This window comes from Podarcis erhardii, assembly GCF_964252035.2.
Source record: "Podarcis erhardii genome assembly, chromosome: 13".
NCBI classification, from domain to species: domain Eukaryota; kingdom Metazoa; phylum Chordata; class Lepidosauria; order Squamata; family Lacertidae; genus Podarcis; species Podarcis erhardii.
The window spans coordinates 2,840,152-2,911,513 of record NC_138502.1 but is presented as its reverse complement, the minus strand read 5'-3'; the positions used below and the strand labels follow the sequence as shown (position 1 = coordinate 2,911,513).

The following is a 71,362-nucleotide window of genomic DNA, read 5'->3' as shown; positions in this document are numbered from 1 at the left end:
CCAAAACCAGCATGATCAAGTATTCCCAAAAGACTGGAGTCAATTTATAAGATATTTAAAAGATTATTGTAAACAATTAACATCACTAGCAAGGTTGTCTGAAGGCTTGTAATGAGAAATTTTCTACCTTTCTATATTTATTTAAATCTTGAGTCCTTTTGTAATGAGTGCAATTAGAAATGGAAAACGCACAAAATGCAATGATATAAAGGTTAATTTTGAAAGCTGTGAGGCGGGAGGGAAGGAAGTCAATAGGCTCTAGAGAGCCAGGGAGGTAAAGTGAATAATGATGATGTAAATGTATATAATTAAATGGAAAATAAATAAAAATTATATATAAATAAATAGAAAGAAAGATGCTTAATTCTCGGCTTCTTCCCTTCCCACAAGAATTTGGAAATTTATCTTTGCCATATCTTGAGGCAACCCGCTTCACCCAGTATTGGAATCATTTGAAATAAAAAGATTAATTTTGGAAGCACATTCATCTTTATAATGGAAATCCTGCCCAGAAATGTTAATTTAATTTAATTTACTCCAGGTTTCAAGATTTTTTCTGATCTCTAACCAAGTTTTTGTGTCGTTATCCTGAAATAAATTTATATTCTTGGGGGGTGATCCAAATACGCAGATATTTCGCTTTTTGAGAGATTTTCAGGCCCAATATTTTTTCCTAAATCATCCTTTTCTAGTTACGTTTTTAACAAGCATTTTTGTTTTGGTTCTATTCAGCTTAAAGCCTGCCACTTCTCCAAAGTCTTTAATCAATTCCAGAACTCTTTTCAAACCTTTTAAAGGATTTTTTTTCCAGTCTTAACGTTCTTAGCAGCAAACTCCATTTCATTCCTGCGATGCTACTGTTGACTTAATGGAATTTAACATGCAAAACTGAACATGCTCAATGTATTGTTTTTCTTAATCTGGGTTGGCAAACTTATTTGACTTCCTATTTAGCATAACAGGAATTTAGGGACATTGCAATGCATGGAATGGTGACATTGGGGCCAGGAGAGGAAATGTTAAGTTTATTTACCAAAAACGCACCTATTCCGCCAAGGCTGGAATATTGCCTTTTCTTAGCTCTCAAAACCACATTTTGCACGTGGGGGAAAAATACCATTCCGCTTCCAGGTCGCTCAGGTACCCGCTAGTATGAGTTTGGGGAAGAAATCCAGTCCGGGATTTCCAGGCGACCCACTCACCTGCGCCCAAGGTGCCGCTTTCACAAGGGCGGGGCAGCGTCTAAGAAAACCCGGCCTGGATCTCCACCAGAATCGGGGCGCCAGATTCAGCCAGTAAAAGGTGCAATTCTCCAACAAGGCCAGTAGATGGCGCCCTTGCCGCAGCCCTGCCGGAGGATTCTCAATATTTTTGCAATATTTGCAACCATTTACAGAGGGGGCGCTGTTGTATTTGTGGATGGCGAACCTGATAGGATCCGGCGCACGTCAACAAGCTGAGAGTGAAAGCTTTTTAATGATCCAGTGCCGGATTTACGTATAAACTAAACAAGTTATAGCTTAGGACCCCACTCTCTTGGGGGCCCCAAAAAAATTAAAGGGGGAAAAACTGGATGTACATTTCCAAAATATAAGATAGAAAACAAATAAAATAAAACTTACATAGAGCAACAGTGTTTTGTGTTGTGTAGGCTCCTAGGATGTAAGTCATGGGCCCCGCCTGCTAGCCTGCTCCCTAAAATATCCCGGGTTTGCTCATTTCTATATATAAGGTGCCTACATTCTGCTATTTATAATTATTAGTAGTTTGCACCATATATCCACACCTATTCTTATTTCATGTTATAGCAAGTTTCCCGAGACTAGATTATGAGTCTTTGTAAATTGTGTTTCTAAAGGAACTTTTGTTATCGTCAAATGCCAATGCGTTTGCATTATGAAGTTTGTTATGAATGGAAAATCATTATAAGAGCTTAATAATTATTTAACTATTAATATACTTCTTCTTAATTGTGTTTTACTATTAATATGCTTCTTCTTAATTGTTTTTCAGTTCAACAATTACTTTGATAAAATACATATTTTGTTATGTGCACATGGCTTCAGGTATCTATAAATGACCATATAGCATTTTTTAACCCAAAAAACAGCCGAGGGCAATACATTCAATCTTGGGAGGGTAAAAGTGCGTCTATATTTTAGAATTGCTAGGTTCTGCAGATAGGGTGCCCGAGAGTCAAAATGGGAAGGTGGAAAGTAGTCATACCATGGGCAAAATTTCCTTATTGTGGCCAAGTTGTTCGGTATTATTCGGGTGCTGACAAATTAGACCGTTTGCTTTACTAAAACCCAAAGCGATCACCTGTTGTGGGGATAAACCACAAGAGCGAAGTTTTTGTTTTTTTAAAAGATATTTATTTTGATTTTATATAATAAAACAAGTATTACAATCAAACAAAACAACAGAGAAATACAATAAAAAACAACATAATCCAACAAAGATAAAAAACACATTATAAAAACATATGACAGAAAAAGTAAAAAAGAACAGAAAATAAAGAAAAATTAGTTTTTGAATTCTTATCTTTATAACCCTCTTTCCTGACTTCCTCACGTCTCCCTTTCCTGCATTCCCCTTTACACAATCAAATTTAGCAGCTCCTTACCCTCTTTCAAATCTTAATCAATATTATACATTCCAACCTATTATGTCTTCTATTTTCCCTTTCTTTTTAAATACATTCTTGCATATTCTTTATAACTTAATCCCTTATATCCTTTGTTTCGTTTTGACAAAATTTTACTCTGGTCTTACCCTTTTTTCTTAAAACATTTTTGCATATTTCTTTTTACTATGTCACTGATGCCATATTATCTTTATATCCAACATCATTTTAACATTCAAACATTTTACAATGTTTTTGGAGATATTCTTTGAACTTCTTCCAGTCCTCTTCCACCGATTCTTCTCCCAGGTCTCGGATTCTGCTAGTCATTTCTGCCAATTCCATATAGTCTACAAGAGCGAAGTTTTTGATGGACAATTTTAGCCCAGGCGCTCTTGTGATAATCTTGCAGAACTAGGGATATTAGACTGGGGGCGGATTTGAGTTTGGGCAAAGCCCCAGACACCTGCATGCAATTTCTGCTCACTTTCAAAGTTGCAGTCGCGCCATAGATCTGTCCAGCGACATGGTGGCGGTTTTGTTTCCACTAGGACTTGGAGCACTTTGAAACTGAGCAGAAATCAGGACTGGAATTGCCCAAAAAAGATGTTAGACTGTTTTTGTACGCCACTACAGCGCCACTATAAAATTATTAGCCAAATTAGGGACGCGGGTGGCACTGTGGGTTAAACCACAGAGCCTAGGACTTGCTGATGAGTAGGTCAGCGGTTCGAATCCCTTCGACGGGGTGAGCTCCTGTTGCTCAGTCCCTGCTCCTGCCAAGCTAGCAGTTCGAAAGCACATCAAAGTGCAAGTAGATAAATAGGTACCGCTCCGGCAGGAAGGTAAACGGTGTTTCCGTGCGCTGCTCTGGTTCGCCACAAGTGGCTTAGTCCTGCTGGCCACATGACCCGGAAGCTGGACGCCGGCTCCCTCGGCCAATAAAGCGAGATGAGCGCCGCAACTCCAGAGTCGGCCACGACTGGACCTAATGGTCAGGGGTCCCTTTACCTTTACCTACAGCGCCACTATAAAATTATTAGCCAAAAATTAGAAATACCAAGAAATACCAACAATAGAAGAATGGCAGATGAAGATGTTAGACTTTTTGGAGCTAGCCGACCTGACTGGAAGAATCCACGATCAGAAAGAAGAGGAATATCAAGAAGAATGGAAGAAATTGAAAGACTGTTTAGCCAAATACTGTAACGTAAGATAAGTAGAATCACTTGGAAGTACCAAATAGGCCTAGGATTCGAGTAAGAATGAATTATAAAATACTTTTGACTTAGATAATAATGAAAAGTAAAGAAGATAGTAAATTGAAGGAGTTAATTTGATTAGAAATAGGTATTGGAGAGTTGTTACAAGGTGATTCAATGAAATTCAGTAAGGGGGGATTAGAGGAAGTCACTTAACAATGAAAAGTAAACTAGGTCTTAAAGAAACAGGTGTTTATATGTTTGCTATTGCTTTTTAACATTGTAATGTTTCTCTCTTTTCTTTGTGTGAAATATTTGTTATAAATTTGGAAAATCAGTAATAATAATAATAATAAATTTTAAAAGAAACTGAGCAGAAATCCCATGCAGGCGTCGGGGGGGGGGTGTATATTTTGAGATCTTTTCCCGTAAGACAAGGGATCTGGAGTTGAAGCACATGAGAAAGAGACTCTCTTGCACATGGGACGCACGTGTGTTGTTGTGGTCCAGCCCTTTGCGATGGTGCCACACCCACACACCCACACACCCACACAAACATTCCTCTGAAACTAGAGGATGGCAGAGGCACCTGTTCCAGCTTCATCCAAGGATGAGATCTGGTGGATTACGACTTCAGGGTCATTTGAGGACTTCAGGGACCTACGGGGCATATATTATTGTTGTTGCTGCTGCTGTTATTATTTAAATGTCTAGCCTGCTTTCCTCCTGAAGCAGCAAAACAGAGCAATCGGAAATAAAATTAAGAATGTCTTCAAAACGTTACGGCCAGGCAATTTCCTTCTTCTCTTTTGACAACGTCCGGAGCCCGCAGTTCAGCTGCAGAGTGTCGCTTGGCGTGCAGAAAGCGGCAAATTCAATCCCTAAATAGGGCTGCGAGAGATTCCTGCTCTGAAATCCTGGGGTGCTGCTGCCAATCATTGCAGACTGAGCTGGAAGAAGAACCCCGATGTTCTGGCTTTGCAGAAGGCAGCTGCCTACGTCATTGTGATTGTCGTTCAAAGGTAAATAAACTCAGTTTAAAATGACATTTGAAAAGCCAAATCTGCTAAAATGCAGACAAACGAAACAGCATCTACCATATTTTTTGCTCCATAAGATGCACCTGACCATAAAGGAAAAGGGACCCCTGACCGTTAGGTCCAGTCACGGACGACTCTGGGGTTGCGGTGCTCATCTCGCTTTATTGGCCGAGGGAGCCGGCATACAGCTTCCGGGTCATGTGACCAGCATGACTAAGCCACTTCTGGCGAACCAGAGCAGCGCACGGAAACGCCGTCTACCTTCCCGCCGGAGCGGTGCCTATTTATCTACTTGCACTTTGATGTGTTTTCGAACTGCTAGGTTGGGAGGAGCAGGGACCAAGCAACGGGAGCTCACCCCGTCATTGCGGGGATTCGAACCGCCGACCTTCTGATCAGCAAACCCTAGGCTCTGTGGTTTAACCCACAGCGCCACCCACATCCCAATACGACGCACCTAGTTTTTAGAGGAGGAAAACAAGAAAAAAATATATTCTGAACGAAACAGTGGATGTATGATTTTTGTGGTGCAGGCTGTAGCCATGGACATGCTATGTGATCTGATGGTGAATTTGGGGTGACCCAGTGTAAAAATCCTGAGGATCCATGGGCTTTTACCTCCCCCCTCCCAGGCAGCCTCCTTTACCTCTAGCATCCCTCATCTCCCTCCCTGATCGCTTGCCGATCAGCTGCTTCCTTTCAACACTCCCTTCCCTCTTTCAAAAAAAAAAAAAAAAAAAAGCATGATCTGCTTTTTGCCCCTGGGCAATTCAGCTCAAGGGACCACGCATTCGCTCCATAAGACGCACAGACATTTCCCCTTACTTTTTAGGAAGAAAAAAGTGTGTCTTATGGAGTGAAAAACATGGTAATAAAACCTCTTCCTTTTTGCATTCTGCAAACCTTACCCTATCCCACAAGAGCAGACCAACTTGATGACTGCAATGGATTGCAACTTTCCAGTCGGATTGTGTTGTTGTTGTTGTTGTTGTTGTTGTTGTTGTTGTTGTTTAGTCATTTAGTCATGTCCTCCTCTTTGTGACCCCCTGGACCAGAGCACGCCAGGCCCTCCTGTCTTCCACTGCCTCCCGCAGTTTGGTCAAACTCATGCTGGTAGCTTTGAGAACACTGTCCCACCATCTCGTCCTCCGTCGTCCTCTTCTCCTTGGGCCCTCCATCTTTCCCAGCATCAGGGTCTTTTCCAGGGAGTCTTCTCTTCTCATGAAGTGGCCAAAGTCTTGGAGCCTCTGCTTCAGGATCTGTCCTTCCAATGAGCACTCAGGGCTGATTTCCTTCAGAATGGAGAGGTTGGATCTTCTTGCAGTCCATGGGACTCTCAAAAGTCTTCTCCAGCACCAGAATTCAAAAGCATCCATTCTTCAGCGATCAGCCTTCTTTATGGTCCAGCTCTCACTTCCATACGTCACTACTGGGAAAACCATAGCTTAAACTATACAGACCTTTGTTGGCAAGGTGATGTCTCTGCTTTTTAAGATGCTGTCTAGGTTTGTCATTGTGTATAAATAATAAATTATTATTATTACATATAATAAAGCCTCTTCCTTTTCGCCTTTTGCAAACCTTACCCACAAGAGCAGACCAACTGAATTACTGCAATGGATTGCATCTTTCCAGTCAGGTTGTACTTTTTTCCAAAGGTTGAAGCCTGCCATCTTGGCAGTTCAGAACGCCTGCCCATGCCACCCTGCGGGAAAGACTTCCTAAAGGGGTTGTGCCAATCACGAGGGCCTCCGTGTTCCCAGCGAAAGGTAAGCGGCTGGCTGACCCTTCAGACACAGAGGCCACGAGATCCCACATGCCTCCCGCTGAGTTCTTGACATTTGACGGCTCTGATGGATGTTCACGGTCTAAAAATACCAGGCCCTGGGCACCGCCGCAACCTCGTGCGGCCAGTATCACTCCCCTCCCTCTGGCACAAGAGGCCCTTTTTGCTGCCTACTCCTCCTCTCAACCAGCCTGCAGCCATTCATTCCGTCTCCCAAATTATAGAATGCTTGGGAGGGACACCTGGGGGTCATCTAGCCCAACCCCCACTGCAATGCAGGAATATTTTGCCCAACGTGCTGCTCGAACCCACAACCCTGAGATTCCATGTTCTACCAACTGAGCTTTGTGATGAACTCATCGTTTCATCAGCCATTTGTTAAATCCGTCCCTCGCTTTACCTCGCCCAAGGAAACCAAAGTGACTTACAGCAATCAAACAATTGCTTAATGGTCCTAAGCTAAAGGTAAAGGGACCCCTGACCATTAGGTCCAGTCGTGGCCGACTCTGGCGTTGCGGCGCTCATCTCGCTTTATTGGCCGAGGGAGCCGGCGTACAGCTTCCGGGTCATGTGGCCAGCAGGACTAAGCCGCTTCTGGCGAACCAGAGCAGCGCACGGAAACGCCATTTACCTTCCCGCCAGAGTGGTACCTATTTATCTACTTGCACTTGGACGTTCTTTCGAACTGCTAGGTTGGCAGGAGCAGGGACTGAGCAACGGGAGCTCACCCCGTCGTGGGGATTCGAACCACCAACCTTCTGATCGGCAAGTCCTAGGCTCTGTGGTTTAACCCACGGCTGTCCGCATCCCTGCTACCCTGAGTAGTACTGAGTTAAAAGAGGAATGCAAATGGGTAAAATTGATGGTAGTTGCAGCGAGGCAGGTTATATCGAGTAATTGGGAAAATGCAGAAGAGCTAGGGGTGCACCAATGGAGGAAAAAACTGAATAATATTATAATTTTAGAATACTTAACTGTGAAGATACATAGAATGAAAGGGTTTAAAGTCAATGAGAAAGAGGAGGATTCGTTTGAGAAGATATTGAATTATTTGAGCAGGTTTGAACAATTTGGGACAATTAAAATGTTAAAAGTTAAATAAACCTTGTGGAGGGAGGAGTGTTAAGGTATACAGAAGTGTACATATAGTTGATTTGAATACGTTATTATTGAATATTATTGAATATGTACATTATTGAATATTGTATACCCAATGTATCAGCCACCTGGGGGTGGGGTTCACTGTTTGTGTTTTGGTGGTTGGGAAAAAAAAATTTAAAAATTTAAATTGTTTGATTTTTTGCTGCTGGTTTTCCTCCCCACCTTGCAGAAATAAACCCGTTTGCATAAAAACTTCAGAAGGCAAGACGAGCTTGCTGGATCGAGGCCATCTGGCCCAGCGTCCTTCTCTCACACTGGCCAGCCAAGGGAAACCTGCAATCAGGATTCGAATACAAGACCCCTCTCCCCTCATCTGCCTCCAGCTGGGAAGGCAGAGCATAGCAGTCATCCCATAATCGTCTCCTCCTCCACAAATTTGTCCAACCCAATTTTAAAGCCATTGGGATTAGTGACCCCCACTGGCTCTTGTGGCAGGGAGTTCCGCAGATTAACTTGCGAAGAAGGGCCCTGCCCTGGATCTTCCAACAACCAGGAAGATTCGAAACCAGAGCCTGGGGGGAAAAGGTCAAGGAGAGGTGCCTCTGAGCATGTGCAGAGATCCAGCAGCCTCTGGATTCAAGGCCTGGGGCAGGGGCAGCCATCACAGTGTCCTTCTGCAGCCGCTATCCGCCTCAGCCAGCCTCGCCAATAGTCAGAGATAATAGGAACTGTAGTTCTTGACGCTTGGCGGGCACCTTGCTGGCTAAGCCTGAACCGGAGCTGAACTTTTTATTTTCTGGTTTTACCTCCTTCCTGCCAGCAGAGGGAGCTCACATCCCAAGGGACCCGATGACCTTGGGAGCCAGATCTTTTCAGAACCATAAAATTGGAAATGACCTAAAAGGTCATCCAGCCCAACCCCATCTTACTGACCAAGGGAGAAAAGCTGTCCCTGTCCAGAGGTTAGCTGGATATCGTCCCCTGGAATCCTGGCTTGGCCCTGCACACCTCACACATTTGAACCCATCCCTTGACTAGAACTGGGCGCAATGGGAACTGTAGTCCAAGGCAGTGAGAGGGCACCTCGTTGGGGAAGGTTGGCGTGCAGGTTTTTAATTGGGGAAGGTTGTCCTTTCCCAGTTCTACCCGGAGATGCCGAGGGACTAGAACTGGACTCTTCTGCACTCAAAGCAGGTGTCCTGTTCTTTTTTTTTTTTTTTTTTTTTTGTATATTTATGCTCTCCCCAGGGAAGTTTGCTTGGCACCTTCATTATACACCTTTATTATGCATTTTGTGGTTTTATATCTTGATTTTATTCTGTGAACCACCCTAGTGGTATGGGGGGTATACAAATTCAATTAATAATAATAATAATAATAATAATAATAATAATATATGTTGCTTGGTTGCAGGAAACATCGATGGAGTTTACAAAAAGACTAAAATGGTTATAATTATTAATTAAAAAACTTGAGCATTCATTAAAACCAGCAATAAACTGAAAACGTGTCAGCGTTCCACGTACCTAGGCAGGCTTGTCTAAACAAAAAACGCTTTTTATTATTATGTATTATTGATTCCAGCATCTTAAAAAGCAGAGACATCCCCTTGCCGACAAAGGTCCGTATAGTTAAAGCTCTGGTTTTCCCAGTAGTGATGTATGGAAGTGAGAGCTGGACCATAAAGAAGGCTGATCGCCGAAGAATGGATGCTTTTGAATTCTGGTGCTGGAGGAGACTCTTGAGAGTCCCATGGACTGCAAGAAGATCAAACCTCTCCATTCTGAAGGGAATCAGCCCTGAGTGCTCCCTGGAAGGACAGATCCTGAAGCTGAGGCTCCAAGACTTTGGCCTCCTCATGAGAAGAGAAGACTCCCTGGAAAAGACCCTGATGTTGGGAAAGATGGAGGGCACAAGGAGAAGGGGACGACAGAGGACGAGATGGTGGGACAGTGTTCTCGAAGCTGCCAGCATGAGTCTGACCAAACTGCGGGAGGCAGTGGAAGACAGGAGGGCCTGGCGTGCTCTGGCCCAGGGGGTCACGAAGAGGAGGACACGACTCAACAACAATTATTGATTCCACAATTCAAGAAATGTAAGGAGATATTTCACTAAAAGGGTGTCCATTTCAAATCCCTTTGGGAGTCCCAGAGGTGATGGATGGCTGCCATATACACAGAGGTTTGGGTCCAAGAGAATGCCAGCATGGCTGAACAGTTGCGTAAGTCCATTCCACACACACACACACACCCCCCTCCACCGGCAGAGAAACTGCCCCCTTTCCCCATCCTGGCTCCCTAGTGGGTTCTTCAAACCCACACAAAACCCTGCACCCCCCCCCCAGGGGCTGGGGGAGGCTGGCCAGAATTTGATGAGAGACGGGAACTGTAGCTTGCGGACTATTTGCGGAGGAGCTGAGCCGGGTGCCAGCAGTGTGTGACTCGCGTCTGCTGGGGGGGGGACGTCCCTGGGGAGGGGTGTCTGAAGGACATCACGGCTTCTCTAAAGGCCACCCAAGGGGACAGCTGACACGAGACTTGGGGGGGGGGGGAGACAGAGAAGACCTTTTCCTCTCTCTCACCCCCCCCTTTCCCTCTCTGGCTTTGAACTTAAAATATCAGGTTGCTTCCTCGCCCCCAGGAGAGAGCCCTGAGCATTGTTGTGACGTAAAAAATAAAGCCACAGGCCAGTTATATCTTTATGAGCTCCCCGGCCAAAATGTCACAGAGGGGCAGAAAAGAAGAAGGTTTTAATGGATCTAAACGTGAATTGCAGGCAGTGCCGGATTTATGGATAAGCCAAGCAAGCTATAGTTTAGGGCCCCACTCTCTTGGGGGCCATAGCTGTCAACTTTTCCCTTTTCTTGCGAGGAATCCTATTCGGAATAAGGGAATTTCCCTTTAAAAAAGGGAAACGTTGACAGCTATGCTTGGCCCCCCCCCACCAAAAAATTAAAAATATAAGATAAAAAAACAAAGAAAATGAAACCTGTGTTTGCATTATTAAGTTTGTTACACTGGTACCTCGGGTTACGGACGCTTCAGGTTACAGATTCCGCTAACCCAGATATAGTACCTAGGGTTAAGAATTTTGCTTCAGGATGAGAACAGAAATCGTGCAGCGGCAGTGGGAGGCCCCATTAGCTAAAGTGGTGCTTCAGGTTAAGAACAGACCTCCGGAACGAATTAAATACTTAACCCGAGGTACCACTGTATAATAATAATAATAATAATAATAATAATAATAATAATAATTTATATATACCCCGCCCTCCTCAGCCAGAGCCGGGTTCAGGGCAGCTAACACCAGTAAAATTACAGTAAAAACATAATGTGGGGGGCGGGGACCAATTTAAAATACAGGTTAAAATGCAATTTAAAATGCAGCCTCATTTTAAAAGTAGCCCATTTTAAGTTAGAGCCCATTTTAAGTTAGAGCTTAATAATTATTTCACTACAGTGGTACCTCGGGTTACATATGCTTCAGGTTACACACTCCGCTAGCCCAGAAATAGTGCTTCAGGTTAAGAACTTTGCTTCAGGATGAGAACAGAAATCACATGGCAGCGGCGCGGCGGCAGCGGGAGGCCCCATTAGCTAAAGTGCTGCTTCAGGTTAAGAACAGTTTCAGGTTAAGAACGGACCTCCGGAACGAATTAAGTACTTAACCCGAGGTACCACTGCATTAATATACTTCTTTTTAATTGTATTTCAGTTCCACAATTACTTTGATAAAATACGTATTTTATTATGTGCAAATGGCTTTAGATACCTATTAGGTCCATAAATTGCCATATAGCATATATTCAACACATACAAAAAGGTGAAGCTCAGCTCTTAACCCTCAGACAACCCTGTGAGGTAGGCTGGGCTGCGAAGGGGGGGGGGAATGAGGATGATGGGAGTTGTAGTCCCAGACACCTGCTTGTTAACCAATAATTATAATAATTTATTATTTATACCCCGCCCATCTGGCTGGGTTTCCCCCAGCCACTCTGGGCGGCTTCCAACAGAACATTAAAATACAATAACCTATTAAACATTAAAAGCTTCCTTAAACAGGCCTGCCTTCAGATGTCTTCTAAAAGTCAGATAGTTGCTTCTTTCCTTGACATCTGGTGGGAGGGCGTTCCACAGGGCAGGCGCTACCACCAAGAAGGCCCTCTGCCTGGTTCCCTGTAACCTCACTTCTCGCAGGGAGGGAACCGCCAGAAGGCCCTCAGAGCTGGACCTCAGTGTCCGGGCAGAACAATGGGGGTGGAGACGCTCCTTCAGGTCTACTGGGCCCTTGAGGCTGTTTAGGGCTTTCAAGGTCAGCACCAACACTTTGAATTGTGCTTGGAAACGTACTGGGAGCCAGTGTAGGTCTTTCAAGACCGGTGTTATGTGGTCCCGGCGGCCGCTCCCAGTCACCAGTCTAGCTGCCGCATTCTGGATTAGTTGTAGTTTCCGGGTCGCCTTCAAAGGTAGCCCTACGTAGTGTGCATTGCAGTAGTCCAAGCGGGAGATAACCAGAGCATGCACCACTCTGGCCAGACAGTCCACAGGCAGGCAGGGTCTCATCCTGCGCACCAGATGGATCTGGTAGACAGCTGCCCTGGACACAGAACTGACCTGCGCCTCCATGGACAGCTGTGAGTCCAGAATGACTCCCATGCTGCGCACCTGGTCCTTTGGGGGCACAGTTGCCCCATTCAGGACCAAGGCATACCCAAGTTTTTTGGGGGCCCCCAAGAGAGTGGGGCCCTAAACTACAGCTTGTTTAGTTTATACGTAAATCCGGCACTGCATACACCACGAAGCCTCTAAAAAAAGAAAAGCGGTCGAAAAAGCAGAGTGTGGGAGACAGAAGCTTTTCCTGGGTGGGAGCGACTCTTCCACCGATTAGGACAAGCGCTTGCCCTTCCCAGAGCCTTGAGAACCGGGGAGCCAAGGGGAGATCTAGTCCAACCCCCTGCAAAAACGGTGGGCTTCCTTTGCGCCCATTTTACGGAGAGGGACCACTGAGGCGCGTCCCTCGATTCCCCCCCTTTCGCGACCCCGTCCGGGGAGCCAGCCAGGAGGTGCTGCCCGCCCCGCCGGGCCTGGTGCCAGCCCAGGCTGCCAGCCAATGGGAGCGGGCGGGGCGGGGCGGGCCGGGGGGTGGGCGTGCTGCTTGCTTTGCCCCCTGCCCAGCCCAGCCCAGCCCTGGCCAAACTGCAGACCTGCCAGCCGCCCGGGAGCTCTTGCCACGAGGGTCTCGCCCAGTCCTCCTTCCTCGCGGCTTTCTCCTTCCCCTCTTCTCTACATCTCTCTCCTCCTTACTCCGATTTCCCTGCTCTTCGAAGACCCTCAACTTTCTTTCTTTCTTTCTTTCTTTCTTTCTTTCTTTCTTTCTTCCCTCTTGCCCATCTCGTCTCCCCTCTGTCCTCTCTTTGGAATTATTCCTCTATCTCACAATTTCACCTTTCCTCTGCTTCCTTGACACTCTATACTCCCTTATTCTTTCTTTCCTTCCCTCCATCCGTCTCTCCTTCACACTCTTTCTTTCCTCCCTTTCCTTCCTTCCTTCCATCCGCCCGTCCTTCACTCTCTTTCTTTCTTTCCTTCTTTCCTTCCTTCTTTCTTTCTTTCCTTCCCTCCATCCACCTGTCCACTCCCTCTTTCCTTCCTTTCTTTCTTTCTTTCTTTCTTTCTTCTTCCTTCCTTCCTTCCTTCCTTCCTTCCATCCGCCCGTCCTTCACTCTCTCTCTTTCCTCCCTTTCTTTCTTCCTTTCTTTCTTCCTTTCTTCCTTTCTTCCTTTCCTTCCCTTCCCTTCCCTTCATCCGTCTCTTATTCCATCAAACTTTCCCCTCTCTCTTTTTCAGCTGTTTCTCTCTTTCTCTTTTCACCTGTTTTCTCCCTCTCTCTCCACCTGCTTCCCCCTCTCTCTTTCTCTCCCTCTCTCCCTCCTTTCACCTGTTCCCCTCTTCCCTACTTTCCTCCTCTCAGAACATTTCCGGACTCCCCCTTTTTTTATTTTCAATCCTTATTATCCCCCCACCTCCAATCCCCGCCTTGACCTTGACTTTGGATCTAAACTCATTTCCCCTAAGAAGAAGGGCCAGCCTTTAAGCGAAAGCGAAGACGACTCTCTGTGTCATCTCGATCCGGATTCGAACTCGCCACAGCCCCGGGCGGAGAGATGCCGGCCGGTTTCCAGCAGATACGGAGAGAGGACGAGGACGAGGTAAGTGTTGGGTTGGGGGTCTGGAGAAAAGAAGACAGTGGGTGGTGGGGTGCTGTGCGTGTGCTGAGACCCAAAGCTCAAGGAGACCCATAGATTTGGGGAGCACATTTTGGGGGGTTGTTGCTTTTTCTGGGGTTCCTCAGAATATTGCATCGCCAACCAACGTATCTTTAAATGCCTCCGAGTTGTGACTTGAAATTAAGAGTTGGGTTTCACGCCGGATCATGCAAGCAACTATTTATACCCCTTAGTTCAGGGTGTCCCTGTGACTGTGAAATGAGGGTCATGTTTACTCAGAGGTTAAGCCACGCTGTCTGCAGCGGGGCGTCTCCCCAAGTTGCTTTGCACCCAATTGCAGCTCTCAGACGCTTCCAGAATAGATGCTGACGCGTTCGTCGCAGCGGGTTGGTTTGAATGACCCTCCGGTGTCCCTTTCTGACTCCACAGCTCTGTAATTCTATGGCAAGTGCTCCTCGCACAAACAAGTTCTTTGCAGTGTCTGGGTCTGATTTATCGCAATATCCGTTTAGCTTCCCTTTCCACCTTGTTTTGCTTTCACCCGCCCAACAACCTCCCTGCAAGGCGGGCCTCTAAGCTGGGAAGAGAGGCAGTCTTAGTTTTCAGCCAGCAAGGGAACTGGGCCCTGATTTCACCTCTAGGGATTTTTGAGCTTCTGTATCATTCCACTGAAAACATTGCCTCTGAGCATGTGCAAAGTGCCTTTTGAGCCGAGCCTTGTTCTCCGCAGAATCACCACGCCTAGAAGACACAGAAGAATGACAGGGCTTGTGGGTTCCAGGAATGGATGAGCCCCATAGGAGGGAGGGCAGAACACAGGCCTCTTGCAAAGAACCCAAGGCGTTTTTCACGTTTTCAAAATGGTGGGTTTCTAGACCTCATGGAGTTTCGGGAATCGAGCCACCGAGCCGTGTTTGCTAGCAAAGTTTTTAACGCTCAGTGGAGAAACCGGATATTTTTTATGGGACGTGTAATGGATTGTCTTCTTTGGGGCACACCCGTTGTGACCCATTGCGGCCTGGAAGGAATAAAAAAAAAATAATCGTAGAGTTGAAAAGCACCCAAAGGTCATCTAGTCCAACCCGCTGAAATGCAGGGATTGCGGGAATGCTTCCTTTTGTTTGGGGACAGTCTCCGCGCTTGGGTGCCAGGTTGCAAGGAGCTGTGTCCGGCCCAGCTCCTTTCAAGTGGATTTCGTTTTGCGTGCTCGGGGTCTGAGTGCGAATCGTGCCCCTTCGCCAACACAGGCCGGATCCCTTGATCGCGAGGAGGGAATGCAAAAAGCTGCGTTATACTACTCCAGACCGGCACTCTGATTCCTTGCAAAAGGCGTTGAGAGGGGTTATTTAGCTGCGAATCCCAAATCCAGGGGGCTGGACTGGATGTCCTTAGGGGAACCCCTTCAACTCCCCCATTCTGTGATTCTTTGAGAAGCATGCTGCCTCCGAGAATACAGACATCGTGGCTCCAAGACTTTACCTTCTTTTAATGCTATCCGAGTTGATGCCATTGCTACGTCTCGCGGCAGCGAGCACAGCAGCCGAGCTATGCTCTGTGTGTAGCTTGGCTCGCTTACACGAGCAACGCAGAGACACAAAAAAGCTGTTGTGTGCTGAGTTGGATCTATCTCAGTGTTGCCCGCATTGACTGCCAACAATTCTCCAGGGTTTGGGGCAGGGAATAATGCTGGATGCTCTGTCACTGAGCTGTAGTCAGACCAGATGAAAATAAAATAATAATAATAATAATAATAATTTATTTATACCCCGCCCTCCCCAGCCAAGGCCGGGCTCAGAGCGGCTTACAAGCAATAATAAAAACAAGTTGAATGATTACAACTTAAAAACAAAATTAAAATACAACATTAAAATATTGAAACATTAAAATATTAAAATGTAGCCTCCTCACAGGAGGAGAAGGAAAAGAAAAAAGAAAGAGAGGGAGGGAGGGAATCAAATTGGCTCCAAGCCAAAGGCCTGGCGGAACAACTCCGTCTTACAGGCCCTGCGGAAAGAAATCAGATGCTGCAGGGCCCTGGTCTCATGAGGCAGAGCGTTCCACCGGGCCGGAGCCAGAGCTGAAAAAGCCCTGGCTCTGGTTGAGGCTAATCTGACTTCCTTAGGGCCCGGGACCTCTAAGGTTTTGCTATTTATGGACCTTGAGGCTCTCCGTGGGGCATACCGGGAGAGGCGGTCCCGTAGGTACGAGGGTCCTAGGCCGTGAAGGGCTTTAAAGGTCAAGACCAGCACCTTGAACCTGACCCTGTACTCCACCGGGAACCAGTGCAACTGGTAGAGCACTGGGTGAATATGCTCCCATGGCAGAGACGCCGTGAGGAGCCTCACTGCAGCATTCTGCACCCGCTGAGTTTCTGGGACAGCTTCAAGGGCAGCCCCGCGTAGAGCAAATTACAGTAGTCAAGCCTGGAGATGACCGTCGCATGGATCACTGTGGCCTCAAAGCAAGATTCTAGTCCTCATATTTCTGCGTGCAAGGCTGAAGGTCGGTAGGAATGCGGGAAGTTGATATTCCTGTTGTCCCTGAAAGCCCTGCGGCTCCCTCTCTGCCCCACATCATCTCATCTATTCCCCCAGCTCTGCAGGAATCTTTTTGCCCAGCGTGGGATTCGAACCCGGAACCCCAAGATTCAGAGTCTACCGACTGAGCTATCGTTCCTTTGACTTCCCAGACATTTTTGCTATTTCCCCAGGGCTAGGTTTATTGTTTTGCCTTTTTCTCATTCTGACCTTCTTTTTTCTAACCATCCAGTGTTGTATACATTTTGAGAAAAGCATGCATTTGTGTATGCAAACGATGCAAAATTTGCATAATTAAAACCGTTCCCAAACGGCTGGATTTCTTCAGCGTTCTCCCCCGTGCTTGCCCAATTATGCCGTTCTGCTGAGAGAAACGCCATCAAGCCACCACGGTAATTATAATCCCCGAACCAACCTGAGTAGCTATTTAGGAATTTTAATTGCTGTGGGTGTTCTTATGGGAGGCAGCACGACCGAACCCATCCCTAACGTTACATTTGCTGCTGCAATTCTTAGGTCAAGCCGCAACACACCCTCAGCTCGCCTGCGTTACTAACTTGCAAAAACTTGACCTTCAAATGACCCTGTGGAGTAGGCCGCTCTTGCACCCATTTTGCAGATAGAAGGACTGAGGCTCAGAGAGAGACAGAGAGACTTGCCCTAAGTTGCATGGGCTCAACTCTCTTTTCCCTTCTAAGCCAGGTGCCATTGGTGTACAGGACTAGAGACCAAAACAGGCAGGAGAAGGAATGCACAAATATTATTATTATTAACATTAATAATATATTTTATTTGTATCCTGCCCTCCCAAGCCAAAGCCGGGCTACTAACAACAGGCTAGTGTCCATAAAACCACACAGTCAATTAATTAAAATATATTCTAATAATAATAATATCGGTAAATACTGGGGGGTGTTAACCGGAGAATATAAGCAGCGACACGGGTTCAACTTGGGACTTATAAGGAAAATGGGGAGCTGGTTTTGGAAATGGTTATCAATTTATTTGGCTGTGATTTGTAATAACTTGGAAAATCAAATGGCAAAAAATGGAGTGTGTTTTCTGCCTTGGGCTGGATGACCTTGCAGGGTCCCTTGCAAGCGTACAGATCTATGATTCTGTGACCCCAGCCTGGGAAAAAACATGAAAGGGACTTAGGGTTTGGGTTAGATGTTTGCAGGAAAGTGTGTCGCCTTGGGAGAGTCTTGAGGGCTGTTAGAAATTTTTGGAGGGCTGCAATTGAGATTTTCCGGCCTTGCCACGCTGATGCAGACAACAAACAGTGCCCCATATCTATCTATCTTTCTTTCTCTCTTTCTCTCTTTCTCTCTTTCTCTCTTTCTCTCTTCCTACTTTCTCTCTCTCTCTCTCTCTTTCTCTCTCTCTCTCTCTCTTTCTTTCTTTCTTTCTTTCTTTCTCTCTCTCTCTCTTTCTTTCTCTTTCTTTCTTTCTTTCTTTCTCTCTCTCTCTCTCTCTCTTTCTTTCTCTCTCTCTCTCTCTTTCTTTCTTTCTCTCTCTCTCTCTTTCTTTCTTTCTTTTCTTTCTTTTTTTCATTTGTAAATATTTTTTATTGATCAATTTCCACCATATAATCACATACGTTATGTTTTCTCTTTCCCCCACCCCATCAAGGGCTTCCCGCAGCTCACCTCCCTGATTTCTCTTCCCATATTTTCTCTGCATATTATAAAATGGTACATATCCTTACATGTCCACCCATCATGTTATTAACCAATAATTTTGTGCATGTTTTTTCAAAACCTGCCAAGGAGTCCAGCTCGTGTTGTTGTCTTTTCAAATAGTTTGTAAAAAGTTCCCATTATCCTTATCTCAATTATCCTTATCTCGCAATTTGTAAGTCAATTTGGCCAATTCTGCATAATTCATCCATTTTTCTTGCCACTCTTCTTTTGTCGGGATTTCCACATTCTTCCATCCTTGTGCTATTAAAACTCTTGCCGCTGTTGTAGCATACATAAATAAATTCTTTGTTTTCCACGGCAGGTCTTGTCCTACAATCCCTAACAGGAATTCTTCTGGGTCTTTTTTTACAAATGTTATTTTAAACATTTTTTTTTAATTTATTGTATATCATTTCCCATTTTTTTTAACTTCTCTACACTCCCACCACATATGATAAAAAGTCCCTTCTTTTTCTTTACATTTCCAACAAATGTTTGAGCCTGTTTTGTACATTTTTGCTATTTTTCTTTCTTTTTTAATACCTTTATTATACATTAATTAACTTTAGTTGACACATATAACTTATACTATTTAACTTCAACAATACAGTACATATAATACAAACAGGACACACTACACACATTACAACATAAACACACCTTAAACACTAACTTCCGAGTCTTCTCATTTTACCATTTAACATTTTGTTAATCTGTACACAGTTCATTTTTATTTTTTTAGCACTTCTTATCAAGAAAATTATGTTACATACTCTCTTTATATTTCAAGATTCATTCAAAGTTTGCCAGGAGTTTACCATGATCACAATAATTTTTAAGGTATTCTTTAAACATTATCCAATCTTTATTAACTTTCTGTACTAAATTTCCTCTTAATCTCCCTGTCATCCTTGCAAGTTGTAAATAACTGATGTTATCAGTTCTTTTCCTGTTCTTTACTATTAAAACCCTAGCTGCTGTGGTTGCGTACATGAAAAGAGGTCTAAGATTTTTCTAAATTTCCGTGGACGTAATTCCTAATAAGAAGGCCTCAGGTTTTTTTGTGAATGAGAATTTGAATATCTTTTTATGTTCTTTATATATGGTATCCCAAAATTCTCGCAATCAGCGCCCCATATGTAGTCCCTTTTCAATAGGCTGGTTTGGGCCCAGAATGGGTCACATCTGTGCAGGGTGGATAAAAATCCATGATTAAAATAAAAATAATATTAAAAAATCAGATTAAAAAAAATTTAAATCAGATTTTTAAAATAAAAAGCTTTTGGAGGAAAAATTGTTCTAAAGATAGTTTAGACAGATTAGAGAACTGGGCCAAAACAAACAAGATGAATTTTAACAGGGAGAAATGTAAAGTATTGCACTTGGGCAAAAAAATGAGAGGCACAAATACAAGATGGGTGACACCTGGCTTGAGAGCAGTACATGTGAAAAGGATCTAGGAGTCTTGGTTGACCACAAACTTGACATGAGCCAACAGTGTGACGCGGCAGCTAAAAAAGCCAATGCAATTCTGGGCTGCATCAATAGGAGTATAGCATCTAGATCAAGGGAAGGAATAGTGCCACTGTATTCTGCTCTGGTCAGACCTCACCTGGAGTACTGTGTCCAGTTCTGGGCACCACAGTTCAAGAAGGACACTGACAAACTGGAACGTGTCCAGAGGAGGGCAACCAAAATGGTCAAAGGCCTGGAAACGATGCCTTATGAGGAACGGCTAAGGGAGCTGGGCATGTTTAGCCTGGAGAAGAGGAGGTTAAGGGGTGATATGATAGCCATGTTCAAATATATAAAAGGATGTCGCATAGAGGAGGGAGAAAGGTTGTTTTCTGCTGCTCCAGAGAAGCGGACACGGAGCAATGGCTCCAAACTACAAGAAAGAAGATTCCACCTAAACATTAGGAAGAACTTTCTGACGGTAAGAGCTGTTCGACAGTGGAATTTGCTGCCCAGGAGTGTGGTGGAGTCTCCTTCTTTGGAGGTCTTTAAGCAGAGGCTTGACAACCATATGTCAGGAATGCTCTGATGGTGTTTCCTGCTTGGCAGGGGGTTGGACTCGATGGCCCTTGTGGTCTCTTCCAACTCTAGGATTCTATGATTCTATTTAAGTTACATTATAGTCCAAAGGCTATTCATCAGGAAATAAGGATTTGTTTAAAGTTTTTTCATGTCTGCTAAAACTCAGTCTAAGTTGTTATTTTTTTTAAAAAAAAATGTTTAACCACATCAGTTAACAAACATGGATACATATGCTACAATGTTATGGCTTTAGTTAAATAAATTGTTTAAATTGTTATTAAGGGAATGATTGTTTTTCTCCTTCCAAAAAAGCACAGCAGAAAAGTTGTCCAAATATAAAGAGTTAAATTATCAAACCTCACAATAATTTCATAATTACCTGTCAATGTATTTCTAATAGTAGAACCAAATCAGTAATTTCTGATATAACTGTAAAAACTACTCTGAAGATTTATTATTCCGAAAATTATCCCAGCAAGGATGGGTCTTTCTGTTAAATAAAAAAAAGATTTAAATCGGGTCTTACTGACTCGTGATTTAAATTGATTTGATTTAAATCAGATCCATCCTGCAGCTGCGGAACTCTGCACGTTCTCTTGCGCAGAGTCTCCTGCAATTGTCTGTCATTCTGATGCATGTGCAAAGCAGAACTACCTTCTGTGACATCATGGAAAGCACACGCGTGTGGCAAGCGTGGCCTGGAGCTGCATTGCTAAATTCAAATTTTGTGGCCGTGCAATGGCTGCATCGCATCCAGCAATTGGCATTTTGCTACCTAGCAGGGAGACAGGATCGCATCCAAGTCGCCTCTGTCATTTTAGCTCATGCGCAAACAAGCACGCTTTGCACCGATCTTTCACCATGTGTGCACCTCGCCTGCGTTATTCAGAGCGCACAGAAATCCTGCACTATTTAGCCTTGCCATATTGGCATCCTGGAACATTTTCGTGTGTGGCTCAGCTCCTGCTTATAAACATCGCTTTTATTTATTAAATCGCAGACCGTTTGCAGTATAAAAACACACACAAAAATGCTTAACAAAGTAACAAACTAAAGCAACACATACACACCCACAACGGTTTAAATGGCCATAGATTTAATTAGCCAAAGGCCTGGAGAAGAGGAATATTTTTGCCTGTCTATTGAAGGCACCAGGCGAACCTCCCTGGGGAGAGTGTCCCGCAGACAGGGGAGCCACCACAGACAAGGCCATGTTCTTGCATCGCCACCCTCCGGACATGGAGGAGGCACACAAAGGAGGTCCTTGTGTGATGATCGCAGGGTCCCGGTTGGCTTATATGGGGAGAGGCGGCCCTGAGCCGTTTAAGGCTTGATAGACAGGGCCAGATTTAGGGTGGATGAGGCCCTAAGCTACAGAAGGTAATGGGGCCCTTTATATGTCCAGCTGTCCTTTGTCAACAACAAATTGTCCCGTTTTTTGTGTGTTGAATATGTGCTATATGGTCATTTACAGTATAGACCTAATAGGTCCATACACAACACAGAACACCGTATGTAGGTTTTATTTTATTTGTATTTTTATCTTATATATTGGAAATGTACATCCAGGTCTCTAAAGCCATATCAACATAACAAAATATGTATTTTATCAAAGTAAATGTTGAACTGAAATACAATTCAGAAGAAGTATTTTAATAGGGAAATGCCATTGAGAAGAAGTATGTTAGTGAAATAATTATTCAGCTCTAACTTAAAAGGATTTTTTAATTCATAACAAAATAATGCAAACGCATTGGCATTTGGCAAGAACAAAAGTTCCTTTAGAAACACAATTTACAAAGACTCATAACCTAGTCTCGGGAAACTTGCTATAACATGAAATAATAATAGGTGTAAATATATGATGCAAACTACTAATAATTAGAAATAGCAGAATGTAGGCACCCTATATATAGAAAGGAGCAAACCAGTGATATTTTAGGAGCAGGCTAGCAAGCGGGGCCCATGACTTACATCCTAGGAGCCTATACAACACAAAACACTGTTGCTGTAGGTAGGTGTTATTTCATTTCTTTTTTATCTTATATTTTGGAAATGTACATCCAGGTTTTGTTTCCTTTTATTTTGGGGGGGCCCCAAGAGAGTGGGGCCCTAAGCTATAGCTTGTTTAGCTTATATGGTGGAAGCTCGGATTGCGAACGTGATCCGTGCAGGAAGCACATTCGCAACCCTCAGCGTCCGCAACCCACAGCAACACATCTGCGCATGCGCAGGTTGCGATTCGGTGCTTCTGTGCATGTGCAAAGTGCAATTTAGCGCTTCTGGGCATGTGCAAGCGCCGAAACCCGGAAGTAACCTGTTTCAGTACTTCCAGGTTCGGAGCGGTGCGCAACCCGAAATCGCGCAACTCAAAGCATCTGTAACCTATGGTACCACTGTACGTAAATCGGGCACTGCTGATAGGTCAAAAGCAGAAACTAATCGGCAGCCAGTGTCGTCGGGCCACGATTGGCGTTATAATGCTCAAACCGTTTTGCTCCGGCGCATAAATGGGCTGCTGAATTCTGCACCAGCTGAACTGTATTCAGAGCATAGCTGTCAACTTACAGATTTGAAAATAAGGGATCAGCAGCCAAAATAAGGGATTTTCCGGGCACAGGTATGTTCAGCTTCTGAGCCCCTCCGAGCCAAAGGCAGAAAGCCCAGCCAGCAGCCAAACGAAGCCTCAAGCCGTGGTTCCCACAGTGCAGCAACCCAGCAAAGGGGATGCAGGAAGGGAAACCACCGTCCCCTCTCCGCTGGGAAGCGCTGAGCAAAGGCGAGTCCCCAGGCAACGCAGCCGATTTGATTGGCACAAGGCATGCAAGCTCCACCTCCCAGTCGTTTTCAGACTCCTTACTGGGTGAGCAACGCAGCCAAGCAATACAGTTGGAGCCTCCCTCCTCCCTGGCCGGCAGGGAGGGAGGGAGAGGAGCTGCTTCCTTTGAAACCCGGGAAATTGAAGGGACATCATCAATAAGGGACAGCAGTGGGACACGGCGCTGGGATAAGGGACTGTCCCGCCAAATAAGGGACACTTGACAGCTATGATTCAGAGGCAGCCCTACATAGAACGCATTGCAGTAATCTAACCTAAAGGTTACCAGAGCATAGACAACTGGAGTGAGGCTTCCATCAATACAGGCTTATGCCCTTATGTTTATTTTGGATTTTCCTTTTGGCTGGGAGAGCATCCATTTCTCAGATGAGATTCCACCAGGCTAAAGAGTCTCTGATCTGGAAGCTTTGGGTCCCTAAACCTGCCCCTGTAGGGCAATGCTGAGCTTTACTTGCTGGTGAGAGGCATTCGCCCACTCTGCACATGCTCAGAGGAACCGTCTTTTTTTTTTTAAAAAAAAAATCATTTCTTGCATTTCTACCCCGCCTTTTTTCTCCAAGGAGCGCAAAGCGGTTTGCACGTTTCTCCTCCCGCTCCTCATTTAAACCCCACAACGACCTTCCGAGGTAGTTTAGCCTGAGTAAAGGCAGTGACTGGCTGAAGGCCAGTGAATTTTGTGGTTCTGGGGACTTGAACCCTGGTCCCGCCCAGGTCTCGGACCAAAAAGTAGACCTGAGTTAGGCATGTCCGTTAATGTCCATTAATTTCAATTAATGGTTCCCTCAGCACAGAATTCACCATAATTAAACATGACAAGTAAATATTGGGTTGTGACTGCTGGCAAATTGTAGACGCAACCACTTTCCTTCCTTCCTTCCTTCCTTCCTTCCTTCCTTCCTTCCTTCCTTCCTTTCTCTCTCTCTCTCTTTTTTAAAAAAACATTAATTTTATTTCACTTAATAATACGCATGAACATACAACACAAAGCATTGGGTTCAAAAATCAAAACTATATTATTATTATTATTTCCCTTTAATTCTATACACAGAGATTGATATTAAATCCTTAATGAATCACTTTACATAGACAAAGATATAAATGTTTAGCTTTTATAAGATCGGCATAAATACACTCAAATATTTGCCACGAAAAGGTGTAAGATATTTAAGCTTTTAGCAAATAATTCCAAATTATCCTCCTCGCTCTCAGTTTTTGCAAAGCTTTTGGTCGTTGTTCCTGTTTTTCTAAAAAAAATCATTTTATAATGTATATAGAAGGGCTATAACAAAAGATGGAAATTAAAAGCTGGAAAACCAAAACTATAAAATAGGCATGAGTGCAGTTGCACGTGGGTTAAGATAACAAAACCCAAGTGAAGAATATCTGATTATCAACCAGATGAAGTTACTGGGGCAGTGCGGCATAGTGGTTAGAGCGTCTTCCTACGACCTGGATGAGACCAGGGTTCAAATCACCCTGAAGCTCACTGGGTGACCTTGAGCCCAGTCAGCCTGACCTCCCTCGCAGGGTTAAATGAGAAAGAGCCAGAATAGAGCCCCATACCAAGACTTTGATCTCCTTGCAGAAAACACCTGGATATAAATGCAATTTTTAATGATAGCAATATGATACAACTGACCTTTTGCTGCCTCTTTTCGAAATCCCCGTGGCTTTTTTTCTTCCTGCCTTAGCTTAGCTGGTAGTGCTTTGCCTACTCGGAAGTAAGCCCCACTGAATCCCAAGGGAGCTTGTCCCAGGGTAACTGGGGGGCAGGCCTTATTCTGCAAGCAATGCTGAGCTTTTGCAGTGGGGATCGGAGCTGATTGGCAGCAGTCTGCAGACTCTCCAAGTGCCCCTATTTTCCCCGGACAGTCCCGGATCAACAGAAGAACGGCCCAATTCAGGTCCGACGAGACCCTAAGCTCCTGAAGGCAATGGGGCCCTTTCTATGTCCACCTGTCCTTTGTCAACAACAAATTGTTGCTGTTTTTTGTGTGTTGAATATATGCTCGATGGTCATTTATGGACCTCATAGGTCCATACACAACACAAAACACTGTATGTCGGTTTTATTTTATTTGTTTTTTATATTTTGGAAATGTACATCCGGGGGGTTTTTTTCCCTTTAAATTTTTGGGGGGCCCCCAAGAGAGTGGGGCCCTAAACTAGAGCTTGCTTAGTTTACACGTAAATCTGGTAATGGACAAAAACCATCCCCATTTTTGATTTGATCCTACAATGTCCTGCTTGCCCTTTCGGACGTCCCTGTTCCCATCGGGAAAACATTGGGACTTTTTTTAAAAAAGCACTTTGCAATTGCAGTTCTTCCAGGCCTGGAGGCAGGAATGAACCTAAGCTGCTGGAGAGAGAGGGAAAAAAGCCATATTTGGCTGCTTCCATCCAGATCAGGCCTGTCTCCCATTACGCTGAGTAATGGAGGCAAAGGCGCATGTCTCTGCGTATTCCCCTCTGGCCCTTTAAAAAAAAATTTAATTAAATTACACTTGCCTCGCCCAGCAGCCGAACAGGTGCTGGGTGCCAGGCCGCCTGCTGAATGACAGGCTCCAGGGGTTGTCAAGGTGGCCGCAGAGGCCCCCACCCCCTTCCTATTTCGGGAAGGGGGCAGTGAGAAGCCTGGGTGGCTCTTAAAAATAAATAAATGGATGTACCATGCCATATTAGAAGCAAAAAAGCTTGTTTTGATGAATCGGAAGAGCCGGAAAAAGATCCCACTGAGCACATGGATTGACAATATGGACAGACTAGTTACATACAAACAAATTGCATATCAAGAATGGATAGATATGAAGAAATCTGAAAGGAATACTTAAGCGATAAGGCATTAAAATGGTGGGAATTAGGGGGAGGAGAGGTGGGAAAATAATGTTAAAAGGGCGTAGTTATAGGTATATCAGTACTCAACTCTGAATTGTTAAATTGTATTCTTTTCTTTCACCCCCCCCAAAAAAAATTATTGGTTTTCCCAATATTATAAACAAACAAACACATAAGACAAACAAACATAAATCATAACCTTGTTGAAAATTACACTTATTAACTTTGTCAAGTGACTTCCTCGCTTCCCCTTGGTTGAATTTCATTGCATGTCCTTTTAACGGTTTCCCAAGTCACAATTCTTATCAAATTTAACTTAAACATTCTTAAATCTTCACTTTATGAAATCAAACCTATTAATTCATCACTTAACATAAATAAAACCCTGAGCCAATTAAGTATCTGCAAGCTTTTCAGTTCATGTAACTTAACGTATTTAACTAAATAATCGTTAAATTTAAATGGTATTCTTAGTGTTATTGTGGTTTTTGTTGCATGTGGGTTTTTGTGGTTGCTGTTGGTATTAAAAAAAAAAAAAATAAATAATAATAAAAAAGCAGACCCAGTTTCCCAACCTGAACTTCAGAGCCTGTCAAAGATGTTGCTGTCAAAAAAAATTTTTTTGGGGAGGGGGGAGAAGAGGATGGTGGGACACACACAGAGAGAGACAAGGACATTGGGGGGGTCCTGCGCGTTCGAGTAACAGGACCCTCTCCCACACGGTGACATGCCCGTCACCTGCCACTCAAACGCATCGCGTGTCGTTCCCCCCCCCCCCAAACAGAGGATGAAATCCTAGCCTGCCTTGGAAACTTTCCCATCTCAGAGCTGGAAACTGCCAGGTGAAACCTTGGTTTCCCCAGAGACATGGGAAAGGGATTGAATGTTGAGGAGGTGGGGAGGCAGCGAGGCCAAATTAAGAGGAGGTATTAAAAGAAGGGGGGAGATTGTGGGTCTTTCGGGGGGGCGGTCTCCAGGGCAAGGCGGGCGATAAACGGAAATTATTACCGTGGATTTCTATTCCCGGAGGGCGGTCTCCTGGGATGGAATGGATCCTTCTCTCACACAGGTAAGAAGGGTATAATAATAATAATAATAATAATAATAATAATAATAATAATAATAATAATAATAATTTGAATCCTCCTGCCCTTTGGAACTCCCTGCTGATTGACACCCGCCAGTGCCTTCACTGGAGAGCCAGTGTGGTGTAGTGGTTAAGAGCAGTGGACTCGTAATCTGGGGAACCGGGTTCGAGTCTCCGCTCCTCCCCATGCAGCTGCTGGGTGACCTTGGGCCAGTCACGCTTATCTCAAGTCTCTCAGCCCCACTCACCTCCCAGAGTGTTTGTTGTGGGGAAGGAAGGGAAAGGAGATTGTGAGCCGCTTTGAGACTCCTTCAGGTAGTGATAAAGTGGGATATCAAATCCAAACTCTTCTTCTTCTTCTTCTTTTTGATGCCCCCCTGTAAACATCCTTGTTTAGACAAGCCTACCCAGGCTAATGATAATAATAATAAATTTTATTTATACCCCACCTTCCCCAGCCAAGACCGGGCTCAGGGTGGCTAAAACCAGGTATAAAAACAATTGATAAAATACAACTTAAGAACAAGATTAAAGTACAACATTAAAATGCAGCCTCATTTCAGTAGAAACTTGGTTATAGAAAGTTGGTTTTAATCTGTCTTCTTCCTCTTCTTCTTCTTCTTCTTCTTCTTCTTCTTCTTCTTCCTTCGCTCTTCATCTGTAGAACAACTTTTTAGCTTCAAAGCATCGTAAACGCCCCCCCCCCCGAATTTCCCCTTTCCATAAACCACTTGGAGGTTTTTTCTGTTTTAACAATTGGGTGGTGCCTACTTTTTAGGAAATAAATAACAACGTGTTTGTTTCCCCTACCTACCCATCTCAAATATTCCACCGTGACCTTGAACGACCCTGCGCAACTCCATAAGGAGAGCCTGGCTGCCTGATCATGCAAAAGGCTTTTTTGCATTCCTAGACAAGCAGAATCGTAGAGACCTCAGGGACACCCCAGAGGTCATCCAGTCCAACCCCTCCGGCGACGTGGGAATATGCAGGTGTCCCTTACGGGGCTCGAACCTGCAACCTTGGGGTTCTCAGCGAGAGCTAAGTGGAGCCCCCGTGTCTGGGCGCAGTCTACCTTTGAACCCTGGCAGCTCAGGAGGAGGACAGTAATTATTATTATTATTATTATTATTATTATTATTATTATATATATCCCGCCCTCCCCAGCTGAAGCCGGGCTCAGGGCGGCTAACAACAATAAAATAATACAGCATTCTAAAATCATTTCATTATAAAATTAATTCAAATCAAATTGATGGCAACCATTAGGCTAGAGTTCTGTGAAGATTGCCAAAGGAAGGGGTCAGGCTGTGCCCTGGCCAAAGGCTTGGTGGAACAGCTCTGTCTTGCAGGTCCTGCGGAAAGATGTCAAGTCCCGCAGGGCCCTAGTCTCTTGTGTCTCTGGAGCGTTCCACCAGATCGGGGCCACAACTGAAAAGGCCCTGGTGAAAAGGCCAGCCTAACCTCTCTGTGGCCTGGGACCTCCAAGATGTTTTTGTTTGAAGATCGTAAGTTCCTCCAGGAGAGGTGGTCCCGTAGGTACGAGGGTCCTAGGCCGTATAGGGCTTTGAAGATTAAAACCAGCACCTTAAACCTGATCCTGTACTCCACCGGGCGCCAGTGCAACTGGTATAGCAGCGGGTGAATGTGATCTCGCAGCGAAGACCCTGTAAGGAGTCTCGCCTCAGCATTCTGCACCCGCTGCAGTTTCTGGGTCAGTCTCAAGGGCAGCCCCACGTAGAGCGAGTTACAATAATCCAGTCTGGAGGTGACCATCGCGTGGATCACAGTGGCCAGATCAGGGCGAGAGAGGTAAGGAGCCAACACAGGCTCATCACAGCTATCTGCCAATCACCCATTCCCACCACCCTCCTGAGTAATACCCCTCCCCACCTTCTCACTATATAGAAGGGTCTGGTGACTTCTGTTTCAGTGTATCTGAAGAAGTGTGCATGCACACAAAAGCTCATACCAAGAACTAACTTAGTTGGTCTTTAAGGTGCTACTGGAAGGAATTTTTTTATTTTGTTTTGACTATGGCAGACCAACACGGCTACCTATTTGTAAAAGGAGCCAACAGTTTAGCTTGGCGGAGATGAAAAAATGCCGCCTTTGTTATAGCTGCAATCTGCGCCTCCATGGAAAGGGAGGTATCGAAGATTACACCCAAACTCTTAACGGACAGTGCTAGCGCTAATTGCGCCCCTGCAAGAGATGGGACAAAATGACAGAGGGTGTTTTTGCCACACCTGGGCTGGCGCAGTCAGACGCCGGATTGTGGAGCAGGTGGGCCTTTTGTTCCGAACCACCGGGGCTCTCTGTTTTCTGTCTTTAATGTTCATTTATTATCTTTGCACCGGCCGGCGAAATGGGGTGTTGTGAGCAAAAAGACCGCGTGCCTGAACTTCCTTCTCCTTTGAAGCTCTCAAAAAAAAAAAAAAGTTTTGATCTCACAATGGACCTGACAGCGCTTATTTATAGACTTCTCAAACGGCAGGCGGGCTTAGATCCGTCCACCGAAGAGGGGAAGTGACACGCCATCCTTTAAATGCGGTCGCATTTTCAGGCACGTACGCTCCGCAGCGTCCTTTGCCAACCGGGTGCCCACCCGGCGCCTGGCACTATGACTCCCAAGACGCCTGGAGGGCACCACGTTGGAGAAGGGTGCGTTGGAGGCGGCCTCCCCCGAGGCCGGTTGTGAACTAGGGAGGCAAAAAATTAAGGGGGTCTCCTCTACATTTCCCCCAAAGCCAGGATTAAAAGCGGGGTGGGCATTGAATTAGATGTGCATATGTTATATTACAATTTCTTCCTTTTTAAATATATATATATATATATATTTAAAATAAATACATTTAGGAGAAAACAGAGGTACGTACAAGTAAACAAACATACAATGAAAGAAATAACAGAAAAATCAAACAAACCGCCACACTATAAGATACAAGAAAGTTATATTCCACATTTTTGCATTCAAACAAACATTAAAAATGAGTAAGTAAAAAGGAAACATCAAACATTATAAAGGCAGTTGGAGTCTCTGCCAGACTTCATCTTCTATTATCCCCCCAGCGGTTAATCGCTCCCTTGTGCCACATCCTTTGTCGCAGCCGCTCAAACAAATGCAGGGAACTCTGGACGCGCTCAGAGGCCCTTTGTTCGCAGGAGCGAATTGTCGTTCAGCAAAATATAATCTGCCGCTTGGTTGCCAGAAGAAGCCCCTTAAAAATTTGCTGGAAATGGCTTGAGATTTGTTGCCAGTTAACCCTTGCTGTCCCTCCTCCTCCTCCTCCTCCTCCCTTTTTTGGGGGTCAAGAAGCCCTTTCCGTGTTTACATTTCTGAAGCTTCCTGGCTCCAGCAGCATCCCCTAATATGGTCCTCTCTTGTGCGGATGTCTGTCAGGACAAGACGCCCTCCCCTGGGTGCCTGGGGTGGGAGGTCCGTTCCAGATTGCCAGAAAACAAATGCACTAATAAACACACACACACACACACACACACACACACACACACACACACACCACTAACCTTAGCCACACTGCTGTCTCTCTCTTCTCCAGCAGAACACAAACCCTCAGGGCCTCCAGACAGCCATCCTTAAAGCCTGCCTTTCCTCTTCCAGCTCAAAAAAAAAGAGAAATCCCACAATTTCCCCCCTCAAAAGGAGCTCCCAGCACCCCTGCTCTACTCTGACCCACAAGCCAGCAGTGTTCGCCTTAAAAGTCAAGCAGCAGGCAGAAATCCAACAGGTGAAGCGCCCCAACAAAGCTCCACATGTTGGATTCCCCCCCCAAAAGGAGCTCCCAGCCCCTCTCCACTCTGACCCACAAGCCAGCAGCGTTTGCTTTAAAACTCAAGCGGCAGGCAGAAATCCAACAGGTGAAGCGCCCCAACAAAGCCCCATGTATTGGATTTCTGCCTGCCTGCTCAGGGGAAAAAACAGGAGGAGCCAGCAGCATTTGCCTTAAAACTCAAGCAGCAGGCAGAAACCCGACTGGTGAAGCTCCCCAACAAAGCTCCACGTGTTGGATTTCTGCCTGCCTGCTCAGGTGTGGAAAAACACAAGGAGCCAGCAGCGTTTGCATTAAAACTCAAGTAAGTGGCAGGCAGAAATCCAACCGGTGAAGCGTCCCAACAAAGCCCCATGTGTTGGATTTCTGCCTGCCTGCTCAGGTGTGGAAAAAGACGAGGAGCCAGCAGTGTTTGCCTTAAAACTCAAGCAGCAGGCAGAAACCCGACTGGTGAAGCTCCCCAACAAAGCTCCACGTGTTGGATTTCTGCCTGCCTGCTCAGGTGTGGAAAAACACAAGGAGCCAGCAGTATTTGCCTTAAAACTCAAGTGAGTAGCAGGCAGAAATCCAACCGGTGAAGCGTCCCAACAAAGCCCCACGTGTTGGATTTCTGCCTGCCTGCTCAGGAAAAAAACAGGAGAAGCCAGCAGCGTTTGCCTTAAAACTCAAGTAAGTGGCAGGCGGAAATCCAACCGGTGAACTGCCCCAACAAAGCCCCACATGTTGGATTTCTGCCTGCCAGCTCGGGGTGGGGGGAAACCGTGCTGGGAAATTATAACTTTGCAAGGGAGCTTTGCTTTGCCCCATAGGCTGCACAGCCTGCTGCAGGGTTCCCCCCCCCCTCACCTCCTTCCTGGCCTGTCTGGCTGCCCCTCCCTGCCCCCCAGTGCTATGGAAACGGGCCTCGCCCCAAATACCAGACCCAGAGGAAGAGGGAGGGGACAGGCCTCCAGCAACTGCGGCAGCAAGCAGGAGGCGTGAGTCACTTGGAGGGCAGCCTGGGAGCCGGCTCAGGATGATTCTCCGGAGGAAGGTATGTGTGGCATCCCCTTTGCAGCCCCCTTCCTAGCCCCACATGCTCCTTCCAGCCCCCTCCACCCCATGTCGCCACCCCAAACCAGTCGCCAGAAGAAGCCGCCAGAGCGGAGAGCGGCTCTCGAACTCGGATTCCGCTGGCGGTCTCCCCAGAAAAGGCATCTGTCTGGTTGGCCCCAGAGAGGGACAGGATGCTGGGCTGGCGGAATGACCCACCGGCCTGATCCTGCCCCGTGCCGTCTGTTTTGTGCAGGAACCAGCTCCCCCAAAATGTAGCCAGGTCTGGGGTGGAGGATGGCATTGATGCTGCCTGGCGGTTTACGAGGGGCAGGGCGGGCATGGGCATGTGGAAGGCATTCCACCGGAAGCCGAAAACTCCAATGTTTTCGGAGGGCCGTTAAAGGAAGGCACCACCGCATTTTCAGTGTGGCAGAGCGCAAGATCTCCTTTGCCAGGGAGCTGGCGGCAAAACTCTTGAACGCGAGGAAATGGGCACAGATGAGAAACCCACAAGGGGCACGGCAGAGCAGAGGCCAGCCCTATAGCTCTGGAAGGCATTGCTCACTCCTCGCACGCCTAAATAGCCTCGGCGTGAGTGTTGTGCAAAGGCGGCAGCCTGGCACGTTTTTGCGCCACTGCCCGGGGGCGAAATAACATTCGACCTTGAGGCTGTGCGCCATGGTGCGCCATCCTGGGGCTATGTGCAGTACGTGGGGTTATGGGAAGCCCTCATCAGCCAGCGCATCGCTGAAGAGCTCTGTGTCACAACACGCCTTGCTATCTGCCGGCAGGCGGGCTGTCGATGGCGCAATATGTGGGAGACGGAATGCCCCCCAGGTACGGGGTCCTGTTCTCAGATGCCCGGGGGACCCTCTCCTCACTAAAACCCAGCGAAGGAGGAACATGGCCATTGTGGCTGTTCACCATTGATCCTCCAGCTTTGACCTATGAGATCGGGCGCTTTCCACATTTATAAAACCATATTAGCATGGCTGCGCCTGAACTTTGGAACTACCCGCCTCTTGACAACAGGCCTTCAACTTCACTTTTTCTGGTGCCTGCTAAAAAAAAACACACCAGAATCTGCTTTTCCTTTTATTGTTAGTTTAACTTTCGGATCGTCTTCAAGGGCTGTTGTTAATCCCAATCAATTTGCTGCGTTTTCCTTTCGGAAAGAATGTAAATAAATAAATTGGCCTGATCCCCTTTTCCAAGGCCATTGAAACCCGGGGCCATTGCTGTCTTGCACAAGAGCAAATTCTGTGGTTGAACTGTGCGGCGGCTGTGGGACAATTTCCTTTCTTGTGAGGTCCTATGGCTTTTCTCCTGCAAAAGTTTTTCTACTTTGGGGCAAGGCCGAAAACAGTCGAGGGTGTGTGGGTGTGTGCGTGTTTTTGTGTGCACACTCCCTCTTTCCGGTACCCACCCCCCTCCACAAATGTGATCCTTTGGGACTGAGCGGGTCGCTGTTGGTGGTGAGGGGAGACAATGATAGCGGATAATATAATCACTAATCTCAAATATTGACATTACTCCTGCCAACCCGAGCGCAGTCCACGCCGGGCAGGGCTGGCCTCGCCCTAGTTCCTGGGAACTGGGAAGAGATGGCAATTTGCAACATCTTTGGTTTCCAAAGCTCATTTCCTTTCTCCTTTTGGTGCTACACGCTGGAGGGGGCAGGCGGTGGGGTTACAGGAAATATGGAATTATTTGTTTTCGCCAAGGCCAATAATAAGTAGGTGAAAACCAGAAGCGGACTAATGCAGCAGTTTATGGGGTACCACCGATTCTCCCCTCTCTCCCAAGTTCCCAACAATATCTCTCTTCTGGGGGCTTCTTTTAAAAATCAAGGATGTCTGCATTTCAGAACTGGAAAATGAGTTGGTTTGGTGTCTCAGGTGGGAAATGGAAAGGGGACACATCTGCCCTGCAGCGCACATTTTGAATAACATCATGTTTGCTATGATTCCTTACATAATCATTACAGTCGTACCTTGGGTTACATATGCTTCAGGTTACAGACTCCGCTAACCCAGAAATAGTGCTTCAGGTTAAGAACTTTGCTTCAGGATGAGAACAGAAATTGTGCTCCGGTGGCGCAGCCGCAGCAGGAGGCCCCATTAGCTAAAGTGGTGCTTCAGGTCAAGAACAGCTTCAGGTTAAGAACGGACCTCCGGAATGAATTAAGTACTTAACCTGAGGTACCACTGTACCATATTTTCCACTCTATAAGATGCACCTGACCGTAAGACGCACCTAGTTTTTAGAGGAGGAAAACAAGAAGAAAAATATTGTGATTCAAATGTTGTTGAAGAGAGTTTGCAAGAGTTCTGGCTTCAGCGATAGCTGTGCAGCCTGCATTCGCTCCATAAGACACACACACATTTCCCCTTACTTTTTAGGAGGGAAAAAGTGTGTCTTATACAGCGAAAAATACGGTATATGTAAGGTAAAAGTAAAGGGACCCCTGACTATTAGGTCCAGTCGTGGACGACTCTGGGGTTGCGGCGCTCATCTCGCTTTACTGGCTGAGGGAGCTGGCATACAGCTTCCGGGTCATGTGGCCAGCAGGACTAAGCCGCTTCTGGCGAACCAGAGCAGCGCATGGAAACCCCGTTTCCCTTCCCGCCAGAGTGGTACCTATTGATCTACTTGCACTTTGACGTGCTTTTGAACTGCTAGGTTGGCAGGAGCAGGGACCGAGCAACGGGAGCTCACCCCGTCGCGGGGATTCGAACCGCCGACCTTCTGATCAGCAAGCCCTAGGCTCTGTGGTTTAACCCACAGCGCCACCCGCGTCCCTCAATCATTATATGTACATCCACTGAATTCAAGATGTTTTGTTATGTCCTTTACGTTTTGTTGGAAGCTGCCCAGAGTGGCTGGGGCTAACCGAGTCAGATGGGCGGGGTACAATATTATTATTATTATTATTATTATTATTATTATTATTATTATTATTGCCTCCAATACACGTGTCTCAAGGCAATCTGCAAAATGCAATGAGAACAGTTCGAAAGCAACATTGAAAATAACATCCGATACGTTTTGAGGCGTGTGGACTAGGTTAAACTGGGAAAACTTGTCCCTCGAATATAGTGAGAATTTAAGAACATAAAAGAAAGGGCTTTCTCCCTAGGCATGGAGTTCCATAGATTAACTATGTGTTTCATTAAAAAGTGCTTTCTTTTCTGTGTCCTCAATCTCCCAGCATTCAGCGTCACTGGAGTTCTAGTGTTATGAGAGGAAAACTTTTCTCTATCCATTCCATCCCCCCATCGCATAATTTTATAATTTTCTGTAGGGAAATTTTATAATTTTATAATTTTCTGTCATGTCGCCTCTCACTCACCTAGTGTTTGAAACCCTTTCCCCTCGATCATTTTGGTTCTTCTTTCCCTGAACCCTTCCTAACTTCGCCTTATCGTTTCTTTTCTTCTTTTTTATTCAAAATTATAACAAGACATATTATCCAAAACCAAATCATCCTTGTTCCCCCCCCTCATTTTTCCTCCCTCCCCCACCCTCCCACACAACCCCCCCGCCTTCCCTCAGTTCCAGTCTTTGATTTCTCTAAGAATGCTGTTTTCTGCATGTTACACAGTTGTATAGATCCTCAAACTATTTAGCTGATTCTTATCAATAAAAAGTTTGTGCGTGTTTATTCAAAACCTGCCAAGGAGTCCAGTTCGCTTTGTTGCATCTTCAGATACTTTGTAAAGGGTTCCCATTCATCTTTAAAGTCACAGTTATACTTGTTCCGTTACTTATATGTCAGTTTTGCCAGTTCGGCATAGTCCATCATTTTTTCTTGCCATGATTCTTTAGTTGGGGTTTCTTCAGTCTTCCATCCTTGTGCTATTAGGACTCTCACGGCCGTTGTCACATACATGAAGATGTTTTTCAGCTTTTTTGGCAGGTCTTTCCCTACAATCCCCAACAAAAATGCCTCGGTTTTTAAACAAATGTTAAATGGAGCATTTCCTTCAATTCGTTGTATATCATTCCCCCCCAAAAATTTAATTACATTACAGTCCCACCACATATGATAAAATGTCCCCTCCTTTTCCTTACACTTCCAACATATATTTGAACTAGTTTTGTACATTTTCCCTAACTGCACTGCTGTTGTGTACCATCTCTACATCATCTTCATGTAATTCTCGCATTATCGTTTCCGAGGCTGAGGCAACCAGACAGAGGTTTCCCGTTCTGGTCTAACTAGTCCCGAGAAGAAGAAAAAGGCAGCTATTCTGGCTCCATTTTTCTCTCGGTTTGAAGGTGACCTCTCACCTGAGAGAGAGAGAGAAAGGTGAGGTGGAAGTTGTAAAAAAACACTGCAACCTGAGAGGTATCTGTCTCTAAATAACAGAGACATGGGGGGAGAAATCATCATAAAGATACAGTACCTTGGTTCTCAAACTTGATCCGTTCCAGAAGTCCATTCCAAAACCAAAGCGTTCCAAAACCAAGGCATGCTTTCCCATAGAAAGTAATGCAAAAGGGATTAATCCGTTCCGGACTTTTAAAAACAACCCCTAAAACAGCCATCTAACATGAATTTTACTCTCTAACGAGACCATGGATCCATAAAATGAAAGCAATAATCAATGTGCTGTACTATAAAATAAATAAGACAGTATCGTGGATGATACAAATTAAAATTACTTTTTTTTCCTTACCTGCACTGATGATAGCCCTTGTTTGGATGGGGGGCTTTTATCAATCAATCAATCCTTCAGTAGCTGAACAGTCACAAAAAACTAATTAACTGAAAAAGCCTCAAAAACAAAAACGCAAAATAAAGAGCAAAAACAAAAGCGCCAAACTTAATCCGATCCGGAAGTCCGTTTGACTTCCAAAATGTTCGGAAACCAAGGCTCGGCTTCTGATTGGTGCAGGCGCCCCGGAAACAATAGCCTACAGCCACATCGTATGTTTGGCTTCCGAAAAAAGTTAAAAAACCGGAACACTTATTTCCGGGTTTTCGGCGTTTGGGAAGCAAGGTACCACTGTATAGGGATAACCTGGTACTCTGGAGGTTTCTTAATTCCATCTCTGTGAACCGTCTTCTGAACACAAAGTTTGCAACACGGGTGGTGGGTCCTTTGGGGAATAATAATACAGTAATAATAATAATAATAATAAATAAATTTAATGGCAACCATTGGGCTAGAGTTCTCTGAGGATTACCAAAGGAGGGGGTCAGACCGAGTCCAAACCAAAGGCCAGGGCATGCTTCTGGGCATCCGCAAAGTGTGTTTTCCCTCAAATGTGGGGTTTTGCTTATGCTCACGTGCGCGACATCAGGATGTAAAAATATCACACGCATAAAAAATAAGTAAATAAATGTTTCTTTATACCCCTCCCTCGCCGGCAGGGCAGGGCTCACAGCGGCTAACACCAAATACGAATTATAATAAAACGTAATAGAGAAACAACAACCACCACCAGCACCAAACAGTTAATTAAAATATGGCTTAAAATGCAGCTTAAAATGCAGCCTCATTTTAGTAAAGGTAAAGGGACCCCTGACCATTAGGTCCAGTCGCGGATGACTCTGGGGTTGCGGCGCTCATCTCGCTTTACTGGCCGAGGGAACCGGCCTACAGCTTCCGGGTCATGTGGCCAGCATAACTAAGCCGCTTCTGGCGAACCAGAGCAGCGCACGGAAATGCCGTTTACCTTCCCACCGGAGCGGTACCTATTTATCTACTTGCACTGGTGTGCTTTCGAACTGCTAGGTGGGCAGGAGAAGGGACCGAGCAACGGGAGCTCACCCCATCGCGGGGATTTGAACCGCCGACCTTCTGATCAGCAAGTCCTAGGCTCTGTGGTTTAACCCATAAATCAAGACCATAAAGGGAGGAAACATCAGATATTCACCCGAGCCAGCTATCCATGCTGGTTCTACATGTCTCAGCAAAAAAGCCAAGGGAGAATTTATATACCAAATCCCATATAAGGGGTCGTCAGAGTGAATCTAAGTTGAAAGCCAGGTGGAACAGCTCTGTCTTGCAGGCCCTGCGGAAAGATGTCAAGTCCTGCAGGGCCCTGGTCTCTTGGGGCCAGTACTGAAAAGGCCCTGTCCCTAGCTGAGACCAATCTAACCACCTTGCGACCCGGGACCTCCAAAATGTTGTCATTTGTGGACCTCTCTGCGGGGCGTACCAGGAGAGGCGGCCCCGTAGGTATGTGGGTCCTAGGAATCCAGCTGCAAGCTGAGAAAAGGGATCCATCGCTCATGCTCTTTTTTTCCTCCTTGTTTTCTCCCAGGAAGGAGAGGAAGATTCGGGGAGCAGGATAACCCTCACCTTAATCTTGTCCGTCTTCACGGCTGTGTTGGGGTCCCTGCAGTTTGGATACAACATCGGAGTCATCAATGCACCCCAAGAGGTTTGTTGGGGGGGGGGTGTTCCCGTGGAAGGAGAGAGGGTCAGACCCCCAAGGCTGTCTGGGTGGTCCCAGTCATCTGGAGGGCAGCAAGTTGGGAAAGGCTGAAAGAATGGAAGATAATTCTGTTTTTTTAAGTATATTATTGGGTATGAAAGGACAGGAAATTACAGAGTGAATCAAGACTGGGTTGTTATTATTAATTTCTCTCTCACTCACACACACACACACACACACATTTTTATTAATTTTTTAAACAGATCAGTTCCAACAGTCATACAAACGTGACTTCTCATCTTATACAATATTTTGGACTTCCGTCAACTCCTCTGATGATTTTCCGTTCTTTATCACTTATTCCGCATTTCTTACTTTCTGTATTACATATAACTACCCTTAACTAATAATTCTCTTCATGGTCTATATTTCAAATAATCCACCTTACAAAACTTCTTTCAGTCCTACTAGCGTAATCTGTAATCACAGTTACTTTTCAAATAGTTCATATATTTACTCCAGTCTTCTAAGAATCTCTGATCCCGCTGGTTTCGAATCCTTCCTGTTAATTTATCTAATTCTGCGCATTATTATTAATTTCTAGGCACTGTACAAATATATTTTGTAAAATCAAAGCAGCCCCATTTTGTGTTACAGCGGAACCTCAGTTTTCGAACGTCTCGGCAGCCAAACAATTTGGAAGCCGGACGCTGAAAATCCAGAACTAATTGTTCCGGTTTTTGAATGATATTCAGAAGCCAAACGTGCGACACAGCTTCCGTTTTGTATTCAGGCTTCCATTTTCAATTTTCGGACATTTTGGAAGTTGAACGGTCTTCCGGAATGGATTACGTTTGAAAACCGAGACTCCACTGTATAAGAATTTGCATTAAACATTCTTCCAAATGTTTTTTAGCTACCTGCTTTTTATCAACAATTTTAATTTGTAATTTTTGTAAGCAACTTAGGTTGTTAGGGGGTTTTTGTACAATCGAGCAGTATATGGATTTTCTCAAATGAAAAATGAAATGGTTTTTCTTAAATGAAATGACAAAACAATTCGGAACAGAAGGCAGTGCCTCCTACAGAGTTAGACCAGTAGTCCACCAAACCCAGTATTGTCCACACCAGCCCCCCTCAACCTTTGGGTCCCCAGGTATTGTTGGACTACAACTCCCATCATCCACTGGGCCTGCTAGCTAGGGATGATGGGAGTTGTAGTCTAGCAACACCTAGGGAAAGGCGGCATTCCCAACCCTAAATCCCAAGGATCTAAACCCGAGATGTTCTTCATGGCAAACAGCCACTCTATCCATGAACTATTATAGTAATCTAAAGAATTCACTGCGGATTATTGATACGGTTTGGTTTGCTCTGATAAACTTAATAAATAGAAAGCCAAGCCCTGCCTCCGTACTCGCAATTTAAGATACGCAATAGAAAAGAGTTAAAGGTTGAAAGAGGAAAACCAGCAATGTTGGCCGTCTGTGTGTGGTTGTGCGCTTGTGGCTCCCGCAACACAAATCAGGGTATTTTAAACACACTTTAATAAATAAATTGTGAAACTATTATTATTATAATAATAATTTATATACAGTACTGGCAAAGCGAACACGTTTAATTAGAGGAAAAACCATCACTGACATTTGCGAAGGACTGGAAATTTCTCTCTTTTTGCATGAAAGAGAAAATGAACTTGTAATATTGGGGTGTGAAAAGATCGAAAAAAATACTGGTTTATAGAGGATAGAATGGTTGAAGGAATAAAGATACAGGACAGAGAGCTGGAAGTCATTTTCGTCCTCTATCTTTCTGTAGTTGTTTATCCTTCCTTTCCCTTTTCTCTCCCTTTCTCTTTAGGAACCTCCTTTTCTTGTTTCCCCCAATCTTCCTGACTTTGTTCTTTCTTTGGGCTTAAGTAGCTATCTTACCTTAGTATATTATAGAACGATGCTCTGTGATGGGTCGGCGTTTTTGTATATGAATGATAAATAAATAACTTGAAAGGATTTGCTGAATTAACTATTCGAACTGGAATACAAAAAAGGGAGGTGTGAGGAAGTCATGGAAACAAGTAAATGAATTGTAAGACATAGAAAGAGGGATTTATTTTTAACTGTTTTTATTTTTTCTGTATTTTGTATTTCTTGTTTCTTTTTCTTTTCTATTCTTTTTTCATTTTTGTAACTTTTTTTGGAAATCTTAATAAATATCATTTTTTAAAAATGATAAATAAATAACTTATTATTTATTTAACTTATTTATTATTAATAATAATAACTTACAGTATTTTTCACTCTATAAGACGCACCAGACCACGAGACGCACCTAGTTTTTGGAGGAGGAAAACAAGAAAAAAAATATTCTGAATCTCAGAAGCCAGAACAGCAAGAGGGATCGCTGCGCAGTGAAAGCAGCAATCCCTCTTGCTGTTCTGGCTTCTGGGATAGCTGCGCAGCCTGCATTCGCTCCATAAGACACACACACATTTCCCCTTACTTTTTATGGAGCAAAAAATACGGTATTTATTTATCATTCATATATATACAAAAACGCTATAAGTTAATAAGTTAAATATTATTTATTTAACTTATTTATTATTAATAATAGTAAGTTGTTTATTTATCATTCATAGATATACAAAAATGATGACCCATTATAGAGTAGTAGTAGTAGTAGTAGTAATAATAATAATAATAATAATAATAATAATAATAATAATAATAATAATAGAGAAGTAAGCTTCTATTCTGCCCTCCATCCGAAGACTGCAGACCGATTTGTGATATAAGAGGGGCTTTTCCCAAATGACCGTTTCCTTCCTGCTTCGCTCAGATAATCGAACAGAACTACAATGCTACCTGGCTACACCGAAATGGGGAGCATATCGACCCCAACACCCTCAAAACGCTCTGGTCCCTGTCGGTCGCCATTTTTTCCATCGGCGGAATGATCTCTGCCTTCATGGTGGGCGTTGTCTCGGAATGGCTCGGCAGGTAAGCCCGCTCCGTGTGAAGCTGCAACAAAGTACCGTATTTTTCGCTCCATAAGACACACTTTTTTCTTCCTAAAAAGTAAGGGGAAATGTCTGTGCTTCTTATGGAGCGAATGTGTGGGTCCCTGGAGCCGAATTTCCCAGGGGTGAAAAGCAGATCATGCTTTTTTTTTTTTGAAAGAGGGAAGTGGGTGTTGAAACAAAGCTGCTGATCGGGGAGCGAGATAAGGGACGATGGAGATAAAGGAGGCTGCCTGGGAGGGGGGAGGTAAAAACAGCAAACTTGCAAAGGGGGGGAAACAGGAAGACCAAAGCAATAAGGAGAGAAATTAGAAGGAAAGGAGGAGCAAAAAACTGCACCAGTTAATGAAAAGACACTAAGGCAAACAAGAGGGAAAGGAGTGTTGAAAGGAAGCAGCTGATCGGTAAGCGATCGGGAAGGGAGATAAGGGACGCTAGCAATAAAGGAGGCTGCCTGGGAGGGGGGAGGTAAAAGCCCATGGATCCTCAGGATTTTTACATTGGGTCACCCCAAATTCACCATCAGATCACATAGCATGTCCATGGCTACAGCCTGCACCAAAAGAATAACACACCCACTGTTGCCTGGGGCCGCAATGGTGCAAAAATGTGGTTACAAAGCACGGATCCATATGGATCCTCAGGATTTTTGCATTGGGTCACCCCAAATTCACCATCAGATCACATGTCTGTGGCCACAGCATGAACCACAAAAATGATACATCCATTGTTTCGTTCCGAATATTTTTTTTCCTTGTTTTCCTCCTCTAAAAACTAGGTGCATCCTATGGAGTGAAAAATACAGTACCTGTAGAAGGTTCCTCTGAACATGTGCAGAGCGCCTATCCCTGGGCAAACTACTACCAGGGTGGATTTGATTTAAATCAAATTAATAATAATAATAATAAACTTTAATTTATACCCCGCCCTTCCCGGTTCAGAAAACCAGGCTCAGGGCAGCTAACAACAAATTTAATTGATGCAACAAAAAACCAGCTTAAAATACAGTATAAAACGTGAATAACAGTAAATTCAGAATTCAAAAATCAGTTTAGGGGGAAAATCCATCCAACAAACATTAGATGATCACCAGGGCTGGCTGGCTGAATTGGTCCTATTTGGGCCAGCGAGGAGACCAAGGGAGAATTAGCTGTGGGATCCCAGAGCGGGTGATGTTCATAAAAAGGGGAAGGGGAATAAAAGATCAGGCTAAGTTCAAATTGAAAGCCAGGCGGAATAGCTGTCTTTAAATCACAATTTAAATCACTAGTCAGTAAGACTTGATTTAAATCACTAATCGATAAGACATGGTTTAAATTCTTGCTGCTATAATCTTAATATTTACCAACCAGATGAAGGTTTCGTTTTTGGAACAATAAATTTTCAGAGTAGTTTTTACAGTTGTATCAAAAATTGCTGATGTGGTTATATACTATTAGAAATGCATTGACAGATAATTATGAAATTATTGTGAGGTTTAATAAGTGAACTGTTCATATTTTTCTGCTGTACATTATTGGAAGGAGAAAAATAATCATTCCATTAATAACAATTTAAACAATTTGTTTAACTAAAATAACATTATAGCATATGTATCCATGTTTGCTAACTGATGTGGTTAAATAATTTTTTTTTATTAAAAAAAACAACTTAGACTGAGTTTTAGCACACATGAAAAACTTAAAACAAATCCTTATTTCCTGATGAATAGCCTTTGGACTATAATGTAACTTAAATAGAAAACTATCTCTAGAAAGTTTTTTCCTCCAGAAGCTTTTTATTTTAAAAAATCCAATTTAAATGTTAAAAAACCTGATTATTATTTTTTTTTAAAAAAAAAAAAACATTGGTTTTTGTCCACCCTGACAAAACCAATCATTCCAAGTTTATTGAGGATTGGGCAGGTTGGCAATATTTCACCCCCGTAGTCTTTGTGAGCATGTAATAACTGTACTACCACGGTAATTCAACAGGTGAAGCTCCGGTTGTCACTGTTTGCCTATGTTGGAACAGGCGGCACCTGTTGAGTTGCTGTCTGCTATAGAGCAACACAGGAGCCAGCCCAGAAATAAGAACAAAGTATTCTTAATAGTCATTTGCAAGGTCAACCAAAGAGGAGGGCAACCAAAATGGTCAAAGGCCAGGAAACGATGCCTTATGAGGAACGGCTAAGGGAGCTGGGCATGTTTAGCCTGGAGAAGAGGAGGTTAAGGGGTGATATGATAGCCATGTTCCAATATATAAAAGGATGTCACATAGAGGAGGGAGAAAGGTTGTTTTCTGCTGCTCCAGAGAAGCGGACACGGAGCAATGGATCCAAACTACAAGAAAGAAGATTCCACCTAAACATTAGGAAGAACTTCCTGACAGTAAGAGCTGTTTGACAGTGGAATTTGCTGCCCAGGAGTGTGGTGGAGTCTCCTTCTTTGGAGGTCTTTAAGCAGAGGCTTGACAACCATATGTCAGGAGTGCTCTGATGGTGTTTCCTGCTTGGCAGGGGGTTGGACTCGATGGCCCTTGGGGTCTCTTCCAACTCTAGGATTCTATGACCTTACCCATAAATGCATGCTTGTCCACTTTGATCTGCAGAAATGGCGCTCTTACAGGTGCCACACAATATTTGTCTGTTCTTGGAAGAAATCAGGTATTTTAGTGGAGCAGCGCCTAGACTTTGGAACTGCCTGCCTCTTGATGTCAGGCAAACACCTTTGCTATACCCTTCTTGGCACCTGCTTAAAACCTTTTCGCTTAGGTAAACCTTTCCAGAAATATCTACCGTATTTTTTGCTCTATAAGACTCACTTTTTCCCTCCTAAAAAGTAAGGGGAAATGTGTGTGCGTCTTATGGAGCGAATGCAGGCTGCGCAGCTATCCCAGAAGCCAGAACAGCAAGAGAGATTGCTGCTTTCACTGCGCAGCGATCCCTCTTGCTGTTCTGGCTTCTGAGATTCAGAATATTTTTTTTTCTTGTTTTCCTCCTCCAAAAACTAGGTGCGTCTTGTGGTCTGGTGCGTCTTATAGAGAGAAAAATACGGTGCACTGATGTGTTTTGATCTCTCTTTTGTCCGCTGTTGATCCTTTTAATCTTGTAAGTGTTTTAAACTATTTTTAAATCCCTGTGGAACGCCATAAACAACCATCTGACTTTTAGAAGACATCTGAAGGCAGCCCTGTTTAGGGAAGCTTTTAATGTTTAACAGACTACGGTATTTTAATACTTTGTTGGAAGCCGCCCAGAGTGGCTGGGGAAACTCAGCCAGATGGGCGGGGTATAAATAATAAATAATTATTATTATTATTATTATTATTATTATTATTATTATTATTATTAGCCACTGATAGCCCTCTCCGCTGCCATGAATTTGCCCAGTCCTCACCATCATCTTAATTAATCATTTTAATATTTCTTGTAAACCTACTTCAATGTTTCAGGACAATCCAGCAGTATTTAAATTTTGCCAGAAAGTAAACAGCAAATAGCTCAGAAGTCTTCTCAGAAAATGTGATTTATATACCGCTGGATGGTCCAAAAACCTCTAAGCGATTGACAACAAATACGAAAACTCTATTTCTTTATTTTATCGATAGTCTTAATATTTCCCGTAACCTGCTTCGAGGTTTCACGACAACCAAGCAGCCCATAAATCTCGTTAGTCAAGACATAAATAGGAATTATTATCAGAAAACGGCATTTGTACTCCGATTGGCCTCTATAAATATGAATGTTAGAAATAAAAGCGGTGAAAACCGTTTAAACAATAAATTAAAACCCACAGCAGCTGAAGAGAGATTAAAACAGATCATCGTTGACGTGTCCAGATTGGTTTGCTGGAACAAAAAATGCTTTCAGCGAGCGGTTAAGACCTGTATAAACTTAACTTTGATTTTACGCTCCTGCAGGTTGTGCCCTCAGAGGCTATATGCAAGCTTCAACTTGGAGCTGGGATTTTAATCCCTCGTTTCTTGCGGCGAACAAATAATCGTTACTTTTTCTACAGCAGAGGAACCTAGCCTGCTGTGCGTGGGCCGGATCCAGCCCTACACGCTGTGGCAAAAAGAGTTGCCAGCCTTTGCTCTTTATCTCCGGATCTGAACGTTAGGGAGAGATGTCTAAAGGGCAAGATTATCTCCCGGCACTGATAATCCAGAGATAAAATATTGTTTGGATGGCTCTTTAGAGATCCTCTCTAGACAGCGGCCTGAGGATCAGGGAGGGAGGGCAGATAAAAGAAAACCCTTCTTCACACAGCGCAGAATTAACCTGTGGAACTACCCGCCACAGGAGACAGCGATGGCCAACAACTTGGATGGATTTAAAAGAGGATTGGGCCAATTCATGGAAGGGGAGAGGGCTCTCGATATCTGCTAGTTAATATGGCTATGCTCCAACTCAATGGCGTAACGTTGGAAAATGTCAATCGCTTCTCCTACCTGGGCAGTTATCTTTCCACAAGGGCCGAAACTGAGGCCGAAATCCAGCATCGCCTGAGCTCTATGAGTGCAATTTTCTCCCAATTGAAGTGCAGAGTGTTTGAGGACCGGGACATTCGCAGGGAAACCAAAATGCTCGTTTACAAAGCTATTGCACTGCCAATTTTACAGTGTGCTTGTGAAATAGGGTCCATTTATAAACGCCATCTCCAACTCCTCGAAAGATTCCATCAACGGCGTCTCCGAAAATTTTTACACATCACTTGGGAAGACAGGCGAACTAATGCCAGTGTACTGGAAGAAGCAAAGATCACCAGTGTTGAAGGGATGATTCTTCAACATCAACTTCGTTGGACTGGCCATGTTGTGCGGATGCCTGATGATCGCCTTCCAAAGCAACTACTCTATTCCGAACTTAAAAATGGAAAGCGTAATGCTGGTGGTCAACAAAAGAGGTTCAAAGGCTGTCTCAAGGCAAATCTTTAAAAAGTTAGTATAAACACCGACAACTGGGAAACACTGGCCTGCGAGCGCTCCAGTTGGAGAACAGCCTTGACCAAAGGTGTCGTGGGCTTTGAAGACACTCGAACTCAGGACGCAAGGGAGAAACGTGCTAAGAGGAAGGCACGCTTGGCAAATCCACACAATGATCAACTCCCGCCTGGAAACCAATGTCCCCACTGTGGAAGGACGTGTGGTCCAGAATTGGCCTCCACAATCACTTACGGACTCATTGTTAAAACTGTGTTTATGGAAGACAATCTTACTCGGCTACAAGGGATTGCCAAAGAAGCTTTGCCTCCACAAGATGCCTCTGACAGTGGCGACAGAACATGGCCATTGTGGCCTCTGTGAATTTGCCCGATTCTCTTTTAAAGCCACCCAGGTCGGTAGCCATTTCTGCCTCCTGTGGCAAGGAGTTCCGCAGGTTAACGCCGCGCTCTGTGAAGAAAGACTTTCTCTTATCTGAATCTTCCACAGCTTTGTTGAATGTCCTCAAGTTCTGGTGCTTTGAGAAGAGGAGGACAACTTTACCTGCTCTCTCTACGCCACGCATAGTTTTATAAATGTCTAATGTTTCCGCCTCTTCCTCGCCTTTCCTCTAAACTAAAATAATAATAATTCTTCAGTGCTGCAATCTTTCTTCACAGCAGAGTCCCTTGACCAATCTTGAAGGGGATTTGAGTCGTAAGTCAGTGTAGTGGTTAGTGGGTCAGGCTAGGCTCTGCGGGACCAGGGTTCGAATCCTGACTCAGCCACGAAATTTCACTGGGTGACCTTGAGATTCAGTCCCTGCCTCTCAGCCTAATAATCTACCTCCCCAGGTTGTCACGAGATGAGGTGTGGGGGATATGATTGTAATAAATAAATGAAACACCGTATTAAATTCTTCGAAACGAAACTAGCCGAACAACAACAGACGCTTTCGTTTCCTCTGTGGTTTTTAGGAAGAGGGCGATGATTGTGAACAATGGCTTGGCCTTCCTCGGCGGAGGTTTCATGGGCCTGGCCAAACTCGGCAAGTCCTATGAAATGATGATTATCGGACGGTTCCTGATTGGGGCTTTCTCAGGTAAGGAAGCGGGTTGGGATAGATGACCTTTGGAGGGTTCCGTCTAACAATTCTATGAAAGGACACACAGGTTTTGAACAAGTGATGCTAGTGGGAACAGAGAAGAAAACCTGGATATATTTTTGTCAGTGGGGCCAGGCAAAAATGTTTCTCTGTAACCTGTCCTTTGGCTGGTTATTCGTTTAAATGTGTTTGTGGAAGGGGTTTATAGGTTTGCTTTTGTTTCATTACATATTTTGCGTTCCCACCTTGTGTTTTTATGCGGCAAACCGCCCTGCGACTTTCAGATCTTCTACATCTCAGGTCTCGATTAAAATTGCTGTGCTGGGTTATACAGGAAAAACTTTAAACAAATCCTTCTTTCCTGATGAATAGCCTTTGGACGATAATGTAACTTAAACAGAAAACTATCTTTGGAAAGATTTTTCCTCCGAAAGCATTTTATTTTAAAAATCCGATTTAAATTTTAAAAATCTGATTTAAAGAAAAAAATCCGATTTACTGTAAATTTTTAAAAATCCGGTTTCTTTAGGTTTTTTTTTTTAAATCATTGATTTTTATCCACCCTGGACTCATCATTAATTTCATGGTAGACCCACCCCTGGGAGAAATTACAGTGGTGCCCCGCAAGACAAATGCCTCGCAAGACGAAAAACTCGCTAGACGAAAGGGTTTTCCGTTTTTCGAGGCGCTTCGCAAGACGAATTTCCCTATGGGCTTGCTTCGCAAGACGAAAACATCTTGCGAGTCTTGCGAGTTCCCCCCCCTTTTTCTAAGCCGCTAAGCCACTAATAGCCGCTAAGCCGCTAATAGCCGCTAAGCCTTAAGCCGCTAATAGCGCTAATCCGCTAAGCCGCTAATAGGGGTGCTTCGCAAGACGGAAAAACCGCAAGACGAAGAGACTCGCGGAACGAATTAATTTCGTCTTGCGAGGCACCACTGTAGCCTACAAAAGTCTACAATTAATTTAGTTGCTCCACCCCCTTTTGACTCTGGCTCCGCCCACCATGGCCATGTGGTTCCCTGAGACTAGAAAACGCTTCACCAAAGCGACTGCTGGTTTGTTCCCTGTGTGACTCAGCCGGAAATCATCCTCTGCGGCTGGTCGTAACGTGATAAACTGCCAGACGCAGAGAGGGAACATTTGAGTAACGGCCTCAGCAGACGAGAATCTTGGATGAACCTTTGGACTGAAGAGTCATCGATACCCGTCAGCAAGGCTGGATGCGTGCCCAGGGACACGGTGCCAAGGCAGAACTGCGTCTTGTGAAGAATAAAATGGGGCCCTTCCTTTCCCACCCTGTTTTGGGGCTTCCTGGAGTCATCTGTGGAAGGAAGTCGGACTCATTTAGTAAGGGGGAGAAAAGGCATTCTCTGTTTGCCTGGACAGTCTGGCCAGAGTAGCGCATGCTCTGGTTATCTCCCGCTTGGACTACTGCCATGCGCTTTACGTGGGGCTACCTTTGAAGGTGACCCGGAAACTGCAACTAATCCAGAATGCAGCAGCTAGACTGGGGACTGGGAGCGGCCGCCAAGACCCCATAACACCGGTCCTGAAATACCTTCATTGGCTCCCAGGATGTTTCCGAGCACAATTCAAAGTGTTGGTGCTGACCTTGAAAGCCCTAAACGGCCTCAAAGGCCCAGTAGACCTGAAGGAGCATCTCCACCCCCATCATTCTGCCCGGACACTGAGGTCCAGCTCCAAGGGCCTCCTGGCGGTTCCTTCATTGCAGGAAGTGAGGTTACAGGGAACCAGGCAGAGGGCCTTCTTGGTGGTGGCACCCGCCCTGAGGAACGCCCTCCCTTCAGATGTCAAGGAAATAAACAACTACCTGACTTATAGAAGACATCTGAAGGCAGCCCTGTTTAGGGAAGCTTTTAATGTTTGATGCATTATTGTATTTTAATATTTTGCTGGAAGCCGCCAGAGTGGCTGGGAAACCCAGCCAGATGGGCGGGGATTAAATAAATTATTAGTAGTGTTCCAGTTCTGTGATTCTTCCGACAGCAGCTCCTGTTTTGTTACATTCTTCTGGCTGTTTCCCAGATTGATCCTATGTTTCCTCCCATGCCAGGATTTGCTTCGGGTCTGGTGCCCATGTACGTGGGCGAAATCTCCCCCACTAACCTGCGTGGGGCGCTGGGCACACTGAATCAGCTGGCCATCGTCATCGGCATCCTCATTGCCCAGGTAAAGAACGATTCCCCCCTCTCTCCCTCACACACAGACACGTAGCGTAGAATCCTAGGACTGTCGAGTGGGAAGGGATCCCTGGAGGTCATCCAGCCCAACCCCAGCAATGCGGGAACCACCATTGGCTAGATTCTAGGAAAATCAGAGGGCTCTGTTAATGGGATTTATCCATTCCAGACTTTGGAAAACAACCCCTAAAACAGAAGTTTAACATGAATTTTGCTATCTAACGAGACCATTGATCCATAAAAGGAAAGCAAAAAAGCAATGTACTGCAGTCACACAATCAGTCAGTCGGTAGCTGAACTGGATTCCACACAGTCACAAGAACAACAACAACAAAAAGACACAAAAACAAATATGCAAAATAACAGACAGACCTCAGTGCAACACTCAAAACGGAAGTGTGGCACTCAAAGCAGAGCTTGTTCGGCTTCCGAAAGAACTTCGCAAACCGGAACACTTACTTCCTGGTTTGCAGTGTTTGGGTTCCAAGTTGTTTAAGTACCAAGGCGTTTGAGAACCAAGGTACCACTGTAATCTCTTTGTTGAGCTTTCTGATGCAGTGACAGACCATACAGGGTTTTAATAATAATAATAATAATAATAATAATAATAATAATAAATAATTTTATTTATACCCTGCCCTCCCCGGCCAGAGTCAGGCTCAGGGTGGCTAACATCAATAAAATCACAGTAAAAACATAATAGGGGAAAATGGCTTGGTGGAAATGGCTTCTTACATAGGGGGGAAACAAACAAACAAACAAAACCAATTTAAAATACAGGTTAAAATGCAATTTAAAATGCAGCCTCATTTTAAAGTAGCTAATAAATCAAGACCATAAGGGGAGGGAAACATAAGGGTCAGACTGAGTCCAAACCAAAGGCCAGGCGGAACAGCTCTGCCTTGCAGGCCCTGCGGAAAGATGTCAAGTCCCGCAGGGCCCTAGTCTCTTGTGACAGAGTGTTCCACCAAGTCGGGGCCAGTACTGAAAAGGCCCTGGCCCTAGTTGAGACCAAGCTAACCACCTTGCCACCTGGGACCTCCAAAATGTTGTCATTTGTGGACCTCTCCGCGGAGCATACCAGGAGAGGTGGTCCCGTAGGTACGTGGGCCCTAGGCCAGTGATGGGGCAGACCCCTATATGAGGGTCAAGGGACTGCATGACCGCTGTCCGTTTCTTCTAACCCGCGTTGGGTGACTGGCACTTGCCCAGGCAATTGGAACACAAGTCGTGCCGGATGGGGGGCCTGTGAAAACCTTTAAGGAAGTTGTGGTGAGATGGACAGACAGCTCCAGAGAGGAATTTGGCTGCCAGACAGAACCTATTTCTGCCCTGTGTTTGGGGAACTTGGCAGAAGGCGCTGCCCGTCTCGTTCGGGCAAAAGGAAGAGGCCAGTGCTCTCCTCCATGCTGGCCTGGCATTCAAAACAGAAAGGGGCGTCGCAGTTTTTGCAGTCCGCCCCAAGCAGTGGGGTAGCGTGGGGGGTGCAGGGGGGGCCGGCCGCACCGGGCGCAACATCGGGGGGGGCGCGCTCGCCGCCTCCGGAGTCGCCGAAGAGCCTCGGGCGCAGGCTGTAGCAGAGCCCCGTGTCTCACGGAACCGACAAGCTGTGCGCGCGTCCAGGCTGAAGGCGTCCGGCAGGCAGCGGCTCTCAGCGCTCGCCGCGGTCCCCGCGCATCAGGGCTGCAGAGGGTGCGCCAGACAGCCCCTCCTCACAGCCCCGTTGCCACCGCCACCGCTGCAGCTGCTGGGCCATGTTGTATTTTCCTCGCCTCTCTGCCCTCCTCCTCCGGGCAAGCGGCGTCGTTTGGGCGGCAGCGCCAGCGGCAACTCGCCTCAGATCACCTGACACGGACCCGCCCCCGCCAGTGTGGCTACCTTACCGTAAATACCCCAGCCCAGGCAGCAGCAAGAAGAAGCTGGCAGCGGCGGCAGGTTAGGGGTTCGGGGCGCAAATTACTTGCCTTGCCCCGGGTGCTGACAACCCACGCTACGCCACTGGCCCCAAGTCATTGGAATAGGGTGGATTTGAAAATATATTCAGTATCTGCTCATAGCTCAGAACTGAAAAAGCATGGGGCATTTAATAATATGAGAAGATCCCTGCTGGATCAGTCCAATGACCTGATTAATAATAATAATAATAATAATAATAATAATAATAATAATAATAATAATTTCAGAGGCAGAAGCATGACCATCTTTTCTGGTAGCCACCAGTAGCCATCTCCTCCTCTGTGAAGTTGTCCAGTCCTCTTAAAACCATCCAAATTGGTGGGCATCACTTTCTCCTGTGGGAAGGAGTTCCGCAGTTTAACTATGCAGTCGTACCTTGGATCTCAAACGCCTTGGTTTCCAAACAAAGTGGCTCCCGAACGATCAAAACCCAGAAGTGAGTGTTCCCGTTTCTGAACAATTTTCAGAAGCCGAATGTCCGGTACGGCTTCCGATTGGCTTGCAGGAGCTTCCTGCAGCCAATCGGAAGCTGCGCTTTGGTTTCCGAAGGTTTTGGAGGTCAAACGGATTTCCGGAACGGATTCCATTCGGCTTCCGAGGTACGACTGCATCTCTGTGTGGCCGCAAAAAGTACTGTATGGGGTATCGCATTATTGGGGGAAATTGGCTAAGGATATGAAGGCTCTAGCTCTGGGGTCAGCAAACTTTTTCAGCAGGGGGCCAGTCCACCGTCCCTCGGACCTTGTGGGGGGCCGGACTATATTTTGAAGGGGAAAAATGAACAAATTCCTATGCCCCACAAATAACCCCAAGATGCATTTTAAATAAAAGGACACATTCTACTCATGTAGAAACACACTGATTCCTGGACTGTCCACGGGCCAGATTTAGAAGGCGATTGGTCTGGATCCGGCCCCCGGGCCTCAGCTTGCCTACCCATTCAGTGGTTCTCAACCTGTGGGTCCTCAGATGTTGTTGGACTACAACTCCCATCATTCCTAGCCAGCATGACTAGTGGTCAGGGATAATGGGAGTTGTAGTCTGACAACATCTGGGAACCCACAGGTTGAGAACCACTGAATGGTCTAGCTGATGGCTTTGTGGAAATCTGGTGCCCTGATGTTCTCCGTTGAAAATTCAAATGTTTGGCATCGTCTGGAATCATGTTTACAACTACAGTGGTACCTCGGGCTACATACGCTTCAGGTTACAGACTCCGCTAACCCAGAAATAGTGCTTCAGGTTAAGAACTTTGCTTCAGGATAAGAACAGAAATTGTGCTCCAATGGCACGGCAGCAGCAGGAGGCCTCATTAGCTAAAGTGGTGCTTCAGGTTAAGAACAGTTTCAGGTTAAGAACAGACCTCCGGAACGAATTAAGTACTTAACCTGAGGTACAACTGTATGGCTAAAAACATCCTTTCTGTGTTTTCTGTTCTGCCCAGAATGGGGTGCGCTGGGGGGGGGGGCATGTTCCCTGGAACCTGCAAAATCTGTTTTGAAAAATGAATGAAACGAGAAATATGTCAGGTGTCTAACTGGCTTTTTTGTGCAACAGGTGTTTGGTCTGGACAGTCTTCTGGGCACAAGTGAGCTGTGGCCGCTCTTGTTGGGTATTTCGGTCGTGCCTTCCATTCTCCAGCTCCTGATGTTCCCCTTCTGTCCAGAGAGCCCCCGATATCTCTACATCATCCGCAACAAGGAGTCCAAGGCCAAAGAAAGTGAGATCTCCCTCTCCTTTCCCCCATTCATAGAATCGTAGAATTGTTGAGTTAGAGAGTTGTTGTTGTTTAGTCGTTTAGTCGTGTCCGCCTCTTCGTGACCCCCTGGACCAGAGCACGTCAGGCCCTCCTGTCTTCCACTGCCTCCCACAGTTTGGTCAAACTCATGCTGGGAGCTTCGAGAACACTGTCCCACCATCTTGTCCTCCGTCGTCCCCTTCTCCTTGTGCCCTCCATCTTTCCTAACATCAGGGTCTTTTCCAGGGAGTCTTCTCTTCTCATGAGGTGGCCAAAGTATTGGAGCCTCAGCTTCACAATCTGTCCTTCCAGTGAGCCCTCAGGGCTGATTTCCTTCCGAATGGAGAGGTTTGATCTTCTTGCAGTCCATGGGACTCTCAAGAGTCTCCTCCAGCACCAGAATTCAAAAGCATCCATTCTTCGGGGATCAGCCTTCTTTGTGGTCCAGCTCTCACTTCCATACATCACTACTGGGAAAACCATAGCTTTAACTATACGGACTTTTGTTGGCAAGGTGGTGTCTCTGCTTTTTAAGATGCTGTCTAGGTTTGTCATTGTTTTTCTCCCAAGAAGCAGGCGTCTTTTAATTTCGTGGCAGGCGTCTTTAATTTCGATCATCTGCAATGATCACGGAGCCCAAGAAAGTAAAATCTCTCACTGCCTCCTTTCTTCCTGAGTTAGAGAGGGATCCCCACAAAGTTCTCTAGCCCATCCCCCGGCAATGCAGGCATTACATCTAATTCACATGACTACAACATCATTTTATTTTCTTTTTAAATAGATTTTATTTTTAAAAAAATTGGGGGGAAATACCACGGCTAATGTCAGATACCTTTTCATCCAAACTGAAAAGTTAACCTAAGTCAAAACGCAGATCAGGAAGAGAAAAGGGGTGGGGAAGGTGAAGGGAAAAGAAACAAAGGTAAGAAAGAGAAAAGAAAAGAAGAGAACTTCTGATTTTTCCGTCTGTCAGCTATAAGCAGAAAATTATTCAACACATCCACTCCTAACAAATCCACTTTCTATAAACCTTATCTTCAATCTACAAACCCAGATATCATAAGTCTGTTTTCTTTTTCACGTAAAAAGACTATACTATAAGAAGTTTCCAATCTTTAGTAAATGTTGGCAATGGTTTTTCTCTGATTAAATACGTCAACTTCGGCTAGGTCCAATAATTTTTAACCAGCCATTCCTCCATGGTAGGTAATGATGAATTTTCCCATCTTTGTGTATATAAGTGTCTCACGGCTCGTAATCATATACAGTGGTACCTCAGGTTGCATACGCTTCAGGTTACAGACTCCGCCAACCCAGAAATAGTGCTTCAGGTTAAGAACTTTGCTTCAGGATGAGAACAGAAGTCGTGCTCTGGCAGCAGCAGGAGGCCCCATTAGCTAAAGTGGTGCTTCAGGTTAAGAACAGTTTCAGGTTAAGTACGGACCTCCGGAACGAATTAAGTACTTAACCCGAGGTACCACTGTATCAAAATAAAGTTCCATAGTCTTTTTTTCTAATTGTGTAGCCATCAGTTCCAGCAGGAAGAGTTGTGTTTTCAGCCGACCAACTCTACAATATCCTTTACGAGGCAAGGAGACCCAGAACTGCACACACAGTGCTCCAAATACAGTCGGGCCACAGATTCGAATCACGCCATTGTTCGATATTGGCAGTTTTACGTTCGATCCCTCGCACGTAATCTTCCTTTCTTCACGTCTGCCGCCCCTTAGCCTCCTATCTCTCTCGTTTCCCGTTCAGCCTCCCCCCAAAACACACAGTGACGCCCCCTCTTCTTTCCCCCTCCAGGTCTCAAGCGGTTGACCGGCCAGGTGGACGTGACCGCGGCTCTGACAGAGATGAAGGAGGAGAAACGGAGGATGGATTTAGAGCGCAAAGTTTCCATCGCGCAACTCTTCCGCTGCCGCATCTACCGCCAGCCCCTGCTGATCGCCGTGGTCTTGCAGCTATCGCAGCAGCTCTCTGGCGTCAACGCGGTGAGTTTGCTGCAGGGGGAGGAAGAATCATAGAGTTCTAAGGGACCCCGAGATATCATCTAGCTCAGCCCCCCACAATGCTGGAGTCTCAGCCGAAGAATCCATGACACACAACCTCGGCTCAAAATCCTCCAACCAAGGAGAGCCCGCAAACCTCCGAAGGAGTCCGTTCCACAACCGAACGGCTCTTGCCATGAGAGGGACGTGGGTGGTGCTGTGGTCTAAACCACGGAGCCTCTTGGGCTTGCCGATCGGAAGGTCGGTGGTTCGAATCCCCGCGACGGGGTGAACTCCCATTGCTCTGTCCCAGCTCCTGCCAACCTAGTAGTTCGAAAGCACGTCAAAGTGTGAGTAGACAAATAGGTACAGTCATACCTCGGGCTGCAGACGCTTCACGTTGTGGTTTTTTTGGAGGGGGTTACGGACCTGCCGAAACCCGGAAGTACCAGAACGGGTTACTTGCGAGTTTCAAGGGTCACGCATGAGCAAAAGCGCCAAATTGCAACCCGTGCATGTGTAGACACGAGTTGCGAAGGTGCATCCCACACGGATCACGTTCGCAACCAGAGTGTCCACTGTACTGCTGCGGCGGGAAGGTAAATGGTGTTTCTGTGCGCTCTGGCTTCCGTCATGGTGTCCCGTTGCGCCAGAAGCGGTTTAGTCCTGCTGGCCAAATGACCCAGGAAGCTGTCTGAGGACAAACGCCGGCTCCCTCGGCCTGAAAGCGAGATGAGCGCTGCAACCCCAGAGCCGCCTTTGGCTGGACTTAACCGTCCAGGGGTCCTTTACACTTTTTACCTTTTTTACCGTGAGCAAGTTCTTCCTGAGGTTTAGTCAGGATCTCCTTTCTCGCAATGGTTCAGATCCTACCTTCTGGAGCAGGAGAAAACAAGTTTGCTTTGCTCCCCATTCTCGAAGAGGGGGACATTTGCCTCCCTCCAGTCTGCAGGGACCTCCCCAGTTCTCCAAGAATTCTCAGGGATTATAGACAGAGGCTCTGAAATGAAACCCCGCAAGCTCCTTTGGCACCCTTGGGTGCATCTCATCGGGCCCTGGAGATTTAAAGCAGCTATTCCCTTCGCCTGTTGTCTTTGTCCATGGAGCTGGAGGAGACTCTGGAGAGTCCCATGGACTGTAAGAAGATCCACCCTCTCCATTCTGAAGGAAATCAGCCCTGAGTGCTCACTGGAAGGACAGATCCTGAAGCTGAGGCTCCAAGACTTTGGCCACCTCATGAGAAGAGAAGACTCCCTGGGAAAGACCCTGATGTTGGGAAAGATGGAGGGCGCAAGGAGAAGGGGACGACCGAGGACAAGATGGCTGGACAGTGTTCTTGAAGCTACCAGCATGAGTTTGACCAAACTGCGGGAGGCAGTGGAAGACAGGAGTGCCTGTCATGCTCTGGTCCAGGGGGTCACGAAGAGGCGGACACGACTAAACAACTAAACAACAACATTTCCTTCGCATCTCTTTTCCTCTCTTGGGCCGTAGCTCCCTCCCTGCATCACTCTATTCCAGACTGCTTTCATTTTTGGGGTGAAAAAAGAGACAAAGTAGGTGTTGAGCAGTTAAGAAGCTGTTGAACAGGAGCAGGAGAGGAAGTGGATTTTTTGAGGGGGGTTTTGATGGCTCTGAAGGGGGCAGAGTTGGTCCAGCCATGAGGCAAGATGTCTTGGGCCAGCCCTGCTGGGGGACACTGTCATTTGACCGCTCTCTCTCTGTCCTCTTAGATATTCTATTACTCAACGGACATCTTCAAAAAGGCCGGCTTGGACAAACCCATCTTCGCCACCATCGGGGCTGGCGCCGTGAACACGGTGTTCACCGTCGTTTCGGTAAGAACCTCCTGTCGCTGTATCTGTGCCTGGCAAATGTTTTATTATATTTTTTTAAAATTTTTATTGACTTAAGAAAATTATACAGACAGCAAAACGAAGAAGCCTTCTACCGATAAAAAATAATAATAACTATTACAATAATGAAAATACTAAAAATACATTTACTTCCCCTTTTGAACTTCTATTCCGGTTACAATATATTACTATTCTATAAGAATCTATTATATCCTTTGCTGTCCCATATATTATTTTATTTCCCAAATTCAACCTATCCCTCCCCTCCTCCCCACTGCTTTCCTTCCCCTGTGTGAGTTCTTCCCATCATAATATTTTTTCTAGTTGCTTTAATAAAATAGAATAACATGAAAACTGCTAAATTATAATTACCTCTTTTGTCCTTACACGCTTAACAATTGCCTAGTAAGAGTTCTGCTTTAACACCATACTTCTTCATGTATTCCCCTATCCATTCCCATTCTGTATAGAATTTTTGATTGGAGCAGCCCCTGAAAGATGCAGTCATTTTTGCCCGGCCAATCCTTATACGCATTTAATAAAAAGTAAAAATAGCAATAGTGGGACACGGGTGGCGCTGTGGGTTAAATTCTGCCAATCAGAAGGTTGGCGGTTCGAATCCCCGCGACGGGGTGAGCTCCCATTGCTCGGTCCCTGCTCCTGCCAACCTAGCAGTTCAAAAGCACACCAGTGCAAGTAGATCAATAGGCACCGCTCCGGCGGGAAGGTAAACGGCATTTCCGTGCGCTGCTCTGGTTCGCCAGAAGCGGCTTAGTCATGCTGGCCAGATGACCCGGAAGCTGTACGCCGGCTCCCTGGACCAATAAAGCGAGATGAGCGCCGCAACCCCAGAGTCGGCCACGATTGGACCTAATGGTCAGGGGTCCCTTTACCTTTAATAATAGCAATAACAGTGCATTGGGAACATAAAAGGAATTCCCCTGCATCAGGCCAGTCACCCACCTAGCCCCCCTAGGACCCACAGGTTGAGAAAGGCTGCGAGTTTGGACCAATGTGGTTGTCTCCCAGATGTTGCTTGCTGGACTACAACTCCCATCATTCCTGACCATTGGGCCATTCTGCCTGCTGGGATTTGGAGTCCACCAATCTCTGGAAGAATTGCCTCCTGCTCTGCAAGGCCCTTGACTGCCTGAACTGCTCTTACCTTTTTTCGTTGTTCCCTCAGTCCCCTTCTCCACCTCTTTCTCTCTCTTTTTTTTTTTTTCATTTTTACTAATTTTTTTAACATATCTGTTCCAACAGTCATACAACATAACTTCTCATCTTACACAATGTTTTTAGACATCCATCAACACCTCTGATGATTTTCTGTTCTCTATCGCTTATTATGCATTTCTTAATTTCTATATTTCTGATAATTTCTGACTTCTTTCCGTTGTTCCGCCTGGCCTTTGGCTTGGAGCCAATTTGATTCCCTCCCCCTCTTTCTTTTTTCTTTTTCCTTTCTCCTCCTGCGATGAGGCTATATTTTAATATTTTAATGTTTCAATATTTTAATGTTGTATTTTAATTTTGTTTTTAAGTTGTATTCATTCACTTGTTTTTATTATTGCTTGTTAGCCGCCCTGAGCCCGGCCTTGGCTGGGGAGGGCAGGGTATAAATAAATATATTATTATTATTATTATTATTATTATTATTATTATTATTATTATTATTACATTTAATTATCCTTAACTAATAATTCTCATTATATTTCTTGCAGTATTTCAAATAATTCACCTTACAAAACTTCTTGCAATCCTACTAGGGTAATCTGTTCATCACAATTGCTTTTCAAATAGTTCGTAAATTTACTCCAGTCTTCTGAGAATCTTTGGTCCCGCAGGTTTCGAATCCTTCCTGTTAATTTTATCTAACTCTGCATAGTCCATCAATTTCATCCACCATTCTTCTTTCATCGGTAGTTCTTCTCTCCACCTCTTTCTCACAACCGTCTTCATCTTTTCTTCTCTGCCCCAGGTGTTCCTGGTGGAGCGAGCCGGCCGGCGGACCTTGCATATGCTGGGATTGGCGGGGATGGCGGTGTGTGCCATCCTTATGACAGTGGCCCAGGGCTTGACGGTGAGTAACTGGGCAGAGGACGTAGTCCTTCATCGGCCTCAGACAGCCTTCACCCGGCTGGCGCCCTCCAGCTACTTTGGACTACAAATCCCATCATCCAGAGCCAGCGTTGCGCTGGCTCTGGATGATGGGATTTGTAGTCCAAAACAGCTGCCCTAGGCCTATCCAGTGTTGATTTGACTAATCTTCTGTTGGGGCTATTTCATCTGTGGGTCATCGTTTCAGCTCTCAACTGGATTTAGGTTTGATGAGGCCCTAAGCTACTGAAGGTAATGGGGCCCTTTATATGTCCAGCTGTCCTTTGTCAACAAGAAATGGTCGCTGTTTTTGTGTTGGATATATGCTATATGATAAGGTTGGCAGACAGTCCTCGGATTTACAAATCAGTCCCCATACAAAATCCATTGAAGTTGAAAAGTGTCCCCGGATTCATTGGAAAAAAATCTGGTGACCTAACTATATGGTAGTTTATGGACCTAATAGGTATCTGAAACCATTTGCACATAGCAAAATATGTATTTTATCAAAGTAATTGCTACAACCAGTCCATGCAGAATGTAGGCACCCTATATATAGAAAGTGATATTTTAGGGAGCAGGCTAGCAGGCGGGGCCCATGACTTACATCATAGGAGCCTACACAACACAAAACCCTGTTGCTGTAAGTAGGTTATATTTTATTTGTTTTTTATCTTATATTTTGGAAATGTACATCCAGGTTGTTGTTTTCCTTTACATTTTTGGGGGGCCCCCAAGAGAGTGGGGCCCTAAGCTATAGCTTGTTTAAAGGTAAAGGGACCCCTGACCGTTAGGTAGTCATGACCGACTCTGGGGTTGCGGCGCTCATCTCGCTTTATTGGCCGAAGGAGCCGGCGTACAGCTTCCGGGTCATGTGGCCAGCATGACTAAGCCGCTTCTGGCGAATCAGAGCAGCTCAGGGAAACACCATTCACCTTCCTGCCAGAGCGGTACCTATTTATCTACTTGCACTTTGAGGTGCTTTTGTACTGCTAGGTTGGCAGGAGCAGGGACTGAGCAACGGGAGCTCACTCCGTCGCGGAGATTCGAACCGTCAACCTACCGATCGGCAAGCCCTAGGCTCAGTGGTTTAACCCACAGCGCCACCCGCATCCCTTATAGCTTGTTTAGCTTATACGTAAATCTGGCACTGCTCGCGTATGCCTTGGACATAAAAGACAAGATACTAGGGCGGAGAGGGTATCCCTGGCTTTTGCCATCGTTTTATCTTCCTAGTTTTAAACTACCTCGGGTTAAGTACTTAATTCGTTCTGGAGGTCCATTCTTAACCTGAAACTGTTCTTAACCTGAAGCACCCCTTTAGCTAATGGGGCCTCCTGCTGCCGCTGTGCCGCCGGAGCACGATTTCTGTTCTCATCCTGAAGCAAAGTTCTTAACCTGAAGCACTATTTCTGGGTTAGCGGAGTCTGTAACCTGAAGAGTATGTAACCCGAGGTACCACTGTAGTATATTTTACATATGTACACGACACATTTGGTTGTGAGAGGGTTGACACAGCGCCTCCCGTTTCTCTCCACGCACCGCAGGATCGTGTTCCGGCAATGAGCTATCTCAGCATGGTGGCCACCTTTGGCTTTGTGGCGTTCTTTGAGATCGGCCCGGGGCCCATTCCCTGGTTCATTGTGGCAGAGCTGTTCAGCCAGGGTCCGCGGCCGGCTGCAATGGCCGTAGCCGGCTTCGCCAACTGGACTTGCAACTTCATCATTGGGATGAGCTTCCCCTCGATCGAGGTGAGTTTCAGCTGCTAGCCCTTATATAGACTCTTGAAATCGCCCACCCTGTAGCCCAAAACATCATACCTGCATCACAGAAGGAGGCAGTCTTCAGCAGATATCTTGTCTGCCAGGATACCTGATAATGGTCACTGATTACCTGCATTACCTGGGCAGCCGGACCATTCTTTTGTGATGGTTTTTTTAAAAAAATAATATTTATTCAAATTTTAAAGATTACAAAGAGAAAATTAGAAAAAACAAAAAAAGAAAGATAAAAAATACAAACAGTTAGAGAGGGAAAAAACCAGCTCAAACCTTTACATAACTTTCTTTCCTTTGCTTATTTCCTTGACCTCCTCACACCTCCCTTTTTTGTATTCTAGTTCAATTAGATATTTCAGCAAATCCTTTCATTCTTTTGTGATGGTTAATACTTTACTTCCTGAGTCCAGGTCACAAGCTCACCCTATTCATACACAAATACGTCCTTAAGACAGGATTTGTAAGCGAAAAGACAATTTTCCCCATTTTCCTGCCTTACTGTTATTTGAGGTCATTGGGAGAGTCAAAATGGCTTCAGGATTGCTCTCCTGTACTATTACAGACACGTGGTTTATATGCTTATGTATGTCTTTGCCTTGTACATTTATGAACATTTGTTTTAAATTTGAGACCTTAGAATTATTATAACAGGGTGGTTTCCCCGTCCACAGAGGCTCGGGGTGACGCGTACGAGAACAGGGCCTTCTCTGTGGTGGCCCCTAAACTGTGGAGCTCTTGAGGTCCTGCGCAGTGCGAGACCTGGCAGGGCTACAGTTTCTCACGCTCTCCTCTTCCTCCTCCTTGCAGGGAGCTCTCCACTCGTACGTCTTCCTCATCTTCGCAGCCCTTCTCTTTGTGTTCTTGATCTTCACGTACATCAAGGTTCCCGAGACGCGAGGCCGCACCTTCGACCAGATTGCCGCTACATTCCGACGGACGCCATCTTTGCTAGAACGAGAGATCAAGCCGTACACGGAACTGGACGAACTGAGCCCAGACGCCCATGAATGATAGGGTTTGGGCAGGCGGCGAACCCTAGCGCCCCAAAGGCACGGCAAATGTGGACCGTGGTGTTCAGGGTAGCTGGCAACAGGTACCACGATCTGCCTAGCACTTTAATGGTGCCACAAGCCTTACTGGCGCGTGGTCAGAGTTGAACCCTATTTTTTTCTTTGTTTTCATTAGGTCAGTTTTTAGCCTGGATGTGTTTTTAACTTCTTTCCCTTTTTTTAAGAAAGAAAGGAAAAACATTAATAAAAAGCAGGGTGGGCATTGTGGGGCGTGGGGGACACAAGGCCCCTCGCCCCACTTTCTTTGTTTCGGAGGACAAGAAGCTCGTGGCGTCGAGCCAGGAGCCACGAGTTCCAATTCTGTAAATAAAGGATTGTGGGGGATTTGCACTGAGAGCGGACGCCCTGGGAGGCTGAGGTGCTGTCGAGATCCAGGAAACGAAAGCAAAGTTCAAAGGCAGAGGCTGAATCTGAAAAGGGGACGGTGGACGGTGGGGTGGAAGTAATTCCGAGGGCAGTGACTAAATTAATCTTCTCACTGATTTTCGGGTTATTTATATGTTGACTCCATTTTCGCATCGAGCCAGGGCTCAGCCCTGACTTACACAAGCAGCTGAGAAAAGAGTGCCCCAGAACATGTGCTGAGTTCTTTCCCGCTCACACCCTAAGGAGCCATGCTCAGGCCTCTCCCATCACCCCGTTTTGGGGTGGGGGGAGGGGGCAGGGCTTTTAGGCTTGAGGGCTGACCCATCTCCTTCTAGAAATTAAGAACTGGAGGGTGGGTATGAATAAAAACATCCCTGGATGCTCATGGAGACGTAATATGGTCAGTAGTGACGTTGCTGGGGTCTCAAGCCCCCCAAAAAACCATTTTCACCTGCACCGTGGTTGCCTAGCAACAGCAACAATGGCTGCCCTGGCCGTGTTTAGCAACCACCATGTGTGTTGCCTAAACACTCCTCTGTTGAGGACACTGTGGCACAGTGAAGTAGGGCAGGGGGGTCAGAATACAGTGGTGCCTCGCAAGACGAAAATAATCCGTTCCGCGAGTCTCTTCATCTAGCAGTTTTTTCGTCTTGCGAAGCAAGCCCATTAGCGGATTAGCGCTATTAGCGGCTTTTAGCGGCTTAGTGGATAATCAGCTTAGCGGCTTAGAAAAAGGGGGGAAAGGGGGGAAAAGTTGGGAAAACTCGCAAGACGTTTCATCTTGCGAAGCAAGCCCATAGGGAAATTCGTCTTGCGAAGCACCTCCAAAACGGAAAACCCTTTCGTCTAGCGGGTTTTTCATCTTGCGAGGCGTTCGTCTTGCGGGGCACCACTGTACAGCTCAGAACGGGAAGTAAGGGCATAGACCAAGGCCCCATGCGCTTTAATCAGTGTTGGTTATGGGAACTGTAGTTTTCTAATGGTGCCGAATCATTGGGAAAAAAAACCCAGGTCCATTCCCAGAGTGGTTTAACAATCAGTTCCTCTTCATGGAGGACTCTGGGAATTGTAGTTCCGGGACAGGGACTAGCGGGGTCTCCTAACGACGCTCAGCATCCGTTACAAACTACAGCTCCCAGGATCCTTTGGGGGCAGCCATGACTGTTTAAATTGGTATCAGTTGGGTTTTCAACGTTGTATAGCGTGACTGTGGCCTAAGAGTAGGTGCAGAGAGGAGGATGTGTCACCCATTCTCCAGCTTTGAATGTCAAGGCCATCTCGACAGATGCCCCCAACAGCTTATTCTGCAGTTCTGAAACTCCTTCCTGCAAGGAATATTAAACCAGTGGCAAGGCCACTTGCGGAGGATGTTACAGCAATCGCTTCCCCCCAGAACACCCCGGGAATTAAGTTTTCTAGCGGTGTTGAGTTTTCTTTGGCAGAGCTGCCTGGTCTCATGGTTGCTTTGGTTAGCGTGACGGCGCAGAGAAATGCAAACTGCCACACGCCATGAATAAACCAAGAGGTCTCACTATGGGCAGAATCTAAAGTTACGTGGGTGGACTTGTGTAACGGGGATTTCACCTCCTTCCATCTACTCCAGAGGGTCCCGCAAACCTCCCAGAGCAGATTATGAGGAAGCAGTGAAAAGATGGTGACATCCCATCACGGAAGCCTGTTGCTCTCAAGAGCGCATGGACAGCGCATAGAACCCTGTGGTTTATAGGGCTCTACGAATGGTCCATAGCAGTTCAAAAAGGCTTCTCGTGTGAAGAAGAGAATTTGCGGCAAGGATTTCCAGTGTGGTGTAGTGGTTAAGAGTGGTAGACTCGTAATCTGGGGAACCGGGTTCGCGTCTCCGCTCCTCCCCATGCAGCTGCTGGGTGACCTTGGGCCAGTCACACTTCTCTGAAGTCTCTCAGCCCCACTCACCTCACAGAGTGTCTGTTGTGGGGGAGGAAGGGAAAGGAGAATGTTAGCCGCTTTGAGACTCCTTAAAGGGAGTGAAAGGCGGGATATCAAATCCAAACTCCTCCTCTTCTTCTCTTCTTCCTTTATTTCAGTGTGGCTTGCTTACAAATTAATGGTCACATTTTAAAAAAAAACACTCAATCTTAGGTGAGTTCATCCTCTATTATTGCCAACTGATTAATGTTATCAGTTTGATTCCAAATGTATAGCTTGGTTTTCTGGAAAGTGAAAAGGTAATTTGCTTGCAAAACAAAAATAGAAAGAAATCTAGGAAGGCCTCTTAGTCCATTGCAACCTGAGTTGGTGGGAAGTTGTAGTCTAAATTATCCAAAGGGCACCAGGTTGAGAAAAGCTGGTATAGATGTCCATTGTCTTAAAATTGCAATAGCACTCACCTGATAGGTGCCGGAACTGAGTTCCAGCTGGAAAAATGTCCTGGCCTCACCAGTTACGAAGCCCAACCCCACACCCTACCTCAAGGGCAATACTTGGGAAGGTGAAATAACAAATTCTCTTCTAGGCAGAACAGCTGCAAGGATATGTATTTATATCATTTGGCATTAATCGTAAATGGCAAGTATTAAACCGCAGGGAACCTAGCTAACCCAGTCGTTTTCAGGTATTGCCAAACTGGTTTGAAACCATTGGTGGTTTTCACCCTAAGCCTCGCAAGGACATCTTTGAAAACACGCTGAGCGTGGGAACACAGGGTTTCTTGGCTGGGAGCGATGGAAATTATAAAGGGATTTTAATGTTGTAGAACAGGGCCTGTGAAGCCGTGCCATCGGGAGTCCACACCATCTTACCAATCCAGACTTGAACACGTGTAGTGAACTTTCTAGTGGTTTGAGCTTTGCACTGATTCTTCAGCACTTTTCACCATGGCACTTAAACCCCAAGAGGGCTAGGACTACGTTTCTATTAAAGGTGGGCTTTTAAAACAAGAGCAAATGGACTGCATCGCTCCATAGGCTACGTTAGCCACCCAGCACTCAAAATACTAAATGGAAGCAAGAAAGGGGAAAAAAGGGACACCCACTTTGTAAAAAGGGTTTCCCTCGGGACTGTGCAAAGGATTCTGTTTTCTGTGTATTTAATCGGAGGAAGAGACTCTCGAGATTACAGGCATGTTTGTGTGTGCGTGCGCATGATAATGTTTGTATTTCCAAGAAAAAATATTTGTATATAAAGAATAGACTCTTATACGGCTGTTGCTTGCTTTACATTAGTTCTCTACAGTTCTAAATATTTAATGCATAAGCAATCTGTTCCAAAAAGTAAAAACGAACAGGATAGTTCAAAATGCCACACAGATAATAGGGGAGTTGAGTCTGCGCCGCTACTTCCTAATATTTTCCTTCTCCAAAGTCTGAATCCTGGCACTCAGTAGCTAGAGAGACGGGCCTTCCAACTGCCCCTGCTTTTCTGGAAAGGTTAACAATGCCACAAGCTTTTCACTGTGACCTGTTCCTCAACTTTCAAGGAATATTTTGCCCTATGTTGCACAACTCCCTTTTTGCTCAAGCCCAGGGGTCAGCTGACTTTTTCAGCAGGGGGCCGGTCCACTGTCCCTCAGACCTTGTGGGGGGCCGGACTATATTTAGCGGGGGGGAATGAACGAATTCCTATGCCCCACAAATAACCAAGAGATGCATTTTATATAAAAGCACACATTGTAAAAACACACTGATTCCCGGACCATCCGTGGGCCAGATTTAGAAGGCGATTGGGCCGGATCCGGCCCCTGGGCCTCAGTTTGCTTACCCATGCTCAAGCCCATTGCTCGACGTATTTTTGCATATGAGTAAAGAAACTGGCTGTACTCTCCCACCCGCAAAAAGTCAGTTTTTGCCAAAGAGAGAGCAACTGAGGCTGCTTAATTTTGCTGGGCCTTTACAGTACATGAAGATACGGGGTTGTTTTGGCTTAAGCTAAATTTTTGACGCTATTGATTTTTGACGCTACCAGTGATTACTTAGGTCTGATGCTTTCCTGCTCACCACACTAGCAGGAACAGCAACTTCCTTTCTGCAAAAACACTCCCTTGGGAAGCAGTAAGTTAAGCAAATGTAAATTCCTTTTATAGGCTGACGGAGAGTCCTGCTACTACAATAACCACTACATTACTGTCTGCACTTGAGGAAGTTAGGTGCCACCTTTCTAATATTTTAGAAGCCTCTTTTTAAAAAGCAGCCTAGTGTGGGGCTGGTGTTCCCTATGGCATTCTCCCTACTCCTGGAGAATCTGACTTCTATCTATCCAAATATCAGTTGCGGCCCCTCTGCATAGTACTAAGCAAGCCGCAACACTTGCTGCCAGGAACTATTCTCCACTTCCTCCAAGTATTATGGGGTAGGTCTTAGGATTCCTTAAGATCAAGATCCTCCACAAATGCCCTCACCAAGAGCTGTGGGGTAAAGGACAAAGCAGCACCTTAAGGCAACATTTATTTCCTTGTGGGGGGGGGGGGAGAAGAAAACACAAGGGACACAAAGTCTGTGCAATTTTTCTTTTTACTGACGCCCAAACTGCACACAATGGTTCACACAGGGTGTTCTTCAACAATGGGGGAGAAAAAAGTTAACTGAAGATTCAACAGCCAGTTTATTTTTCTCAAACTGGCAAAGCTGTGGGAGAGGGAAGACAAACCCCTCAGAAGGTTTTTAAAGCAAAGCGAGTTATCTTTTTGGTCAAATTTCCCCCCCTCGGGTTTACTAATTTTTTTTTTCACATTCAGGGCTTCAACAGCAGCAAAGGGGGTATTGGTGAAGTTTGGGGTCTCTTCAAGTGCAGGATGAGGTAACTTGGGTTGTAGGCACATTGAGGACACCTGTGGAGGGGGAAAGATGTGGTCAGAGGCAGAAGGAGAAGCTGGAAACAGCAGTTGTGGGGGTGCATTTGCAGAATAGGACATAGGGCTGCTATTCCCACAAGGTAAATACCAAGCTCTAGCAGAAGTACAGAAGTTATGGGGGCATAATAATAATTTTATTTGTACCCCGCCCATCTGGCTGGGCTTCCCCAGCCACTCTGGGTGGCTTCCACAAAGACCAAAAATACACTAAGATATCACACATTAAAAACTTCCCTGAACAGGGCTGCCTTAAGATGTCTTCTGAATGTCAGGTAGTTGTTTTTCTCTTTGACATCTGGTGGGAGGGCATTCCACAGTGTGGGTGCCACCACCGAGAAGGCCCTCTGCCTGGTTCCCTGTAGCTTTGCTTCTCACAATGAGGGAACTGCCAGAAGGCCCTCGGCGCTGGACCTCAGTGTCTGGGCTGAACGATGGGGGTGGAGACGCTCCTTCAGGTCTACTGGGCCTTTGAGACCGTTTATGGCTTTAAAGGTCTGCACCAACACTTTGAATTGTGCTCGGAAATGTACTGGGAGCCAATGCAGGAATGCAAGTTTCAAGCATAAATGTTTCCCACAAGAAAACCTTGAAAATTGTAGTTTATGGTGAGAAACAAAAGTCAGTCTGAATTTTCAGCAAGAAATGTTAATTCCTCTTCTCAGAAATAACCCCTCAAGCCTCTCAAAGCATCCTCTTGTGCCTTTGAGAACTTAGAATTAATTCAGGAGGTGTGACTTCTTCCTTTGCCATGCAGCTCTTAAATGCTAAAAAGCTCCCTTTCAGAAGAGGCCGAAAACCAGAGATGGGGCCCAGCACATCTTGCCATCTTTACTTATTCTTCACTTCTGAAATCATATGCCCAGTGGAGCGCTATGGCACAACAGTAGAGGAACCCAAAGGAAGGGGAAGAAAAACTAGCTTGCTTCAGGGATTTAGAAGTTTCCATTCAGACTGTTTCCTCACAAGTGCATCAAATTTGGAAATCTTGGACTGCTATCCTCTGATCCAGCTATTAGCAGGGCTTGAGCCAATTCCTCTGGCTAACCCACCACACAGGGTTGCTGTGAGGATAAAATGGGGAGGGGAGACCACTTATGGCACTGCCTTGGTGCCTCGCATGGCACAATACAAATAAATCAACAACATCTCTGTTCAGTTTTAGCGTTCCTGCCCAGGCGTCCTTACCAGATCACAGCTCTTGGCATCCCCTCACCGTGTGCAGGTTCATCACGCCAGTAGGGCTGGGGCCAGCTCTCCCCCAGGCTCAGGTGTTGAGATCTGCAAAGAAAAAAATAGCCCTGCTGACAAACCTGTCCCTTTCTGTACTAATAACTTTGCTTCTCTGAAGTTAACTCACGGAGGACACCGTGTGGCAAAGGAAAACATGACAGAGTGCCAGAAAGACATAATGGCTCTTAGCCAGAGGTCAGCAAACTTTTTCAGCAGGGGGCCGGTCCACTGTCCCTCAGACTTTGTGGGGGGCCGGACTATATTTTGAAAATAAAAATAAAAATGAATCCCTATGCCCCACAAATAACCCAGAGGTGCATTTTAAATAAAAGGACACATTCTACTCATGTAAAAACATGCTGATTCCTGGACCATCCACGGACTGGATTTAGAAGGCGATTGGGCCAGATCCGGCCCCCGGGCCTTAGTTTGCCTACCCATTGTCTTAGCCATATGCAGCATAGCATTTTGGGTTCCATATACAGTGGTACCTCGGGTTAAATACGTTTCAGGTTACATACGCTTCAGGTTACAGACTCCGCTAACCCAGAAATAGTACCTCGGGTTAAGAACTTTGCTTCAGGATGAGAACAGAAATCGTGCTCCAGCAGCACGGCAGCAGCGGGAGGCCCCATTAGCTAAAGTGGTGCTTCAAGTTAAGAACAGGTTCAGGTTAAGAACGGACCTCCGGAATGAATTAAGTACGTAACCAAAGGTACCACTGTACTGACAGAAGATGCAGCCTGCATTAACCAGAATTCATGCACCTTGGTTTACAAAACCTGTGCCCCCTCCCCACATGCCGTAGGACTGCAACTCCCGGCATCCCCTGTCCAGGAACATCTCTGGTTAGAATAGGGCTTGCTTGCTTCTGTGAATTTGTCCTGGGAATGGAGGACTTTAAGGGAACTAAGGGCCTTTCACTGCCAGCATCTACTTACATCCACAAGCTGTTGCTGGATCTCCGGCAGCGGCTGGGAGGGACTCTCCTGGGCTGGGGAAGCAGGCTTGCTGGCTTCCACCACTGCTTCTTGAGCCATCGCAGGTGTGCTAGTGGCAGGGGTGTCTCCACCAGCAGCAGCAGAGCTCGGAGCAGGCTGCTCTTTGGTAGCTGTGGTAGCCTTAGGCAGGAAAAAAAGGGGGTTATAGGTTTCTGAATAGAGATTGGCATTGACACACAGGGCATTTTTATGTTCGGTAGTTGAATGTGCATGCAGAGTGCGCAGTTCCTCGAGATCTACAGAAACCTAGCTCAGTTTATGGATGCCCCTCACCTATATGTCAAGGTAAGGCACAGGATCTTGCCCATCGCACAGCCCTTCTGAACAATGAGTGGGAGATTTGGATACTGAGAAAGAAGATACATGTCAGCAAGGCAGAGATAATTATTTATTATTATTATTATTATTATTATTATTATTATTATTATTATTTATTTGTACCCCGCCCATCTGGCTGGGTGGCTTCCAAGAGACCAAAATACACTAAAATGTCACACATAAAAAACTTCCCTGAACAGGGCTGCCTTATGATGTCTTCTGAATATCAGGTAGTTGTTTATCGCTTTGACATCTGATGGGAGGGCGGTACCACAGGGTGGGCGCCACTACCGAGAAGGCCCTCTGCCTGGTTCCCTGTAACCTCACTTCTCGCAGGGAGGGAACCGCCAGAAGGACCTCAGAAATGGACCTCAGTGTCCGGGCCGAACGATGGGGGTGGAGATGCTCCTTCAGGTCTACTGGGCCTTTGAGGCCGTTTAGGGCTTTAAAGGTCAACACCAACACTTTGAATTGTGCTCGGAAACGTACTGGGAGCCAAGAGAGATTTCTTTCTTTAGCAGAACCCCGTTTGCATTGTTTAAATTTCTTGCAAGGGTTGAGCATAGGAGCCATGGGTATAAATCAAGCAAACGACAGGGGCACCTCCCCACCCCAGTAAAAAAGGAGAAAGAGAGGGAGTTGGAAGTGAAGGAGATTCGTTTTGCCTCCCTGCTTTGTAATATCCCATAGTTGGGACAAACAAATTTGTAAGTAAGCACTGGCTATATTTTACCTCTTTTCAAATTACTTCTACTTCCATTTAGAAGAGAAGACTATAATTAGCCAGTTTCAAACCCCACTGCCTTAAGAAGTTTAACCCATGTTTACAGTGTACAGAACACATTGCTTTGTACATCTTTTAAGCCAATGGTTGCAGAATTATCTGGAGAGCTTTCGTGAGCAAGGTTCCTCCTGCTCAGAGCATTTGATGAACACTTGGGTTAAGATAAAGAACCCACTCTCTTTAGATTATTATTCTTTAAATTTAAACATATTTTATTATTCCAAAAAGCAAAAAACGCAAAAAGAAAAATCTCTTTAGATTATGTTTCACCAGAGGATGCCTTTATTTTTAACTGATGTGAGCTGCTTTGGGAGTTGCTAACTCTCTGAAACAAAAACGTAGCAAAGAAATACAAAAATAAATAGATAAGGCTTCTCGTCTATCTCAGCCATTGAACTTTTAACAAATGCACTAAACAAGGTCGTGTTCTAGAGATTCCAAAGACGGAAGAACAGAGGCTGGTATTGATGGCCAGAGATCCCATCCTATCCATCAGTAGTCCCTGGATCTCACCTCAGTTGCAGTCTGGCGGGCGGCAGCTGTTTGCTGGCGCCTGCGCTGGAAGTAAGGTCGGTTGCGCTGGCGCTGGGGCTCAGGACGGATGCCGTCCGCTGGGGCTTGTGCCGCCTTTGTCTCGCCATCTCCTCCCTCAGTGGTGGGCTGCTGCGGTGGGCGGGGGCGGAAAGGTCTGGAAAAGCAAATGATAGTCACACTCTGCTTATGCAGCCGCCTCCTCGAAGATGAAATCAGGTCGCCCCTCACTCTGGCTATGCTCAGGCATAATTTGAAAACTCACCTTTGCGTTCAGGTCTTTGGAGTATGGTTGGTCTCAGGGCTGTATTACCTGCTGCTGCTGCTTTTGTTGACGAAGATCAGTTTGTGGTTTAAAGGTTTTTTTATGATTAATGCA

The 71,362-nt window shown here is 45.6% G+C and overlaps 2 protein-coding genes across 2 annotated transcripts in view; one reads left to right on the top strand and one right to left on the bottom strand.

The window, feature by feature from the left end:
* Positions 1–13,548: 13,548 nt before the first annotated feature.
* SLC2A4 (solute carrier family 2 member 4) lies at positions 13,549–62,876 on the top strand. The gene is made up of 11 exons (XM_081835721.1): positions 13,549–13,963; positions 38,101–38,220; positions 41,050–41,210; positions 47,110–47,234; positions 49,313–49,428; positions 52,953–53,115; positions 54,940–55,127; positions 56,858–56,962; positions 58,962–59,063; positions 60,628–60,831; positions 61,666–62,876. The coding sequence occupies exons 1-11, from the start codon at positions 13,919–13,921 to the stop codon at positions 61,867–61,869; spliced, it is 1,533 nt and encodes a 510-aa protein (XP_081691847.1). The 5' UTR covers positions 13,549–13,918; the 3' UTR covers positions 61,870–62,876.
* Positions 62,877–66,760: 3,884 nt separating this feature from the next.
* YBX2 (Y-box binding protein 2) overlaps positions 66,761–71,362 on the bottom strand; it is a 14,237-nt gene continuing 9,635 nt past the window's right edge. Inside the window, exons 7-10 of the mRNA XM_081835755.1 lie at positions 70,966–71,140; positions 69,291–69,470; positions 68,305–68,397; positions 66,761–67,095 (exon numbers count right to left, since the gene is read on the bottom strand). Coding sequence (XP_081691881.1) covers positions 68,347–68,397; positions 69,291–69,470; positions 70,966–71,140 — 406 coding nt within the window. The 3' untranslated portion in view covers positions 66,761–67,095; positions 68,305–68,346. The remainder of the gene's footprint in view (positions 67,096–68,304; positions 68,398–69,290; positions 69,471–70,965; positions 71,141–71,362) is intronic.

Excerpts from the sequence above, each read along its gene's own strand:
- SLC2A4 (XM_081835721.1), top strand. The coding sequence starts at position 13,919 with ATGCCGGCCGGTTTCCAGCAGATACGGAGAGAGGACGAGGACGAG. Across the intron at positions 47,235-49,312 it reads CCTGATTGGGGCTTTCTCAG|GATTTGCTTCGGGTCTGGTG; the intron begins GTAAGGAAGCGG and ends CTCCCATGCCAG. Across the intron at positions 60,832-61,665 it reads TGAGCTTCCCCTCGATCGAG|GGAGCTCTCCACTCGTACGT; the intron begins GTGAGTTTCAGC and ends TCCTCCTTGCAG.